At 47.7% G+C, this 66783-nt stretch overlaps 1 protein-coding gene and 1 pseudogene across 1 annotated transcript; both read right to left on the minus strand.

The window, feature by feature from the left end:
- Positions 1-6272: 6272 nt before the first annotated feature.
- Positions 6273-29896, minus strand: LOC135874693 (solute carrier family 22 member 13-like). Its single transcript, XM_065399604.1, has 10 exons — positions 29525-29896; positions 27441-27544; positions 23623-23777; positions 22431-22599; positions 21857-21977; positions 17669-17763; positions 16729-16943; positions 14974-15082; positions 13738-13947; positions 6273-6348 (listed from the first exon to the last, which is right to left on the minus strand). Exons 1-10 carry the CDS (start codon positions 29894-29896, stop codon positions 6273-6275), a joined length of 1626 nt encoding a protein of 541 aa, XP_065255676.1.
- A 7454-nt stretch (positions 29897-37350) lies between these two features.
- Positions 37351-60505, minus strand: LOC135873868 (solute carrier family 22 member 13-like; annotated as a pseudogene).
- Positions 60506-66783: the final 6278 nt, after the last annotated feature.

The raw sequence follows: 66783 nt of genomic DNA on the forward strand, positions 1-66783 counted from the left end.
ATGATAGTGGAAGAGAGTGTACAAGCACCAAGTCTTCCATAGTATTGCATGATGTCCAGCCCCACGCAAATGTGGCTCTACTTAATGATGGTTTTAAAACCCGAGACTGGTTTATAGAGATGTGATTAATGGATAAAAGCACAAACACACACATGCACATACCATTAATTAGCTGACACTGGAAGACGTTTGCTTCACAAAATCAGATCAGAAATCCAGCCAGGAGGTGACAATCGTGCTGAATTTGAATGCCTGTGATAATTTTTGAACGGCATGGAGATCAGAGTTTGAGATCACAGCCCAGGTCCTAGTGAATAAGTGTCCATATCACAAAATCCATGATCACAGCTGGATCCTTCTCAGCAGTCTCCACAGAGAACCTGAATTGGCCACAAGGACTAACCTGTCTTTTCTCACCACTTGAGCAGGGCCTCTTCACGTTGGAGCTGAAGCACAACATCAGGACAGCACAGAGAAAGCTTGAACTGCTGTTTTCTATGTTATAGTGGATTAAGAGAGGCCTTCAAGCTCCAAAGATGTCACTTTACTAAGTTTTCGTGGGCAACAAATTCAATCAGAAACCAGAAGGGAATAGCACTGTCATTTGAGAATCTACCTCTCCTTAATAAAAATGACAGCAGTGGAGATCCAAACTGTGCAAAGAAACAGAATTTCCCATCACTTTTCACCATGTTGTTTGTATAGCACCTAACGACAATCCTTGACTTCCTCCTGCCTTCAACACTGGTGATCTCTCTCCGCCTCCTCCACATCCTGCCCTCCCCTTGGCTTTCCTAGCACCTTCCTCCCATGGTTTCCCCTTGTCAGTCTAGCAGCTTTCGCAGCGTGTCCTTTGGCAGTTCCTCTCCTTTGGCCCATCTCCCCTTCTCAGCGGGAGTCCCACAAGATTCTCCCTGTGTGGGTGCGTGCCTGTATATGCATGCATTGCTCCCCTCTACTAGATACTCCATTCTGTGCAATAGGCCTTATATACTGCTAATAGTGATCTTCCTTTTTCTAAAGTGCGGGGGTCCTGTGCTTCTTGAGAGAAGTTCTATCCCCTGCTGCTGCTGTGACGTTCAGCAGGGCCACACTGTGCAACTTAACAATAAATGTCACATCTTTGATTGCCATGGATTTGTTTCAGGTGTAACCCACCTCCCTCCCCCTATGGAGTTTGCCACCTCCTGGAGCTCTGGACTGAGCCTTTAGAAGATAGCTGTCAAAGCCCGTGGACCCCACTCCCAGCATACTTGGAGTCAGGGTTGAAACAGACAAAACTAGGAGCTGCCGCTGGGACCAGTGAGTTTTTATGCATGGGGTGATCTGGACAAGCAGTCCACTGGACAACGACAACCCAGGGCTGCACAGCCCTCAGCAAGTTAACAGAGGAAGGGCCAGCCTGACAAAGAAGGCGTCCCTCCTAACTGTGCAGGAGGCCAAAGCAGGATGGGTTGGGAGCCTAGGTGCTGCCGCTGGGGGATTGAGTCCCGGGGGAGTTGCAGAGCAAGCTCACCCTGCACTCAACCCCCAATACCAGCTGCTGCGACACCGGTCCTGCAGGTCTGGCTGGGCTTGTCACTGCAACCCCGGGCACAGGGTCGCAGCACCGCTCAGGTTTGGCCCAGCCCCCCTGATGGTGGGGTTCACAGGCCCACATTTGAGTGAGTGGCATGTCACGGTGTCATTCACTGACATTTGGCCCTGTGACTCTCTGTCAGACCAAATCTGAGCAGCACTGCGACCCGGTGCACCAGGAGCTGGGTTACAACACACAGAGCCCAGCCAGCCCCGCGGGAGAGGAGCCACGTGAACCGGGACAGGGGATTGTGTGGCTCAAAATGGGCTAGTCCTGCAAAACCTGGGGCTGTTGGGAGGTCTGAGAAAGTGAGTTTAAGTGGGGAAGCTGGGAGAGAGGCAGGCAGCGCAGCTCGGGGAGTCCCTGCCACATTCCCACTGCCCCCAAAGGAGCTTGCGCTGCTCTGAGACCTAGTTGCCCGGATCCAGTGCCCAGAGACGACCAGTAACTCTTGACGGGGGAGGCACAATTTAAAGGTTTGGGGGGGGCACTGCGTCGCCTCTGGCCCCTTTCCCACTCCCCCTGCGCCTCCCACACCCAGCACCACCTCCTCCCCTCCCCTCACAGCTCCTTCCTCATTTACTTCTCCCATCACCTCCTATTGTGAGCGCAGCGTGGGGCAGAGCAGGCTCCAGACACCTACTGCCGAGCAGGGTGAGGAAGGGGCGGGACTCAGCGGGCTTCTCCGCACCCTCTCTGGCCGAGCTGCACTGCCAGCCCCATCTCTCATCCCAACTCTGGGCATCTTCTAGCAGGCTCAGTGGGAGCTCTAGGTGCCGGTGCCTTTCCCAGGCACATCCCCCTCCACCGCGCTCAGCCCAAATCCCACCCTGGCAGAAATCGGGGGGGGGGTATGTGACCCCATGTGGCCCCCACACTCATCTCCTCTGGCAGTGATCAGTACCTAGAGAGATCCAACCTGCCACCAGCTATAGAGGGGAGGGGGAAGGATAGCTCAGTGGTTTGAGCATGGGCCTGCTAAACCCAGGGTTGTGAGTTCAATCCTTGAGGGGGCCATTTAGGGAACTGGGGTAAAAATCTGTCTGGGGATTGGTCCTGCTTTGAGCAGGGGGTTGGACTAGATGACCTCCTGAGGTCCCTTCTAACCCTGATATTCTATGATAGAGGGCCAGGCGAGAGCCCAGGATTGCAGATCAGGGAAACCAGCGAGTCAGGCGAGATCCCTGCCCCACTCGGGGGTGAAGATAAAGTAAAGGTGATTTTTGCCACCAATGCCGCAGCACTCCAACTGTCCATCTCAGGCCACACAAGCTCGGCCGTGCCATCCACCTCGGGGAGGTGCCAGGGAGGAAGCTGGTGTTAGAAGGTGGAGAATTGGGTTATTTATAAAATGTTTAGTAATGATTAATCCTTTCCTTCCCCAGATCTGAGTTTTCTGTTCCCAGTAAAGCCCCCACCCTCTGTTTTGCTGTTCAATTTGGTGTAGCATTCCTTTGCTGCAGTTTGTTGCATTTACTGTTTCTCCACTTTGCACTGGGCTTTGCACTCCAGGCCAGCTTGCAGTATTACCCTGGATGTCTCAAGGAACATCACTCCCGGGTATGCAGCAGAGTGAGGAGTCACCTTGAACAAAGACACTAGGCTCCAAGAACAACAAAGCTAAACAGGTCCCGACCTGCACAAAGGAGTGGGGAGAAGCCACTCCAAGTACGGGGGATCCCAAGTAGCTGGGAGAGAAAAGGGAGGAGGCTTAAGCCACACCTCAGAGGAGGGGGCTACACAGATTTCAACACTCCTTTCTCCACATGAATCCTCTTATCCCAGCTGGGGTGGGGAACACAGCCTGAGAACAGCTGTGCCGGGTCTAGTCAAAACCACAATGGGCTGTAAAGGTCATGTGATTTCCAAACGAAACAGGTGGAGAGACGTGTGGGTGAGCACCTGAAACAAACCTCCAGTCCTCCTGAGGGGGCAGGGGTTAGGCTGGCTCATTGCCCACTCTGCCACACTGTGCCTGTGCGACCTTGGGCTAGTCACCTCACCCGCTGCGTGGCATTTCCCCTTCTGTAGAATGAAGATAAATATGCTCTTTCCCCTGCCCATTCTTTGTTTCCTCTATAGGGTCTGCTGTACAGACACATAACTGCCTGTTATGTGTCTGTACAGCACCTAGCATAATGGGGCCCGGTAACTTATTGCTACTTAGGAAAACTTCCTAACTGTCAGGGTGATTAAGCACTGGAATAAATTGCCCAGGGAGGTTGTGGAATCTCCATCATTGGAGATTTTTAAGGGCAGGGTTAGACAAACACCTGTCAGGGGTGGTCAAGATAATACTTAGTCCAGCCTTGAGTGCAGGGGGCTGGACTAGATGACCTGTTGAGATTCCTTCCAGTCCTATGATTCTAGAAAAATAACAACTCTGGCTCAGACTCTTAATACACTATTTTGGGCTAGTGAAACACTCCCAGTGTACATGACTCCCAAACCCACCCCCACCCCCAAATTCCCAAGCCCCCGTTATACAAGGCCAACTTTAGCAGATGTGAAGTCCAGCATCTGCTGCTACAGGCACGGGTACAGACATTTCTGCCACTGTTTGTAATCCTCAATTGCCGCCTTTACACTGCAGCAAATAATTGCCAGAGTTTATATGGTACAAAACTATCGGTAAGAAGGAAGGAACAATACAGCCAGCACACCTGGAGGTTTTTATTTATAAATAGAGTTTAAGCCAAGAAGTTTGTACCAGATGTTGAAAAAGGAGGAGAACCGCATCTCATTAACAGTACACAGATTCTGCTCCATCTCCAACCCCTTATCCCTCCCCCGCCTTCGTCCCTGGGCTCACCCTCTCACACAAAAGCTTGAATGAAGAGAAGAGCCTTACACCATCACCTGGAGATCAGACAACCATTGGCTTAAGGGAAGTTGTCAATACAGCTCCCAAGGAACGGGAACACACTAGCACTCTCACCAACAAGGGACCCAGGACCTCCCCACTAGATTTTACTGGCTATGAGGGGCACAGGCCCCATCTGTAGGTGAGAAGAAACCTAAGAGAGCCAGAATCTCAGTGAGCAGATGTGATACTTATTCCTCCTGGTGTGGTTCTGCTCCTACCTCTGAGTGATTTTATCCACAGAATAAGCAGGAAACTCCTCACAGTAAAAACGCTTTCACTCTGCTTTAACTGCGCTGCACGTCTCCCGAAACAGTCCCATCTTTAGTGGTTTTGCAGACAGTATGAGGGAGGAAGATGAAGTCTCCTTGCAAGTCCTATGCACCAGTTGTGCTGCAAACAAATATCCTCAGAGCTGCACTGCCCTCTGCCCTATGCCTGCATCCCTAGCAAGGTGGCCTGTGAGGACGCACTAGTGTAGGGAAAGGACAGGTTTCCCTTCATAGGAAATGGCAAACGATGATCACAAGCAATTAGAAATCATAGTGATGGGTGCGGCATAAGAAAGGGAACAGACCATCTCCCAGATCATCACCAGAGCAGGATATAGTCTGTATAGCATTTTCTCTTGAGAGATCTCAAACTCCATGAGGTTCAACAATCTCCATGGTTGGGCAAATTAAATAAGGTGCTTCCCTACAAAGTGAAAACCTGCTTCCAAACAGACCCCCCAGAACTCAAAGGATTCCCCACAGGTTTTCATGCCGACAGCCAAGCAAGTGACACCTGAAGGACGATTGCTCCCCATTAGCTATGTTGGCTGATGGCTTGCCATTCTGCAGCAAAAACCTGATGAGATTTTTCTCCCCACGGGTAACTGAGAGCTAGATAAAAGCAGCAGGGTTTTATGCGAGTGCAAAGTAAGAAGAGAATTAGACTTGAAAACACTTACTACCGGAGTTCTGAACCTGCTCTGAATCATAACCCGCCTTAGCATTTTTTTTTTTATTTGGACCTGCCCCCTGCCTCTTATAATAGCGAAAAGGACATGGTCACCTAGTGTTGCAAATACATTTCTTCAGGGGACACCAAGCAAACCACTCAAATCAAAATGCAAGTGAAATGGTAGGCTAAAAAACCCCTGACTTTTAAACGTGACTGGTGTTCTGACCCCATGCACCAGGCTGCAATGCCACTCACTCCGCTTTGGACCAGCTGCCCCTCCGTTATGCCAGCAGAGAAGGGGCTCTGCCATTATGCCACCCTGCTCCAGTCAGGGGCCAAGGGGGGGGGGCAGGGTTGGGCTTCTTGCCCTCCCATTGTTGTGCCCCTGCTGAGTGCAGGTGAATAAAACTCAGACTTGGGAAAGCAAAAAGAACGAGGAGTACTTGTGGCACCTTAAAGACTAACACACACATTTATTTGGGCATAAGCTTTCGTGGGCTAAAACCCACTTCATCGGATGCATGCAGTGGAAAATACAGTAGGAAGATATATATACACACAGAGAACATGAAAAAATGGGTGTTGCCATACCAACTCTAACAAGACTAATCAATTAAGGTGGGCTATTATCAGCAGGAGAAAAAAAACTTTTGTAGTGATAATCAGGATGGCCCATGGGACGTACTGGGGAATGCTAAGAGGGAGCACATGGGGAAGGCAAACGGGAAAGAGGAGAATAGGAGCTGGCAGAGAACTATTCTGCTCCAGGAATTACTGTAAATAAAAAACCAAGCTGAATCCACTGCTGGCTTGCAGACCTCATTCCCAGTACAGCACTACGTGGTCTTTGATTCCTCAGGATCTTAGGGCTGTTCGCTGGCTCAGCTAAACGCGCGTGACCCTTGTGTGTCCTACATCTCGGTCGCCATCTTTTAGTTTCAAGTGTCCATTTTCACTGGCCCTAATGAAAAGGAATATGGTTAAATACAGCAGAAGGACCCTTTTCAATATTACAACAGCTTTTCCAGCTTTGCCACTGGCTTGCTGTGTAGCCTTGGGCAAATCATTTAACATTTAGAACATGAGGATAATGATACTTCTCCTCTCTGACCAGATTATGGCCAGGGCCAGCGCTTCCACTAGGCGACCCTAGGCAGTCGCCTAGGGCGGCAGGATTTGGGGGGCGGCATTTTGCTGTCCTCGACGGCAATTCGGCGCACTGCGGCGGCGGGTCCTTCACTCGCTCCGGGACCCGCCGCCGAAGCGCCCCGAAGACGCGGAGCGGAAAGACCCCTGCCCCTGAATGCTCTGAGGAGGAGCGCTGCCTCCTAGGGCGGCAAAAACCCTGGTGCCGCTCCTGATTATGGCGCCAACTCAGGGACGCCAGCTCCTGAGGGTGCTACAAAAAGAAACAGGTGGGATTCTCTCTGATTAATGGACTGGGGAGCTGGCAGGGAGTGGCTGTATAAAGAGGAGGGACATGACTGTGTGGCAGAGAGCTTTCTCCTGGGGAGGGGGGGAGGAGCTAATGGAAGCTGCTGAACATTTCTGCCAGTCATCGTATAACCGGATATAGTTTCACGGACAAAAATGAAGCACCAAACACAGCGGCGTTTAATCTCAACTCTTCGGGGAAATTGACCAGAATGCCTGGAATAATATGGATACTGGACAGCAGAATAAAAGCCACTTTTATTCCAGAATAATCAGTACAGGTCTGTCTCATCTTACGCGGGGGTTCCGTTCTGCGGTTAGCGCATAAAGCGAAAACCGCGTATAGCCAAAACCCCATTGAGTTCAATGGCGGGCAAAATCACCCACACTACAGGTATAGTATTAAAACTGTTGTTTTTCTCTTTTTTGTTTTTGTTTTTGCTGACCACGTAAAGTTAAAATCGCGCATGTTAAATGCGCGTAAGATGCGACAGACCTGTATGCTATTCCGGAACAGAGTCTCTACCCAAGGAGCCTTTCTGAAATAGCTATTCCGGTCAATTTCCACATGTAGACAAGCCCATAGCCCGGCTCCTATTCCACTCGTCCCAAGCACTCTGCAGGAACAAATCCCACTTGCCCCGTGGCTGATGAGTGAGCCTGCCTTACCTTGAACCACTGAGAGCACATATACTTTTTCCGCTCCTCCCAGCCCCTTCTCCTTTCCCTGAACAAAATTACAGCTCCCCCTCCACCTTCTCAACCCCTCTTACCAGCATCAGAAGACAGTGCTCTGCTCAGTAACAGGAAGCCTCATGCTCACATCCCACTTGACCAGGCTGCTGCCCCTGCTTCCTGACACAGGAGTTGCTTTAGTCTCCATGGCAGTTGCTGATGCATATTGCATCCCCCTCTAGTTCCAGGACCAATCGTGCAGTTAAAGGAAGGAATGAGTAATGGAATGCTTAACGGTGTTATACTGTTCGGCCACAGCATAACACACACGGCGCTGTGTGTGAAATACCTTATTTAAAGCTGGCAGAGTATTAAAGGATCTTATAATAAACACCTCTGCTGTGTACAAGCAAGCTCTGTGATCGTCTATATCTGGTACAGAAGAATGTGACATGGTGTCAGGAGTAAACTAAAACAGAAACAGGAAGGAAAACAGCAACAAAGGTTGCAGGACCTCATCAGCATGCCACTCTTCAATGCCTCAGAGGACCTCAGCTTTGACAAACCTTCAGAATGGACAGACTGGAAACAAGTATCAGAGGGGTAGCCGTGTTAGTCTGAATCTGTAAAAAGCAACAGAGGGTCCTGTGGCACCTTTAAGACTAACAGAAGTATTGGGAGCATAAGCTTTCATGGGTAAGAACCTCACTTCTTCAGATGCAAGTAATGGAAATTTCCAGAGGCAGGTATAAATCAGTATGGAGATAACGAGGTTAGTTCAATCAGGGAGGGTGAGGTGCTCTGCTAGCAGTTGAGGTGTGAACACCAAGGGAGGAGAAACTGCTTCTGTAGTTGGATAGCCATTCACAGTCTTTGACTGGAAACAATATTTTGTGTTGTTACCGAGGTCAGCAAAGAAACTGGAGATATACAGGTATCTTCTTTAATTTATGCAATGGGGAAGTACACAGCATATCTTTAAATCCTTTGACTTTACTGAAGACAGTCACAAAGATGACTAAGAAAGGATTCTGGCTATGTTTGATGTATACTTTATACCTCAAAGAAATCTAGTTTATGAAAGAGCACATTTCCACCAGAGAATTCAAGATCCAGGAGAAAATGTTGGTTTAAAAACATAAATAAATAAATAAACCACATGCACAAAAAACAGGAGCTCTCTGCATACATTGGCTGAAAACTGTGATTTGGGGACTGCAAAACATCAGACAGAGGCTGGTTACTGGGTTAACAGATAAAACCTTTCACAGCAGGTACAAGTGAAGAGAAATTTAACCCTTGCCACACCTATTCAAATAGCAAAGCAGTCTGAGCTGGTGAGACAGCAAAACCCAAGAGCAACATGCCCAACTTGAAAAACAAGAAACTAGCTTAGAAGCTGTTAACAGATGCAGCATGAGCGCTAAAAGCTATTACCGTAAGACCCCTGAGGCAAGGAGAGAGAACTCCCAGGCCGAGGCATAAATTCCAGACCCATTCCTTGCTCTTCTGAGTTACAGATCAACACCAAGCTACTGCGTATAGTCCAGCACATTTCCTGATGGGAAGACAACTCAGAACCGCTGTTCTAAGTTTGGAAAAGAATCTCTCTCTAAAATAGCCAGACGTGAAGAGAGTAGCCAAACTGGATACAAAGACAGAAAGAGTCTAGAGACATTTTTACAACAGATATCACTCTGTTAGAGAACCGCCAGGTATCAGGGACCAGAACCTGCTAACTGTCCTGCTAGGCAATGAAGGAGCCCAGCTGAACTGCCTTCGAACTCAGTGGCCACAGCCCTGATTGGTTCTTGGTTGAGCAGTCCTGCTTATAAGCTTGACTCCACAGCAGATCTGCATGTGCTCAGTGCATAGCATGCCCACAGCAGCGCTTGCCCTTGTTCCAGTCCTTGCTTCAGCCTGCTTCCAGTCTCTGCTTCTTCTTGTTCCAGCCCTTGTTCCAGTTCTGCTCCAGCTTCTGCTCCCCTCTGGCTTTGACCCCCAGCTCTGCCTCTGGCTTACAACTCTGGTTGGCCCTCTGACTCTGGCATTCAGCTTCCATTTATCCAGTAATGATCCCTAGATTCATCTCTTGCTTACAACTCCTGTTTACCCCCCTGCCCCTGGCTCTGGCATTTTGATTCTGTCCATCCAGTACTGACCATAGGCTTGTTTCCTGGACTCTTCCCACCCTGGACCCAGCTCCAACAGGTAGGCCGCCGAACTCTCATTTTCACCACTAGGCACGATGGCCCAATCGGCAACAGTTTAAGCAGCCCAGAGCAAAGGCTAGGGACCCATCTCACTGTCATGGACCAACACTTTCCTAACAGATCTGGTAGGGGCCATACAAAGCTTGCAGTCACAGGTGTCCACCTTACAAGCCCAGGCGGCTTCACCGGCAAGCCCAGCTCTTGCCCCCCAGGAGCCAAAGATCCTGCTCCCAGACAAATTTAGTGGCGATCATGGTCAATTCTGAGGTTTCCCAAACCAATGCTGGCTCCTCTTCTTGCTTCAGCCCTAATTGGTTCCCACAGATAAGGGCTCATCACTAGTCTGCTCACTGGGGAGGCCATAGCCTAGGCCTCCCTACCCATGGAACAGTCCAGCCCCATCCTGGGCCAGTTGGAGCAGTTCATTTAGGCCACGTTGCCTATCTTCAGTGACTCCCCCACCACACCCAAACCACTGAAGCCATGCTGCAAACACTACAGCAAGAGTGTCACTCAGCTGACCAATACGCAGTCGAATTCCGTTGCCTCTCCATGGACACTGTGTGGAATGACTCCGTGCCGTGTCATCAGTTTTGGATTAAATGATGATATAATGGACAAACCAGCACAGGTCAAGCCCCCCTCCCATCTCGATGACCTGATCGACCTATGTATCATAATTGATGACCGCCTTGCTGAGAGACACCATGAACATGGCACAGCCCCTTGAGCCCAGAGAACGCCCCGGCCTCCCATCCCTCAGCTGCACACCCCATGCATGCCACGACCCAGCAAACCACTTTATTTGCAAATTATGGGTTCCATTCTCAGTATCACTCCGAAATCCCCCTTGACTTGCCAATGCCCATCACTGCTGACCTCACCGCACACATCCACCAAGTACATCAAGAATTCAGGCACTGATTAAAAGAGACTAGGCCAGCGTACAAGTGCCACACCAACCAACACCATCAACTGACCTCTAATCTCAAGGTAGGGGATAAGATTTGGCAAAACCTGAGATCCATTTGCGAAACTGGACCATAAATACTTGGGGCCATTTTCAATTATTGAACAACTTAACTAGGTAACCTTTTGATTTCAGCTGCCAGAACCCCTTGAGATCTACCCATGTTCCACATCTCCCTCCTGAAACTTTTCATCAAGAATCCCTTCCCACAATGCACTACTCCTTCCCCTCCACTGATAGCCATACAGGGCCAAGAGGAATACATGGTCCAGCAGATTCTGGACTCCTGCCAAGTCCAGGGATGACTCTAATATCTGACTGGAAGGCCCAGAGGAGTTTTCATGTTTTATTATTATTTATTTTTATATTAACCTGTGGAACACATCCAGGCCCTGGACTTCCTGTGCACCTTCCACTGGGCCTACCCCATGAAATCTGGCCCAGGGTCTCCTGGGAGGCAACCCTGAAGGGAGGAGGGTGCTGTCAGAGACCAGACCAGCTAGGAACAATTGCTGGCCTGCTCCCTGACTAACTGTGCTACTAGGCAACCAACGAGCCCAGCTACATTGCCTTAGAACTCAGGGGCAATAGCCCCTGATTGGCTGTTGGTTGAGCAGTGCTGCTTATAAGCCTGGCCCCCACAGCAGCTCAGCTGCTGCTCAACACATACCATGCCCAGAGCTGTGCTTGCCCTTGTTCCAGTCCTTGCTTCAGCCGGCTTCCAGTTCCTGCTGGTTTCAGTCCTGCTCCAGCTCTGTTCCAGCCCCTGCTTCCCTCTGGCTCCAGACATCTGGCTTTAACCCCCAGATCTGCCTCTGGCTCACAACTCTGGTTGATCCTGTGGTTCTGGCATTTGGCTTCTGTCCAGGAATGGCAGAAGGTCCCTAAAAGTGGGGGAGCCACTGGCGTCCAAACCGTGGTCCCGGCCCCCCTACACTGCCCCTTCCCCTCGAGGCCCCGCTCCCGCACCGCCTCTTCCCCCCAAGACCCCGCCCCCTGCTTACTCCTCTCTGCCCCTTCCCCCCCTTCGCTCGCCCTTACAGGAGGTAAAAAGTGGGAGGGCCATGGCCCCCTAATCCCCCCTGTTCCAGTGCCCCTGCTTCTGTCACTCTGGTGCCAATTTCTGGTTCCGCCTCTGGCTTATGACTCTCGTTTACTTCCCCTCCTCTCCCAGCTCTGGCATTTGGCTTCTGCCCCTTGACTTGTTTCCTGTATTCCACCCACTCTGGATCCAGTTCCAACCAGTAGGCTGAACTCTTGCTTTCAGCACTAGGCGTGACTGCCCACATCCTGGTCAGCAGTACGGTGTCTAGAACCTAGTGATTGAGTTCATGTCAAATTGGACATCTCCAATTTGGCGTAAAGAAAAAGAATTCAGTGCCCAGATCATATGTGATTGAGACTGACAGTGGAGAGTTCAACAGAAACTGTCAACGACTACAAATTATTCTTCAGGAAGATCAATCAACACAGCAAAAACTCTACAGATTGTGGATGCAGAACAAGGCGACAATGACTCAAATTCCAGACCAACCACAGCCAGTCATTGCAACTAATGGACAATCAGATGACCAAGTTGTTACGCACTTGGATCATGTAATTAGAAAACCAGTACAATTCAGAGACACTGAACTTCAAAGACAGTGTGAAAGTGTATACAGTAAAAGCTGTTATCTGGCACTTTATCAACCGGAAAGCTCTATTAACCAGCATTTCTGATATCTCCCAATACAAATCTTCAGTCTAGTAACTGGGACTAGTATACTGCCCAGGAGGTTATGCAATTGCACATTCTGAACTCTATTTTTAGGCAAAAGACAAGTAAGCAAGCTGATATCAGGGATTTATTCAAAAAAGCAGCTTCCAGGGTGTGTCATAGGGTCGTTACCGATTCAGCCCAATCTACTACACCTTCTACATCTACAATGATAATTGATGTCGATAATGATGACCCTGAGGCACTGCAAGATTCTGAAGTGCCTTCTGAATCATCAAAGATTAAATTATGTTCAATATAGTTGTAGTGTTAAGTGTACGTTTAGTGATCTGGGTGTACGCCATGCGCTGCCCATAGTGATATGTAGTGTCATAAGATAACCTGTATACACCTAAGTGCTTCAAGAAACCAACCACTCTGCAGTGCAGTACTACTACTGGATTGGCGCGTACCTGTCTACTATTTTATACTTTATTCATTTTATTGTATTCTAATTCTCTGAAAATTGGTATTCCATTAGTAAGTATAACTCTTAGTCAACCGGAATTTTTGACTAACCAGCACCCCTGCCCCATACCTCCAACATGTCGGATAACAAAGCTTTTACTATATTTTGTAAATGATAGAAATGTAGAACTAAAAGGGGGAGATGTAATGGAATGCTGTTCAGCCACTAGGTGGCACTGTGTGCAAAATACCTTATTCAAAGTTAACCTTAGCCATACCTGGCAGAGCATTAATAAATCTTATGATGAACACATCTGGTATGTATGAGGAAGCTCTGTGACCAGTCCATATCTGGTACAGAAGAACATGACAGAATCGGGGTAGATTCCTGACAGGGTAGATCAAGACTTGCTTCAAGCAAAAGTCCCAGTCAGATTCTGGCACTGGGGCCCCAGGAGTTCCTCCAAAACCTAGGAAGTTAAGCAGCTGGGGACTTGTATTTCCCTAGTGGCTAGTCCTCACATTTTCCACACACCTGACTCCCTCTCTCACCCCCACAGTCAGATTGCTTAGTCTCTTCCTTTCAGAATTAGATCCTGTCAAGCCATCGTCTTGATGAGTACTGACAGTGCAGGTGGGAGGTGGGTGAGTTGTGCATTTCATTCACTGATGGATCTGAAAGAGCTGGCAGCTCAGTTGGGGACAGCTCCTTGTTTCACCTCAATGCTCAAACACTTTGTGCATTGCAGAGTTTTTCATGAGCTACAAGTCAGGCCTCAACGCTGCCTTGAAGAGCATCGAAGAGGGAAGCAACAGACCCCACCAGTGCCATTTAGCCATGGGTGAAAAGATGAGGGACATCTAAACATCTGCAGACATGTTCTGAGGACTCACCACTGGCTCTCCTTAGCTTCCTCCGTGTGATCCTGAAGCTCTTTGCCACGCGTCTCTGGAAGCAAGAAGCAGAGGATTCCTGCAATCACTGGAGTGCTTCCAAATATCGCCATGGGAATAGCGGGATGGTACTTGTCCAAGAGACTAATCAGAGGGGAGATGATGCCACCCACTCTGGATGACATTGAACACAACCCCACACCAGTCTGCCTGGTAAGAGAGCGAAACATGGAAGGTGTAAACAGCATGCATTAGAAGAAAGTCTGTGCTTATGGGGATGTCTCCAGGGGTTTAGATCCTTGTTCTAGTCGACAGCTTGGGAAAATCCCAGTCCAAGCCTTGATCAGCACCCCACCAGCACCTTCCATAATTGTAGGTAGTGCTAGAGGAGAACTTAGGATCTTTAGCCTTTATAATTTTGGGGGAAATCTCCCATCTTTGCATTATCATTAGAAAAAGCTATAGCATAGATGGGGCTCCAATGTTTGGAGAAAGCTGCTTAAAAGCAACCATAGGTCCTCATTCAGTGAATTCTTGATCACTAAGTGTAATTGATTATTGACCTTTCAGCTAAAAATGAGTGGCTTTAGGAATAGGGCATATTAGTAGCCAAAGAAAGGCATTTGCCAAAAAAAAGTAATTGATGAAACATAAACCACCCGTGGGTAGAGGGGAGAAAAAAGCACCATGTGGATTCTGATTTTAAGGAAAATAGCCAGCTCAGTCTCCATGCTACTAGGCCATGTTGTCTCTCAGGCAGTAAAGGATGCATGTGGTCACCAGGGCTGCCCAGAGGATTCAGGGGGCCTGGGGCAAAGCAATTTTGGGGGCCCCTTCCATAAAAAAAAAGTTGCAATACTATCGAATACTATATTCTTGTGGGGGCTCCTGTGGGGCCCGGGGCCTGGGGCAAATTGCCCCACTTGCTCCCCCCTCTGGGCGGCCCTGGTGGTCACCCAGTCTGGTATCTTGTCTCAATCCAAAACCATTACTCCAGAGCCTTAACAAGGACCACATCAAAACCTGGCCATTGACCCCTGTCTGTTCTAGAGTTGGGAAACAGGCAGGAATTGTTGTACGGACCTGTAAGCACGGACAGAGCTTCTGATCACAACGATTTATTGAAGAAAATATTATTTCAGCAGGCCTTTATCCAAATCCTCTGTTACCATATTAAAAGCTTGTATTAAACCCAGTTCCTGGGCTAAAGCAGCATGAAAAGTAAGGACACCTCACCTGATGATGGTGGGGAACAGCTCTGCAGAATACACGTAGGAGATAGAAAAAGAGGCCGCGATGGCAAACTTCCCTATCACTGCCAGCGTCGTGACCACCACCGGCAAATCTAGTGGCAAAAGGAGATGCTTTTATACAAAGCTTATATGGGGAGTTTGCTCAGTTTGTGCAGCTCCACATACATCTGCCAGGAAGAAAAGCTATTATACATGTACAGAATATGGTGAGAGCTCCACTAAGGAGCCCACCTCCAATGGGCATCACCATAACCAGGGACAAAGGACGGTTCTGCTCTGAAAAGTGACTCTGTACACATGGCATCTCCACGTTTATTGTACCTCCCTGATCAAATGCACTCAGGGTACCAAGTGCAAAGACCTTTGCCCTAACTGCCAGCCCTACAAACTCACCCTGGATTCTGAAAGGTAAACTGAGTTTTTTTCCTTCTGATCACCATAAGCATTAATCAAAGGTGCCACAGACTAGATTACGCCCTCAGTTACACTTGTGTAGCCCCATTGCCTTAAGATTATATGTACTCATTTACCCCACTGTCTTCACATTGCTCCCTCGATGGCACCTGTGGAGCTCCACTACCTTCAGATTAGGCCCTTGGTGAAATCTGCAAAGTGAAGGGAAGAATTTGACCCTGCAATCGAATGTTTGTAATTCCACGGATGATTTAGGAGTCAGATTAGAATCCAGCTCCCACAGCCAAACTGGATCTGCAGAGTTAACAGCTATGAAATTTTAGTTTGGGAATGGAAGTCAGTAAATACAACTTGAAATGCATACAGAGAGGCGATCCATGGGTTAAGAAGGAATCAGTTGTACACAGTCCCTTGTCAGACCAGAGCCACATTTTACAGAATCCCCAAGGTTTCATAGAATCATAGGACTGGAAGGGACCTCGAGAGGTCATCTAGTCCTGTCCCCTGCACTCATGGCAGGACTAAGTATTAGGACTAAGTATTTCCAGTGCAACGTCAGCCAACTGCCAATTAAAGGCAAACCTTTATTAGATGATCAGTTGCAGCAGTTCCCTTAGACAGTTACTTAAGATAATTTACGCTGTAGACTTTCTAGAAGCCAGATAGAGAGGTGCAGTGACTCACACTGGTGCAATCAATCAAGTTCCGCCCGCAGCTGACTTCAACAGAGTTACTCTAGGATTGAATTTATGATGATACTTGATACTTCAGAAGGGGATTTTCAAAAGGTACATATGAGAAACCTGTCATATGAGAATTAGACGCTCCCACTTCCAATTGACTTTCAGAAGGAGTGGTGCGCAAAACTGCCATTGTACCTTTGAAAAGCTTTCCTTGAATGTCCTTTATTTGAAAAACCCTGACAGGTAACTAGCCCAGGGGAATTCAGATTTTCTAATCTACCCAGGCAACTGTTTGTCACTACTGAAATCGCTGGCTATGCAATGAACCCGAAGCATTGCTTAAGGATGAAGCAGGAACACAATGTTGTTCAATGGAGCTTGCTTGCAAGAAAGGGGGAATTTTAAAGAGCCGGAGAGAGAAAAAAGTAACACTGAGAAAATTCAGCTGATCATTGGCCAGTCAGGTGCCATCTCCGGAAAAGGTGGCTCAGGCATTGAAAGCAAGTGTTAGGAGCCAATAGAGAGGGCCCCAGTCAGCTGAGCTAGGAAGGAAAGAAAATGGAGTACAAAGGACTGTGTCTGGGACTCGACTGCTCCAGGTACCGGGTAGGTTGGCTGCACTCCAGGGACTTGCTGTGTACCTTTGGGGATGCGGGTGATGATGAGACACATGGCTCCGCCCAGCAGCAGAAAGAAGCCCTGGCATTTCTTCCTCCCAAACCACTGCAGCAGGAAGATGCAGCCGAAGCGAGCTGGTATTTCAACAGCCCCGAACACAAGCTGCGTCAGGTAAATGTCCAAGCCAAAACTCCCCACGTTAAGGCTCAGGCCATAGTACACCAGGCTGTTCACAAACCTGAAAGCAAAGCAGAGTAGAGTAGAGTGTATGCATCTCCAGGAGTGTGGTTAGCCTAGAGGATCCTAGTTTCCATAGGGATGAGAAATACCCACTAGCCACATCTGCACTGGCACTTTTAATTTGTCATTGCTACAACTGTATAGGTTTGGGCTGTGATCTTGGGAGATCTCACAAGGTGAGTAGGGTCAGATGAAAGCTCATTAAGTGACTACAAAATTTCCATGCACCAAATCTGCACACACAAAAATCCCTTAGTTTTTTAAATAGCTGTTTGTGATGGGGTATACAAACCCCACACTGGGCAACAAGGGGTTAAAGGATTATTTTGGGCCCTGTCAGCCCCACCCCGCCACACCTGCAGCAAATGCTCCATCTGCTGGAGCAAAAGACAGGGAAACAGCTCATTTGGGCCACAGAGCGAGAAGAGAGCAGACCTGTAGCCCACAGCTCCAGTAGTGCAGAGCAGAGGGAAGCCTAAAGTCTCTGACACAGCTGCCCAAAGGGGCCCTCCCTGAGGAAAGGGAGGACCCACCACAGAAACAATCAAAGGGAAGTACCCCTCTTGCCCTGCCTGTGGATCCTGGACATTGGTAATCTCCTCCCCACAACCGCCCGGCCAGTCATGGAGTGCAGCCTTAACCACTAGGCCACGCTTCCCTACAATACCCCAAGTGAGGACCATTACACTGTTATAAAAATGGAGTAATGTTTGGACAACTTACCAGACATAAGCCATAACTAAAGTCACTTTCCTCAGGCGCTTCTTCAGGAAAAGATCCAGAATATTTCCAGACTTAACCTTCTTCTCAGGCGTCAGCTTCAAAATTCACAAGGCAAAAGGGTCAAGACATGAATCCAATTCATACTGAAGACTTTCACCAACGTCAGGGAAGTGAATGGGACCCCAAAAGTCTTCTGGTTATGAAAGGTAGAGCACTGCAGTACACAACATGCTGGATTTACATGACCAAAGTCTGTTTTTCCAACTGCAATGTTTTGGTCACGAAGAACATTTTCTGACAAGTGAGTTTTGGGAAAATGTGGTAGAAATGTTGGGTTTGGTGTTTGGCTTTGGTTTTTGTTTGTTGTTTTGCAATGCGATAAAGAGAAGAAGCACTGAAACATCCAACAAATTCCATGGCATTTGAGCAAACATCTCAAGAGTCATTGTATGGCTTGAGAGCCTATGTACAACGTGTTTGGACACCATAGATGGACCACAGAATAGGGAGAGCCTGAGAATGGGCTAAAATGTTGTCCTTTTCCCTGATCTGCTTTCTACAATATACAGCCTTGAGTAGAGCCAGCTGGAAGCTGGAATGACTGTTCCATGGTAAGTTCCAAAATTTCAACAACAACAAAAAATAGTTTGAAATGGAATGAAAACTGCAATTTCAGAATCTCCTGTGGATCAGAAATCCCAAAACAACAGTTTCATTTTGACCTTTTCTAAATGTTTCCCAGGCTCTCCAAGCTGCCCAGCGCCTAGGAGCCAGGTCTCCCAAGGTTTTGGGGCTGCCAAAGAGCTGGGAGCCTAGAAGCCCTCACTCATCATCAGCCAGTCTGATGTGCTGCCCCAGAGCCGGAGACCCTGGAAGCCCCCATTCTATGGCATTGTGCTTGGCAGGCTGCCAAGGAACCAGGCAGGCAAGCTGGCAGGAAACCAAGCTGGCGTTGAAACCTGCCTGGCAGGCAGGGTCCCATCAGAAACCTGCCTGGTTTCTGTCAGAATTCTGTTGAAAATAGACCATTCCTGTGGAATGTTTTGGTTTCTACAAATCAGAATTTTCTGATGGAAAAAAAACATGTGTGTCAGAAAATTGCCAACAAGGTTCACTATGGAGACATGACTGCAACTCCATATGGGAACTTTGACTATGGTCCACAGATTTCCAGAGCAGAAGGGGAATATTATGATCTTCTACTCTGACCTCCTGTAGGACACAGGCCATAGAGTTTTAGCCAGTAATTCTAGCATGAAGTCCAGGAGTCATGATCAAACTTGAGTGTCTTTTAGAAAGACACCCATATTGATTTAAAGACTTCAAATTATGGAAGAATCCACCACATCCCTTGGTATGATTCCAGTTCTTTGAGCTTCAAGCAATACCTCAATAACCACCTGTTTCATGAAGCATTTGAGCTCTAATGGCCACTTTGTGTAAGTTCTGTCTCATCTTGCGCATTGTCTTTCTTGCTCCTTTACTTTTGTTAGGCCGTAAGCCCTTTGTGTCAGGCACTGATTTTGTGTCCAGCTGCAACAGTGATCCACGTAAGATTTATGTGCTATATCTGCATAATTCAATTTATTCTTATTAATCATCTGCTGGAGTTGCAACAAACCCATGGGCACAAATAGGCACTGCAGGCCCCAGCTGAACTGTGCACTTCCTGATTCAAGGGCAGAATCCAGGATTTCAGAAACATAGCCCTCAATCATATGAGCTAAAGGTGAATTCTTTCCATTAGCCGTCACTTGTGACTGAGGATTTCATCCTTTGTCAGCCAACCACTAGAGGGCAACAGTCCTGTGCACTTGACCAAGCTTAACGCTGTATCCAGCAAATGACAAAGTCACACGGCTGCACACTAGTGGGACCATGTCAGCTCATACCCAAAATAAAATCAGGTGATATAAATACAATGACAGTTTTGAATCTGGGAGAAGTTAAAAATCCTTCTTACGTTTAGGATTAAAATGTAAAAGTGTTATGGGGGGTTTACGGAAAAGTTCATCGTTTGCGTACATCTCCATACTGTGCCCTGGCATAGAATGCCCTCCCTGGATTGGTCTGCAAAGGCCACTCCCTCTCCTCATTAAGACCCAGCCTCTGCCATGGCATCTATATGGAATCATCCAGTTATTAATGGCTTGAAGGCCAGGTGGGGATAGCTAACATTAACTTTATTTACAATAATCGAAACAAAGTGCAAATGTAGGTATAAAGCTCCCACCCCCATTTGGCCAACACAAGGACTTGAACTTGGGACCTCCAGAACTAAAAGCACGAGCCACTACAGCTTGAACTAAAGATCCAGCCTTTTTACCTACTCATGAGACAGGTTCATATTCTCTGTGGATTGGTCACAGCTTGCTGACACTAACCAATGGGCTATGTATGTATGTATATAAAAGTTGTACATTTGTATCCCTATTCCCCTCCTTTAGCATGTGATTTGTTTTATTAGATAGTAAGCTCTTGGGGGAGGGACCATGTGTTTGGACAGCACCTAGCAGAACAGGGCCTGATCTTAATCAGGGCTTCTTGGTGCTACGGAAACAGTAACATGAAAGAAAATACAACATATAAGTTACATTCTCCGAGGGGCTACGATCAATAAAGGAATAAAAATTGACATAGTTCTACCTCCAGCAAAATGACATGAATCAGTCATTGCCATTTTATTTACTGTTCCTTTCTGTTGTTTCAACAGAAGGTCCTGGGTCCTTTGATATCACACATGCATGGTTTGGCTGGTGACCATGGTGTTCAACATGGCCAGCCATGATTTTTTTGCCAAGTGCAATGGAAGGGGAATTCTGCATCACTGTGCAATGCAGAATTTGCACAGAACTAATGTTCTGCTCAGAATTTCATTCCCCCCCCCACACACTATTGGTGCTGCAGAGCTGTTGGCTGCCCAAGGGACTGCTGGACCCAACAGAGTCTGGCTCTCCAGCTCGCAAATACAGGGCACTGGGAGGGGGAAGGGCAGGGGAGGGGAGAGGGGAAGGAGGAACTGGAGGTTTCTGGGAAGCTGCAGTTCCCAGCATGTCCTGAAGGAAGGAGGCGGCATGCAGGAAACGCTGTACTCTCTGGATCCCTGCGGGGGGATTGTGGGTGTCTGGGGGGAGGGCGTCCTGCGGCTTGGCTCTGGAGTGTAGTGGGTGTGGGTGTCTGGGCTGTGGTGGGGCATGGCTGGGCTCTGGGAGGTAAAGGGTGCAGTTGTCTGAGACCAGAAGGGCCAAGTTTTCCCCCAAGATGTGGCGCGCGTGACACACCCAGACTGATGCACCCAACAAAAGCATAACAGACAAACAGGAACTGGGTTGTTGTAGGGGTTCCTTTAACTTTCTGTTCCTGGGGGGATCTTTTTTGTTGTCTGTATTGTTACAGACATATTTGCTGACAGGAATTTTGAAGTAAATTACCAAAATAATTGAAAGTGATGTGATTATATTCTGTTATTTTGACAAATAAAATAAGCAGAATTTTGCAGAATTTTAAAGTACTGTGCACAGAATTTTTAATTTTTTGGCCAAAATTCCACCCAGAAGAAATGATTTGCAGGACTTTTAAGGGACAATGCAGTCACTCCCTTATGGAGCATATGCAAACGGCACATCATATGAACGCAACCTCTGAAGTTCTCTTCCCCACTTTTGGTAAACAGGAGAAAATATTAGGGGCTTCTCTGAGCACAAGAAAATAAGATGAATTCACAAGTGAGGATTGTTTGCTCATATGAGATTCGAGAATATTCAGATAATTCTGTTTCTAGGGGGAGATTTAAAAAAATTCTTAAGGAATTTAGACACAGCAGTCCCACTGACTTGAGACATGTGCACCTAAATCCATTAGGTGCTTTTGAAAATCTCCTCCCTCCCCCCCGTATTTTGGGTTGTTTGCTAGAAGACAGAAAGAGAAATTCCTCCAAGAGTTGCTTATCAAGAAAACTTTTTTTATGGTCTATATAACACTGAAACAATAAGGCCTGAAACTGGATGTTCAGTACTGGAACACAGTAAAGGGTTATTTATAGGCAGCACAAGAGTCATTAAAAACATTTTAAAGCATTTTATCCACTTATATAAACATTTATCTCTGTTTTACCCCCCCAAAAAAATAGGTCTCTGAATCCTGCATACAATATATTTTGCAAACACCCCCCATCTCAGGATTTATTACCTGATCAAGCAGTTCTGGAGAGATGGTCCGTCTATTCACAGATGCTGCCTTTTGAAGTAGTTTTTTGGCTTCCTTTACCTTCTCTTTTGTCATGAGCCACCGAGCAGATTCTGGAAGGACCCTACAAAGCATGTGAATTCCAAAGAGTTCTTTGCTATCAAAACCCCAGTTACCCACTTAACTTCATCCACTTGATGCATCTTCCATAGTAGTAAAATATATTTGATGATGTGTGTTTACTACGGGAGATGTAATTCTTCTGAGGCGCTATGGCTTGGGTGTGAGTAAATGGGTTGTTTTGTTTCAATAGAAATAATGTTACTGTAGTGCCAAGATTTTCAAATCTTGGTGCCTAAAGTTAGGCACCTACATAAAAGTGGCCTGACAGCCAAAAATGCTGGGGGCCCAGCAGATCCCATTAACTATGTATAAACCTTTACAAGATATGGGCTATATTGGGAAGGACCAACCCTGCAATGTGTAGATGAATCCACTCTGTAAAGCCCGTGTATAACCTGGATCACAAATAACACTGCAATGCTTGAGAAAAGCTCTCTGGCAAATGCACGCTTACCATATGTAAAAGAAAAGACAAAATACAGGGGCAGATCCAGCAATCTGCAGCAACCTCCAGTTGTGAACGCCATAAGCTAAGCCAGCCAAAACCATCTGTCCAATGGAAAAGCAGCAGTGGGTAACAATTACTGCATGTGACCGGTAGGGGACTCCAACCCATTCAGTACCTGGAGACATTAACACAGATTGAACTGCTGAGAACCCTAACGATTCAACACCATTTAAAGGATTTTTTTTTCAATTCCAAACTAGATCAGCTTTCACTTGGGGAATGTTATCTAGTAGCTAGAGCAAAGGCTCTGGAGTCAGTATTCTGGGATTTGGCCACTGGGTGACCTTAGATAAGTCACATACACCCAGGCTTTCAAAACTGACTAGTGACTTTAAGGGCTTCCATTTCCGAATGTTCAGTCAGAGTCATCTTAAAGGGGTCTGATTTTCAGAAGCTGTGTGCTCAGCATTTTTTGAAACTTGGGCCTCTTTAAGTTGACTCTTGTTGGGCACTCAAGATTCACTGGTAACTTTGAAAATTTCTACCATAATCTCTGGGCCTCAGTTTACACATCTGTAAAACGGGTATAAATAATAATAATAATAATAATAATAATTCCCTACCTCTCAGTACTGCTGAGACGTAGGGAATCTGTTTAACAGATGCAGTTGTAAAATTTTAGACAGGTAAGGGGGGTGTCGGAGGGGATGGGGAGAGTGTGGGGGCCCCGGGCTGGGTGGGGAGGAGTCACACGGAGGGTCACTTGGAGAGGTCACGTGCCCCCCCCTTGTGTCTCTCCCATGAGTGCAGTACCAGCAAGAAATGATTTCTACTTGCACCACTGGAGATATTAATGACAAACTGAGCACAAATAAACCAACATTTCACATTCTCCAACTAAAAGCTCCTATGCTTTCTGCCTACCTCCCACCAAATATGTAAATACCCAGGCCAGATTCTCCTCTTTCCTTCACTGGTGTCACTCTCCTGACTTTAATGTGATTACTCCTGATTTACCCCAGTGTGAGAGGAAGATCAGGCCCACCGTATTTCAGGCAACATTCATTTGGTAGTAAATTTTTTAAAACATGTAGCATGTAATTGCACTGAGCGTTCGTCCATGGGGTCTTTTCATTGCTGTTTGTGAGATCACTTATACCGTGTAGCTAAAACATCTCTAGCAGTGAGGGAGTCTTACCTAAAGCCAGGATGCCTATAAAGATTCCAGATACAGCAGCACCCACAAGACATCTCAAGACGATGTAGACATAGAAATTTGGCGCAAAAGCTGCTCCAACACCAAACGCCCCCATTATAAGCATGGAAAGCAAAATGATGGGACGCCGCCCAATCCTAAGGGAGGAAATGTTTTCGTAAATCTCTGAGACTACTGTCAGCTTTCACTCCTAATACAGCAGCTGAGGCACCTGGATACTGTAGTGATAGTCATCAATGTAAGAACTTGGCTGGATACACTAGTTGGTTGATATAGTGTATCCAGTATTCAGAAATAATGTTAAAGTGGGATTGCTGCAACATCCGAGTTCTGGCCAAGATTATCAGAAGTGACAAATGCAGGGACGGTGCAACCACTAGGTGAACTAGGCGGCCGCCTAGGGCGCCTAGTGGTTGAGGGCGCCTAAAAGCCTGCTCAGGTGAGGAGATGGAGTGGAGGTGAGCTGGGGCGGGGGGGGTGGCGTGGGGAGGGCCGCCTGCAGTAACGGGGGGGGACGCACAGGGGAACCGCTCCCCGCTCCAGATCACCTCCACTCTGCCTCCTCCACTGAGCACACAGCCCCCGCTCTAATTCTCCTCCAATCGGCGCTGCAAGCCTGGGAGGGGAGGAGAATTAGAGCAGCGCTGGCGTGCTCAGCGGAGGAGGCGGAGCGGAGGTGAGCTGGGGCGGGCTCCCCGGGCGGGGTTAGCTGCAGAGGGGGGGCTCCTCTGGTGGGGGAGCGGGGGGGCGTGGTTAGCTGCCGTGGGGTGGGCGGGTTTAGCTTGGTGGGGAGGTGGCGCAGGATGGAAGTTTCGCCCTAGGCGAAACTTCCTTGCACCGGCCCTGGACAAGTGACTTTGAGTGCCCAGGGTGGGACACCTTTAAAAGGCCCCTTTAAGGTGTGTCAAGCTGGTCACCCAAAACTTGAGGCACTGGAGGCAGTGGGGCCTGGGGGACAGAGCATTGGACTGGCAATCAGGAGCCCTACGTTCTATTCCTGACTCTGTGACAGGCAGGATGACCTTGGGCAAGTCACTTCACCAGTCTGTGCCTCAGTTTCTCCATCTATAAAATGGAGAGAATGATGCATAGTTTATATTTACAACACCATCCCCTCCATCTGACACACGTTCAGTTCGCCCCACTTCTGAGTTACCCTCTGCATCCTCCTGTCTTAGAGAAGCTAAACTCTTTAGGGCAGGGGCTGAGTTTTATCTGTATGGCACAGTGCACCTTCAGCAGTAAATAATAATAAAACTAAGATAACAAAGGGCCAGAGCAGTGAGCACTTGGCCTGCTTTGGGGAGGACAGGAGCACAAGTAGAAGAATGGGGTTGAGGAAGAGTGGGCAGAAGGGAATTGTGAGGAGACAAGTGAGACTGACATGGCTAGGGCTGGGGTAGGAAGAAATTCAGACAATGTCCTCCCGCAGCAGTGGCAAAGCAAGGTCCCACAGAGCCCTGGTGCAAGAATAGGTTAGGGGCTCCATTTCCATTTCTGAAATCCACCCCAGTCCAGCTTCCCGCACTCCTGCAGATCTCTCCACAGCCCCAATCCAGCTCTCCCGTCCCCCACCTCCTGCCTAGCTTCCCCACACCCCAATCCAGCTCTCCCATCCCCCACCTCCTGCCCAGCTCCCCCACAGCCCCAATCCAGCCCTCCCATCCCCCACCTTCTGCCCAGCTCCCCCACAGCCCCAATCCAGCCCTCCCATCCCCCACCTCCTGCCCAGCTCCCCCACAGCCCCAATCCAGCCCTCCCATCCCCCACCTCCTGCCCAGCTCCCCACAGCCCCAATCCAACCCTCCCGTCCCCCACCTCCTGCCTACCTCCCCCATGGCCCCAGTCCAGCCCTTCCATCACCCACCTCCTGCCTAGCTCCCCCTCACCCCAATCCATCCATCCCATCCCCCACCTCCTGCCAGGCTCCCCCATGGCCCCAGTCCAGCCCTCCCATCCCCCAGAGCCCCAATCCTGCCCTCCCATCCCTCACCTCCTGCCTAGCTCCCCCATGGCCCCAATCCAACCCTCCCGTCCCCCACCTCCTGCCAGGCTCTCCCATGGCCCCAGTCCAGCCCTCCCATCCCCCACCTAGCTCCCCCACACCCCCGATCCAGCCTTCCCATCCCCCACCACCTGCCTAGCTCCCCCACAGTCCTAATCCAGCCCTCCCATCCCCCACCTCCTGCCCAGCTCCCCCACAGCCCCAATCCAGCCCTCCCATCCCCCACCTCCTGCCCAGCTCCCTCACTACCCCAATTCAGCCCTCCCATCCCCCACCTCCTGCCTAGACCCCCCACACACACACACACAGCCCCAATCCATCCCTCCCATCCCGCACTTCCTGCCTAGCTCCCCCACGGCCCCAATCCAACCCTCCCATCCACCCAATCTTGCCTAGTTCCTCCACGGCCCCAATCCATCCCTCCCTGTGACACTCTGTACCTCGGGGGGACACCCTACACCGCCATGTTCATCTTTATAAAATGATTGTGTGGTATCCAGTGCAAAGTTTGTCATGTCGGGTGTCTTCGAAAGGCTCAGAATGCACTGAGCATGGTTGTTATAGTGATGTTATAGTAATTGTTACAGTCATGTTATAGTGAGGTTATAGGTTATAATTTCATGTGTATAGTTATGAGGCTGAATATGTATCCTTGGGGCTTAAAGCAAGCCCAGGCAAAAAACTCTCCAGGAAGAGAGAGGCAGTTCATACCTCGTCATGGCATGGGACAAACCCAGCCCAGCCTCACAGGAACAATGGACACTGGCCTAGGCAGCAACAAAAGAATCTGTTAGACCCTCGAGGGAGTCACCCCCTTCCTTTGGGGAGTTTGGGACTGCGATGAGGTAATGCTCACCTGACTCTGAAGGGGCAGGGCGGGGGGGGGGAGAGGGGAGCATTGGGCAAAGTCAAGAGGAAAGAAAGGACATGATAAAAGGGAGAGACATTTTGCCGTGCTCTCTCTCTTCCACCTACATCTTCAGACACCACCACCACCGAGCAACTGAAATGCTGATCAAAGGGGAGAGCCTGACTGAAAAGCCAAACTGTGGTGAGAAGCATCTAAGTTTTTAAGTATCAGAGGGGTAGCCGTGTTAGTCTGAATCTGTAAAAAGCAACAGAGGGTCCTGTGGCACCTTTAAGACTAACAGACGTCTGATGAAGTGGGCATTCACCCACGAAAGCTTATGCTCCAATACTTCTGTTAGTCTTAAAGGTGCCACAGGACCCTCTGTTGCTAAGTTTTTAAGGACATTGAAAGTGTTAAGATCAGCTCAGAATGCGTTTTGCTTTTATTTTATTTGACCAAATCTGACTTGTTATGCTTTGACTTATAATCACTTAAATCTACCTTTATAGTTAATAAATCTGTTTGTTTATTCTACCTGAAGCAGTGCATTTGGTTTGCAGTGTGTCAGAGACGCCCCTTGGGATAACAAGCCTGGCACATATCAATTTCCACAGCCTCCCAAGCTCTGATCCAGAACCCCTGAGTTCCGCTCCAACCCCCTTCCCCAATCCAGCCCTCCACCCAGTTCTGCTTCAACCCTCCTGTCCCACTCCCCCCACACCCCACCGCCCCACACACAGTGGCTGATGCTTATACCTTGCACTCCATCTCTAGGGAAGCCACATCTAGCCTCCAGGGCACATCAGTGTCAGGGCCTAGGGAGCAGGGCTCCAGTGTTATAACCTCACCAGCCTTTACCCCGAGGCGCTATGCAATACGCCCCCAAGCCAGGTTATGCTGCTGACTTTGCACAGGTAACTGCACGTGGATTTTCTCTCTCTTTACCTGTCACTTAAGGAACCAAAGACCACAGCTCCAAGGAGAAGTCCCAGCATGTAAATGGATTGGGAGATGTCATTTAGCTCTTTTCGGTCACATACCAGGTCAAACTGAAAGAAGGAAACAAAGTAGGTTTCATTTTAAAGGGGCTTTATTTTGATGGCTGGATTCATGACGTGCTAGCAGCACAAACATTCCCAGAGAGAACTGGAGATTAAGGTACACGGCCTATAATGCCAAAACCACCATTCACCTATTACAGCTCCACCCCTGTCAGCATCTAGGGTTGCCTGAGAGGCTCTGATGTGTTCGTAAGTAATACAACTCCAAATAGAACAGACGTACATGACCATTCAGTCCCTCTCCCACTCACTGCAGGATTACCCCAAGCAATGGGGCTTTGTGGAGAAACTATCCCATCACAAGGGATCTCATTGTCACAAAGCTTTTCCCAATATTCAACCTTCCATAAATTCATCCCGATACCCCTCATTACACTGCTACAATAAGTGCCACAATAAATAGTTCCTCTCCCTTCTTGGTGTTAGACCCCTTCAGGGAGGCATAAAACACTCTCTCTCTCTTTTTCATTTCCCTTTTTGACTCTCCGCCGACACCTTCAGCCCCCAGATCCAATTCAGTTGCTCTTTCCTGAGCGTCCTGCATTTGTTAACACGATAACAAGCAGAGCTGGTCAAAAACCCAAAAGCAACCTCAACATGTATTTTGGAAAAACAATGTTCTTTTTTGAAGATTTCAAAAAGTACCCATGGTTTGTTTATCCAAAATTCTGTTCAAAATTGTTAAGCTTCTCTCTTTCTTCCTTTTCCCCCTTTTTCTGCTTTGTCACGGAGAAAAGCAAAGTTCATCATTTTAGTTAGAAAAGGAAAAGCCAGAGCGTACAATATTCTAATTATTGCTCAATGGACTTTCCATTAGAAAAATGTTATATAGCTGCCATCAATAGTTTGTGCATATAGGAAAATATGTAAAGACGACAAACACGGACTTACAGGTATAGATTTTACAAGGCTCTGGCTAGTCTCTCTTGTTTTGGTAAAGCCCAATTCTTCAGTTACATAGTTTGACGGATCTCCTACACATCCTTGCACAAAGAAAAGCAACAACAGAGCCCATGACTGTTTCTGAAAAATCCTAGAAGTCACAGTTTGTGTCACGGAAATCGTGGGCATGATTAACATACAGCTTCATTCCTGCAATGGGCATTTGTGCAAGGACAACAGAGACAAGCTGAAAACCACCACTGGCTCCATCTATCTATGTATGATACTTACACAGCCCCATCTCCATGCTATCTGAGCACCTCGCAAGCTTTAATAGATGTAGCCTCACGCCACACCCCTGTGAGATGTGCTTTTGTTCCATTACATGCAGATGGGGAACTGAGGCATAGAGTACGTCTACACTGAAAATTAAGGTCTAGCTGTAGCCAGGGTAGCCATGCCCATGAGAGCTTTAATCTAGCTAACATCAGTAACAAAAGCAGTGAAGATGTGGTGGCATGGACCCACAGCAACCCGGGTACATATCCAGGTTCCCCCATGGTCTTGTACTGGAGCTCCTAGCCCAGGCCACCACTTCTTCACTACTACTGCTACACGCACTAGTTAGACTAAAGCTAGTGCAGACATGCTTACCTATGCTACAATTACACTTTCATTTGCAGTGTAGATGCATCCTAAGTGCCTTGCACTGGGTCAAACCAGATGTTTGCAGTAGAGGAGGAACTGTAGCTAGATCCCCCAGGGGCTAGAAGTGCTCTAACCACTGAACAGTGCTTCCTCTCTCCTTTCTGCCTGGCTGCTCGCAAACTGCAAACACTAATGGCTGGTCTACACCTAATAGCTGCATTTGTTTAACAAAAAAATGGCATTTAAATGACCAGACTAAGCTAAATCAATATAATTCAACTGTAAACCAATCTATGTGCATCCACACAGTTGGGCTGGTTTAAATTGATTTAAAATCCAGCATATCCATTATGTGGAGACAATCCCCAGTGTGCGTGTACACTTTCAAATCAGCATGATCCTTAGCAATAAATATAGACTCAAAATGCAGTTACAAACCTGAGTCACCAACGTTGGGTTTTGTTCTGAAGAATAGACCCACCCCTCCTGGCACTTCTTAGTGACATTAAGGCCGTATTCTATGACGGAGTCAATATCCCAGTTCACAGGAGTGTACATAAGGCATTCTTCATACGATCCCTGTGTGTTCCTAGGGATAGTTAGGTTCAGCTGCTGTTCCTCAGTCAGGTTTGGGCTAATGGCATAGATCCAGCTTGTCTTACAGTGATGAGGCACATCCAGAACCATGAACAGTTGGCCAAACATGGGAAAAGCCGTTAGAAAGTTTGCAAGGCTGAGCATCAGCACCAGCCATTTTTGAAATGGCCCCAAATCTCCTATAGCATTGATAATATCTCCAAAGTCTGTCATTGTTTGCTTGTCTAATGCTGGAGTGTAGCATGGTAGCTTTTTTTACATGGGCTGAAGTTAATGTTTAAACCCAATGTGACTCAAAAAAATAATCAGCTAAGACAACATGAAATGTTGTTGCATGCTCCATGCTCATGTCAGCCTAATGAATTATGTTTTTAATCTTCAAGCATGTACTTCGTAACCCACTAATTACTTTCCACACTTCACGTGCAATAGTAAAGGGTCTGTTAGCATTGCCACAGCAAATAAAACCAAGACACACAAAAGTTGAACTTGTCATGACTTTAACTGGCTTCTGAAGGCAGAAGCCTCAGCAAAATGGATGCAACCAGAAAGCATTGGTTGGGATTTTCAAAGCAAAGCATGGAGTTTAGCCACACATGTGGGGGAGTTAGACCCAAAAAAACCTGGATCCAAACACTGATCTAATTCTAAAGGTTTAAGAAGAGAAAGGAAGGAAAGTCTAGACATTAGGCACTAGCCTAGGACATGTGAATCCTGGGTGCAAGTCCCTGCTCCACCACAGAATTCCTGTGTCTCAGGGCAAGGCTACAGTACCGCGCTACATTGGCACAGCTGTACCAATGCAGCTGTGCCTCTGTAGTGTGTCTGGAGAAAATACGCTATGCCGACGGGAGAGGCGGAAGCAATGTTGGTGGAAGAGTGTCTCCCACGACATAGCACGGTGTGGACCCTGCTGTAAGTCGATGTAATTTACAGCCCTCGGGGGGGGGGGGGGTGAGGGGTGTCGTTTTCATACCCCTGAGCGACGTAAGTTACATTGACTTAAGCGGTAGTGTAGACCAGCCCTTAGAGATATGAGTGGAATAAACAGTTGGACAGACAGAATGTGTGTTGAAGGCTGTTCTCTTTAAATATACAAGTGATGCTGGAGTGTGACTATATTGAGCATCCACAGGATCGGATATAGACCTAGTGTGGTTTTCTGAAGGACACATTTCCAGCAGGTCTATTGATGCAAGCCCTAGCACACTCCTCCTCCTTTTCTGTGTTACTCTGGACAGCAGAGCTGGGTCACGACTGACAAACAGAATTGTGGCTCTGCACCAAGTTGTTTCTGTAAGAGTTCAAGGTTCCGCTGGCCAGATTGTGATGATCCCAGCAAAGGACAAACATTTTACAAATAACCTCTCCCACGCTGTGTACTTTACGGCTGCAACGGGGTCCACCAATGAAACACCAACACCACCCTTATCATGCTGCGCATCCTCTAACATCACCGGGGACTGATCCGAAGCCCACTGGAGACAATGGAAGAACTCCCACCAACTTCAGTAAGACATTGGATAGGGACTCGTGTTGAATATTTAGCCATTTCGAGTTAGGTGCCTACATGGGAAGTGTTGGAAGCTGAGTTCATTTGAAAATCTGGCCCATAGCATCGAGGGGTCAGGAAAAACGTGCCTCCTGTAGCATACAGTGTTGTTGAAGCTGGGTTGGTCCCAGGATATGAGAGAGACAAGGGGGATGAAGTAATATGTTTTCTTAGACCAACTCCTATGGGTGAGAGAGACGAGCTTTCAAGCGACACAGAGTGCTTCTTCAGGTCGGGGAAAGGTAATGACAGTGTCACGTGGGGGGGTTGGGAGAGGGAGTCTCCTCCAGACCCCGCTTCATGTTTATAATGTCTGTTCCCCCAGTTCATAGCATATGAGGGGTTCTCTAATCGAAACAGACAAAAGAAAGGTCCTTTCCTCTCTCACTCCCTTATGAGAGCGGGGAATCTGAATGGAAGAAAAGAAAGGCCAAGATGGCCTGGCTCTGAGGCAGTCTCTCTGAATTCAGCTCTTTGGGCTTGGCCTATCGGCGGGTCTATCATCTTTTATTAGGGTCTACGTCCAGCCCCTCCTCTTGGGTGTCCTGCTTGCAGCTGGTCCATGGGGTTTCGGGGACCGTGAGACCTACGACTGACTCCCTCTTGGCTGATCTGTCTCGTGGTCAGCAGTCTCCGAAGTGTGGCAGCCCAGCCTCCCCTCCTGTTTGCTGCCCCTTCCTGTAGTAGGATTTCCCTTCATAAGCCTCCCCCACACACACACATTCCAAGCAGAGTAAGCCAAACAGGTGCCCCTCATTAGTGTGAACAGGCCCAGAAGAGCTCGTTAGCCCCTTCTCCACTAGAGTGAGGGCATGTCCTTTCACATACCTCACCTCTCAAGTTGGAAAGGCTGCTCTGGGTACAGCTTGTCTCCATCCCCGATCTCCTGTGAAAAGAAATCAGCATGGTCCTTTCCCACCCAGTGTTGGACTCTGAAGCTAGAGGGTTGTAGCCCAAGGTACCATCGCATTATATGCGGGTTTGAATCTTTCATGGTGTGGATCCAGCACAGGGGTGCGTGATCTGTGATCACGGGGAAGGGGCTACCCACCAGGTAATACCTGAGGGAATCCACAGCCCATTTAATCACTAATGCCTCCTTTTCAATAGCTGAGGAATCCTTTTCTCTAGGAAATAGATAAAGAAGTGGGTGTTCTTCTCCTCCTAAGTCTTGTCAGAGTACGGCGCCGAATCTGCCGTCCGAGGCGTCCTGGGAAAAATCAGGGCTGAAGAGCATAGTCGTGCTTTCAAGTCACTAAAAGCTTCCTTGCATTTCTCAGCCCATTGGATCCTCTTGGAGTTATGAGTTCCATAAGGGGGGCCCATGACTGAGACAAAACCAGCGATAAACCTTCGGTAACAGCCTGCCAGGCCGAGAAAACACCCCGCTTGCCTCTTTGTCTGGGGGAATTGGGCATTTCCCCTTAGGGCCTGTACCTTGTCAACCACTGGTTTCATAAGGCCACCTCCTACGCGGAACCCCAATAGATTACTTCATCTATGGCTAATCTACATTTTGCAGGGTTGGCTGCTGTAAATCCCTTGTCCTGGGGGGCTTTTATTACTGCCTTTAAGTGCTGCAGGTGGTCTTCCCAGGTAGGACTACAGACAACAATATTGTCTATGTAGGCAGCAGTGTATGGATGGTGGGGACTGAGGATCCTGTTCGTAAGCCTTTAGAAAGTCATGGCAGCTCCGTGGAGGTCGAAAGGCAGAGTCTTGAACTGAAAGTGCCCAAAAGGGGTGGAGAAAGCGGTTTTCTCTTGTGAGGAGGGAGATAAAGGGACCCGCCCATAACCTTTTGTTAGGTCGATAGTGCTCACATGCTTTGCCAGTCCAAGCCACTCTAGTACCTTGTCTACTCTTGGCACTGGGTAGGCATCACATTTCAAGATGGAATTAATCTTGCTGCAGTCAATGTAAAACCAGACCCACCCAACCCAAACCATCTGGTTTGGGAATGAGCACTATGGGGCTCCCCCATTCACTTTTGGATTCCACAATTACCCCCATCTCCAACTTTGCTCCCACTTCCTCTCAGACTGTATCCCATATCCTCCCTGGCAGTGGTCTGGAGTTCTGGGGTTCTCCCTAACTAGCTCGCCCAGGGTGGTCTCTACATGATGTTGGACCAACTGCATTTTCCCGGGGTAGGGAAGAATACAGTCACAAAGTCCTTGATCAACTAGAGGAGCTGCTTCCTTTGCACAGGGGAGAGTCCCTAACCCCCCGTACTGTGGCCGGTTCTTGACTGCTGGATACAGGGGCCCTAATTCAGGTTCTGTAGGAGAATGAGTTTTCAGCAGGGCCTCCCATGTCTTACAAGGTTTGAGAAGATTCTCGTGATAGACCTTGGTTTCTTTTCTCTTCCCAGGTAATTTTATCTCATAGTCCACTAGCCATACCTGCCTGACCACTTCAAATGGACCCCACCATCAGGACATTAACTTAAACTTAGCTGAGGGTATTAGCAGAAGGACACAGTCAGCCAGTGCTGTAAGTGTAGACATGCCTTTCATAGATGACAGATCATTGTAATGGGGCTGTCAAAAGGGAGGTTGAGTCCAAGGCCAGCAGTACCACCTTCTGGTGATACTCCAGCTTGTGTCGCTTAGTGGTGAGAGTCAATGGTCGCTTCGCCTATTGGCTGGAGTCAGTGGCAGTAATCACCCAATCGCAAGAGTCAGTGGCTACTTTGCCTAGCAATTGGGGTCACTGGTTTTGTCACCCAGTAGCGAGAGTCAGTGGCCACTTTGCCTAGCAACTGTAGTCAATGGCCGTGTCACCCAACGGTGAGAGTCCGCTGCCATGTTGCCCAATGGCGGAAGTCAGTGGCTGCTTTGCCTAGAGGCTGTAGTCAGTAGCAGTGGTAGGGACCCCAGGGCCAGCCACATTGGCTGCTGCTCGGGTGGCTCCGGGGAGCACCTGAGCAGAGGTCCTGGGGCGGCTGGAGGCCGTCCAGACAGTAGTATCTGGGAGCAGCAGCCGGGCAGGGCCCCCCTCCAGCAGGGCCCCCCCCAGAGCAGCGTGGCCACAGAAGTCGAGTTTTAGTCAGGGGTATTTTTGGTAAAAGTCATGGACAGGTCACAGGCCGTGAATTTTTATTTATTGCCAGTCCATGACTTTTACCAAAAATACCTGTGACTAAATCTTAGCCTTACGTATGATATATCTGTATTTCCAACCTTGTGCTGTGTTTCTGGGTGACAGCCCCAGACAGAGTGGCATCAGCACTTGATGGCCCATCGAGGGACATCAGCTATACAATAAATCCATTGAAAAAGCCAGGGTCTACACCTGATGAGTCAGCAAGCCAGGTAGCGGCATGCCTATGGCCAAAGAACTCTAAGGCTTTTCCATGTGCTGTGAAGCTTGTGTATGGGACACTGGAAGTACAAGTCTCATGGCAAAAGAATATAAAAGGCAGCTGCATCATTTCCATTTTGTCTTCATTCCTGCTTCTTACCTCTGGAGTAACTTTTCTACAAACTGAAGCTCTGCAGCTTTGGTAATTATCGAGGGTTGGGGGTGTTTTACTAACTAGTTGCAGACGTGTGTAAGTGCTTGACACTAAGTAAAGTTTAGCTTTAAGTGAAAGCACTCTTGTGTTGTCCTGTTTGTGCCAGCCATTTATCGGTCGGAGGGCCGTGTCTCCCCTGATTTATTTCCTGACACCACCTCACACAGAGTAAAAGTTACCAAGAGCTTTGGGTTGAAAGAACCGTGGGTAACATTTGTAGTCCAAGGCAAAAGATAATCACAAACAATTAGAAAACATTGTGACGGGGTGGCCAGGGCTGTCCCTAGGGGAGTGCAGGGCCTGGGACATAGGCACTGAATTTCTAATCTGCTGGGAGGTGCTCCCCCCGGCTCCTCCCAGGCCCCACCCCCACTCAACCCCTTCCCCCAAGGCCCCACCCCTGCCCTGCTTCTTCCCACCCCACCTCTTCCTGCCCTGAGCATGCTCTGGCCTTGCTCCTCTCCCCTCCCCCGACAGCACCTCCTGACACTGCAAAACATCTGATCCGTGGCAGGCAGTAGGCGATGAGAGGGAGGGGGAGATGCTGATCGAAGGGATCCACCGGCAGGCAGGAGGTGCTGGGAGGAGGGGGATAGGGTGACCAGATGTCCCAATTTTATAGGGACAGTCCTGATTTTGGGGTCTTTTTTCTTATATAGGCTCCTATTACCCCCCACCTCCTGTCCCGATTTTTCACATTTGCTGTCTGGTCACCCTAGAGGGGGAGGTTCTGGGGGGGGGGGTCCTCCTCGTCCCTCCCCCCCCCGCCTGCTGCTCGCCTCCCCATTCGCCACCTCACCCCGCTCGCCCGCCCACCTCCCAACTCACCTCCCCACCCGTGGGGCCAGGGCGGTCGCCCCAATTCACCGTACCCAAGGGGGTGGTATAAGAAAGCGAATAGAACATCTGCCAAATCATCACTAGAGTAGGGCATTATCTGTATAGTTTTCTCTGCTAAGAGAGGTCAGACTCCAAAAGGCCCATCAGTCTTCTTGGCTGGACAAATTAAATAGGTCCTCCACCACCAGGGCCGGCTCTAGGCACCAGCAAACCAAGCACGTGCTTGGGGCGGCACATTTTCAGGGGCGGCATTCCAGCCTTTTTTTTTTTTTGCTTGGGGCGGCAAAAGCCTAGAGCCGGCCCTGGCAGCAGCAGCGCGTCATGCGCAGGGGTGCCCTGGGACCGCTACGGTTCGCGCCGCGGGAGAGTAGCGCCTGCACCTTGTGGCTGGGCCGGGCAGGCTCCGAGTGGGGGACACTCGGGCTGGGGGCTGCCCCGCGAAGCACACGGAGCCACCTGTAGGTGCCGCAGGGCGGCTGACCCCCAGCACCAAGCCGCCCAGGGGCTGCGGCAGGGTGGCCAGAAGCAGCAGTGGGGCCATAGAGGGCAGGGCGCTGCCGTGTGAGGCTCGCGTCCCACTCTCCGGGGCTCCACTCCTTCCGGGGGCTACCCTGCCCCGGCTCCTCAGCCCCCTGCTGGGGCGGTCCCCTCGGCTCTGCCCTCCCGGGTGGTCCTGGAGGCAGGAGCCCTGGCTGGAGGGACCCTGGGCTGAGGCACAGCCCAGGAGCTCTGCTGCTTATCCTGACCCTGCCAGCGCCGGACCGGCTGGAGGCGAGGGGGGAGTGGGCGGAGTCAGCACTGGTGGGGGGGGAGCCCAGCACTGAGGCAGCAGGGTGTGCGGGTGGGTGGGTGGGGGAAGGGCTGGGGCAGCAGGGGAGGCGGGTGGGGTGGGGAGGAGAGCCCAGCACTGGGGCGCGTGGGGGGGGGGGGAGAAGAGAGAGCCCAGGGCTGGGGCAGCAGGGGGTGCTGGGGGGGGAGGGCACTGGTTTGGGGGGGTGAGAGCCCAGAGCTGGGGTGGGGGGCAGGCAAAAATTTTTTTGCTTGGGGCGGCAAAAAACCTAGAGCCGGCCCTGTCCACCACAAAGGGAAACAGAGCCTCCAGAACACAAAGGATTCTCCACAGGTTTTAATTTTATTCACTAAGCACAGCTACTCCCCGTTAGGGATGCCAGCCCATTGCTTGCTGTATCTGCAGCAAAAACCCGACTAGACTTTTCTTTCTTGGGTAACGCTAGGTAAAAGGTACATGGGTTTGAAGTGAGGGTAGATAAGGGAGAGAATTTGAGATGAAAAGGCTTATTAGCTATCTAGTGTAATCTATCCATGGGATTGTTTTCTCGGGCTGTATCCAGTCTGCCTTTATATATTGCACGATTCATTTTCTTTGCAAGGCTATTCCACCGTCTAATAGAACTCACACTTGGGAAAGTTTCCAAACATGGCGCACATGGCGGGAAGTGAGGAGAGAAAAAATGTTCATTCTGTCCTAATTTCAGATTTTTATCTTAAATTCATCGCTCCAGTTTTCTCCCAGCCAGGCTGTTCTATCGAACACTCGCTGAACAGAGCAGGAGTGACTAACTGCAGTACTTACTGGGAAGCACTAAGAGGTAGCTTAGGGAAGGCAAATCAGATCGAGGAGAAGAAGAGCTGGCAGGGGGCTGGTCTACTTGGGGAGTTGGTGTAAAGGAAGAACCCAAGCTGAATCCACCGATGGCTTGCAGTCCTTGTTCCTCAGCATTATGGCTGGCTTAACTAGAAGCGTGTGCTCCTGGTGTGTCCAAAATCTTGGCTGTCTTCTTTTAGTTTCAAGTGTCCAATTTCATAGCTACCGTTGACATTTTCACAGGACCTAATGAAAGGGAACATGGTTAAGTACAGGAAAAGGACACTTTTCGAAATTGCAGCAGCCGTTCCCGCTTTGCCACTGGCTTGCCATGGAACCATGGCCATTTTCCCCGTAGCCCAGCTCACACTCCACTTGCCCCAAACACAGCCTACCCTGAGCCACTGAGAGCATATATACTTTTCCACAGTTCTTCCACTGCTCTCTTCAGCACCTTCCAACCCACAGAAGAACCTCAATTTCATCCCTTCTCCCTTCCCTGAACAAAGTCACAGCCCCCTTCAACCTGCTGGACCCCACCTGCCACGACCAGAAGTTGGTGCTGACCTCAGCAAGCAGGAAGCCTCATGCTCACAGCCCGATGGCAGAGTTGGAAAAGGATTGGGAGCGGATTCCAGATGGGGCAAATCAAGACTCACTTTGCACAAGAGAGACAATCAGGCATGGGGGGGCCACATGTGTTTCCCCAAATCCTAGGAAGTTAGTGCCCGGATGAGAGGCACATAAGGATTGGCATTTCCCTACAGGTTGGCCTCCCCATTTTCTATAACACCTGACTCCCCTCCATACCCCCACAATCAGAGTGCTTAGCCTCTTCCTTTCAGAATCAGATCCTGTCAAGCCACCCGCTAGCATGAGTATTGACAGTGCAAGTGGGAGGTCGGTGATTGGTGCATTTCATTCACGGATGGGTCTGAAAGAGCTGTCAGCTCAGTTGGGGATAGCCTTTGTCTCAGTTGCCTGAATACCACTGAAGAGGGAAGCAAAAGACACCACCACCACCACTTAGCAACATGTGAAAAGGCGAGGGGGATGGGAAACGCTGCAAACGCATTTTGAGGACTTACCGCTGGCTAGCCACAGCTGCCTCTGTGTGATCCTGAAGCTCTTTGCCACACATCTCTGGAAGCAGGAAACAGAGGATTCCTGCAATCACTGGAGTGCTTCCAGATATCACCATGGAAATAGCGGGATGGTACTTGTCCAAGAGACCAACCAGAGGGGAGATGATGCCACCCACTCTGGCTGACATAGAACATAAACCCAAACCTGTCTGCCTAGTAACAGAGGAAAGCAGGGAAGGTGTGAACAGGATGCAGTAGAAGGTCTTTGCTTATGGGGTTGTCTCCAGTGGTCTAGATCCTTGTTCTGTTCTGCAGCGTGGCAGAATCCCAGTTCAAGCCCTGATCAGTGCCCTACTTCCCAGGATGTTAAGTGATGCTGGAAGTCAATCAACAGCCTCTTGTCTTTAAATATCTGCGGAAATCTCCCATCTTTGCATTACCATCAGTAGGGGCAGTATTGTAGATAGGGCTCCAATGTTTGGAGAAAGCTGCTTAAAATAACCACGGGGCTCAATTCAGTGGGGTCTTGATCACTGACTGTAATTGATTATTGCAAAAAAACCACAGTGGCCAAAGGAAGGTGTTTTCCAAACAGGTTAACTTGATGAAACACAATCCACCAGTGGGTAGATGGGAGGAAAAAGCAACAACTAGTAGATTCTGTTTTTGAGGAAAATAGCCAGCCCAGCCCCATGCCCCCAGGCCATGCTGCCTCTCAGACAGTAAGGGATGCAGGTGGTCATCCAGTCTGGCGTCTTGTCTCAATTCAAAGCCATTAATACAGAGCAATACAAGGATCCCGTCTTTCTATATCAGTATGTCTGTGACCCACACCACCATAGCATCTTGGATTCAAATTAATCCATTTGATTTTTAGATCAAAACTGGAGACTGACCACTGCCTGTTCTACAGTTGCGGAAAAGATAAGAGTGGGGCTGCTGAGAAATTAGAGAGGACTATAGGAGGAAGGGCTATTTTTTCATCAGGGATTGCTGATCATCAGATCATCTGGAATCATATCAAATAGAACTCTCTGGACTTTCTGAGCCACTATTTAGTTCCTGAAAGCCTCCATTACCAGTGAAAATAATAAAACCCACCTAGTGGTGAAAATAGCCTAAGGATTTCAATCTTAGAGTATACCCAGTTCCTGGGCAAAGGCATCATATAAAAAAAAGGAAGGAGAGCTCACCTGAGAACAGTGGGGAACAGCTCTGCACAATACACATAGGAGGTATAAAGAGAGGCCGTGATGGCAAACTTCCCTATCACAGCCAGCGTCAAGACCACCACCGGCAAATCTGGTGGCAAAAGGCGATGCTGTTATACAAAGCTTATACGGGGGTAGAGGAGGGGGGAGCACAGTTAGGGCTGCCCCATACGGGCCTGCCAGGAGGCAAAGCTAGCATACATGTACCGCTACACTAAGGAACACACCTCCAATGGGAATCACCAGAACCAGCTTCAAAGGATGGTTCCGCTCTGGAAAGTGACTGCAGAGATGGCATCTCAGGGTTTCACGTTTATCACGCCTCCCCGATTCCTAGATCAAATGCATTCAGCGTACCAAGTGCCAAGAGCCTTTCCCTAGCGACCTGCCCTACAAACTCACCCTGGATTCTAAAAGGTAAGCTGAGTTTTTTTCCTTTTCATCACTATAACCGGTAATCAGAGATTGCCCAGACCAGATTATGCCCACAGTTATACCTTCTAGCCCCTTACCTTCAGATCATGCTTTTATTTATCCTGTGTAACCCTCACCATCTTCACGTGCTCCCCCAATGACACCTGCGCAGCCCCAGTGACTTCAGACTATGCCCTTATGGGCAACGGCATAATGAGGGGCAGAATTTGACCCTGCAATTAGAACTTTTGCAATTGTGCGAATGATTTATTAGCCCAATTAGTATCCAGTTCCCATAGATGTCCTGGATCTGCAGAATCAACAGGAGTGAAAACTTATTTTTGGCATTGAAGTCAGCAAATACAACTTGAGACACACACAGGGAGTCAATCCATGGGGTAAGAAGGCATCAGTTGTACACAGTCACTTGTCAGACAAGAACCACACTTTACAGAATCCCCAAGGTTTCCAGTGCAACTTCAGCCAACTGCCAGTAAGTAAAGACCCGCTTTTATTAGGTGATCAATTGCAGCCGCTCTCTTGGATGATAGTTAGAGATAAGTTACACTGTAATACGCTCTAGGAGCCAGATAGAGAGGTGCAGTGAATCATCCAGGTGAAGTCAGCAGAGTTCTATCAGCCACCGACTTCACTGGATTTACACGAACGTCAAATTTAGCTCGTGATGCTTCAGAGGGAGATTTTCAAAGGTACAAATAAGAATTATGCCCTCAATTCCAATTAACTTTCAGTGGGAGCTGGTTGCAAAACTGCCCTTTGTGTCTTTGAAAAATCTTTCCCATTATGTTCTTTTTTCTTATTTTTATGATTATTTCTTATTTGTTATTATGGTAGCACCTAGGAGCCCCAGTCACGGACCAGGACCCCACTGTGCTAGGCGCTGTACAAACACAGAACAAAAGTGACAGCCCCTGCCCCACACACCGTACAATCTAAGTACGAGACAAGAGAAAACAGAAACAGTGGAGCACAAGGAAACAATGAGACAATACTGTGTAAATAGACCAGACAGACACAGGGTGGGGGCAGGGGTAGAATATACAAGCAAAGTGATCAATGTGATGTTGGCTAATGGCACATTAGTGCCACAATTTTGGAGGGGGGGAGGGTCACTTAGGAGGGGGATCAGCTACATGGAAAGAAAAGGGAAGGAAAGGGGGAGATGGGACAGTGCAGGGGAGGAGAGGCATAAGAACGGCCCAAATAGGTCAAGACCAATAGTCCATCTAGCCCAGTATCCTGTCTTCCAACAGTGGCCAATGTCAGGTGCCCCAGAGGGAATGAACAGAACAGGTAATCATCAAGTGATCCATCCCGTCGTCCACTCCCAGCTTCTGGCAAACAGAGGCAGATGTGGAGTAAAGGTGAGGTGAAGAGAGGGAGGGGGAGAGTTGAGGCAAACAGCCAGTCAGCACAGAGCAGAGTCAGTCAGAGAACAGTCGTACAGTTTTGGCTGGAACGTCCAGAAGTCCCCTACTTGGGTCCTAGTGCACCTGGAGCGAGGAGGTCTGCAGAGTTCTGGGTCCAGAGAGCTGCTGGGAGATGGGGTGGCCCCTTTTAGTTTAGTTAACTAGCACAGGGGATTCAGATTTTCTAATCTACCTACCCAGATGCCAGCAGGCTACTGTCGCTACTCAAATCTCTGGCTCTGCAACAACCCCGAAGCATTGGCGAAGGCTGAAGCAAGCATGAATCGCACCAGCCCGCTTCAGTCCCTTTGAAAAGTGCTAGAACAGAACTATGGCATCAGCACGTTCTAAAGAAAGTTGTAACGGGTTTCCTTGCATCTTGTACAGTGCTGAGCACACTGCCGGCACTTCCAAAACAACAACAGGGGAAGGCGGTGAGATCACAGGCAGCGAGAGAGAAAAGAAGAGGAAAAAATGAGGAGGGTGGAAGGAAAAGAAAAACACTGCCAGCCCTTAAACACTCCTCCTTGGCCTGCAAGAGGGAAGTGTCTCCTTGACAGGCACACCATGTTGTTCCATGGAGCTTGCCTGCAACACACAGGAGCTGACTCCGTGGGTGCTCCGGGGCTGGAGCACCCACGGGGAAAAATTAGTGGGTGCTCTGCACCCACCGGCAGCCAAGCTCCCCGCCCCCACCCCACCTCATATCACCTCCGCCTCTGCCTCCTCCCCCGCGTCCCCGTTCCTCTGCTTACCTCCCAGCACTTGCCACCACCAAACAGCTGTAGCAAGCTCTGGGAAGGAGGGGGGAGGAGCGGGAATGTGGCGCGCTCAGGGGAAGAGGCGGGGCCGGGGCGGGGATTTGGGGAAGGAGACAGAATAGGGGCAGGGAGGGGGCGGAGTTGGGGCGCGGACTTTGGGGAAGAGGTTGGAATGGGGACAGGAGGCGGCAGGGCAGGGGTGGAGTCGGGGCGGGGCCAGGGGCAGAGGGGGGGTCAAGCACCCACCGGCGCCAGTAGAAGTTGGCGCCTATGGAACCAGGAATGTAAAGAGAGAAGAAAGTAACACTAAGAAAATCCAGAAATTCGTCTGAAATGGAGCCATGTGGGTGCCATCTCCGGAAAAGGTGGCTCAGGCATTGAAAGCAAGTGTTAGGAGCCAATAGAGAGGGCCCCAGTCAGCTGAGCTATGGAAGGAAAGAAAATGGAGTACAAAGGACTGTGTCTGGGACTCGACTGCTCCAGGTACCGGGTAGGTTGGCTGCACTCCAGGGACTTGCTGTGTACCTTTGGGGATGCGGGTGATGATGAGACACATGGCTCCGCCCAGCAGCAGAAAGAAGCCCTGGCATTTCTTCCTCCCAAACCACTGCAGCAGGAAGATGCAGCCGAAGCGAGCTGGTATTTCAACAGCCCCGAACACAAGCTGCGTCAGGTAAATGTCCAAGCCAAAACTCCCCACGTTAAGGCTCAGGCCATAGTACACCAGGCTGTTCACAAACCTGAAAGCAAAGCAAAGCAGAGTAGAGTGTATGCATCTCCAGGAGTGTTAGCGTTAGGTGACCCGTTTCCATGGGGAGGGGAAACATCTACTCCTTGTGCTATAGAGTAAGTACTCTATGAAAGCCAAGGCATGGAGTGCTGGAAGACCCAGTGAGGGAGGTAATATCAAAACGGCTGCTACTGAGCCTGTACCACTGTAAGCAAATCTTCCAGCAGCTGTGAGAACCAGGGGAAGTGCTGAATATCCCTGGGAAAGGTTCAAACAGCAATTTGTGCTGTATATGAAAGCCACAGGGGCAAATAAACTGGAGAATGAGCAAAAGGTTGCCCTGCTCTTAACAGTAGCAAACACAGAAGCCCTAGGTGTATACAATGCATTCCAGGTGGGGAAAGAGAGGAAAGCTTTGCAAAAATAAAGCAAATGTTGGAGCATCATTGTGTCATTAGAAAAAAATGTTACTTGTGAAAGATATATGTTCAGGATGAGAACATAGAATGAAGGGAAACAATAGAGAGGTTTGTTACAGACTTACAAACAGGTCTGCCAATATGGAATACTAAAAGATTCTCTCATTAAAGGCCAGAGTGTCCTGGGGTATACCAATAAACAAGCCCTGAACGGTCACTAAGTAAGATGAATCTGACACTAGAAAGGGCAATATGTTTATGCCAAACAGCAGAACAAATACAAATAAAAAAAAAACCCTAGAGAAAGTCACAAAGCATATGACTCAGTAGCAGAGCTAAGCCAGCAAGGGAACGGTTCACAGAAATTAAAATAGAAAACAGGAAACAATGCCAACGATGTGGCAACCAGCATGACCATAGGAAATACCCAGCATTTGGGCAAATACGTGGAAACTGTAATAAACCAACCATTGCGCTAAAGTGTGCAGAGAAGCAGGAAATTAAATTAAATGCAGAATGGGACTCCTCACGTGAAGAGGAAGACCTGTTCTTATGCATAATAAGGGTATACCAATTGTGGTTCCCTCTGTGATGAGAAGGGAAATATTGGAATGAATGCATGAAGGGCACCTTGGGAAGACCAAATCAAAAAGGAGAGCTAGAGAGATTGTATTCTGGCCATAGATGAATAGCGACACCAAAGAAATAGTGAGCAAATGTGGAATGTGTCAGACGTACAGAGATTCCCAGCAGAAAGAATCAATGATATTGCATAAACAACTCACAGTCCATGGGACAAAGTCAGAATTCACATGTTCAGCGTGGGAAGACAGGATCACTTGAAAATAATTCACCAACTGATCCTGTTATTGACAATGAGTCTGAACAGGGGGACATACAAGGACTGGAAGATTGTTGAAATGTTTCAGAGACTGATCGAGGTTTGTTTAGTCAGCTACTATATTGGTTATAGTTTTTTTTAAGTTTAATTTAAAAGTGTTTTAGTTCCATTAAGAAATTTAGAAAGGGCTCTGAAAAAGGAAAGGTGTGCTATGCACTAAGGCCTCCCCGGAGTGTGTTCTTTCTGCAACCATTTGATCATTTTCCTGTGAGGCATTGTATGCTGGGTAAGAGAAACAAAGGAACACAGGACAGGGCGAAGTCAGAGGCTGCAGCTAAAGAATAGTAGGAAATTGTTACCTAATTTCTATACATAGTTTCTGTGCTTAATAAAGGGTTTATCTAAAACTGTTCCACTTGTCCCTAAGGTATCACTCTAGCCATATCTGCACTGGTGCTTTTAAATTGATCCTTGCTATAGTCGTATGGGCTTGGGCAGTGATTGCGGAGATCTCACAAGGAGAGCAGTAATCAGACGGGAGGCCTCTGAGGATAGTCCAGGGGCTACAGGAAATGGTTCACTTGATAGAGCAGGTGGCACTCAGTCATTGGTGAATCAATGACCTACCCTGACATTAGTACACGGCACTCCGACAGCCCCTTACAAACATTCATTTTCACCTATGAGAGGTAGGGTTATCCTCGCCACTTTAGAGATGGGGAACTGAGACAAAGAGATTAAGTGACTTGCCCAAGGTCACACAGAGTCTGTGGCAAAGCTGGGAAGTGAATCTAAATCTTCTGAGTCCCAATTCAGCATTATGATCACAAGGCCATCTTTCATCTTTATTACTCATGAAAAAACCGTGTGTTGTTGTTTCACAGAACAGTACATTTGCTCATTCATCTCTTAAGGGAGTAAGAAGATGACACACATTAATATGAAACCGAAGGCACATTAGGTGGCTTTACAAAATTTCAGTACACCAGATATCCAGGCCTTTTTTTTTTTTTTTTTTTTTTTTTTTAAGAAGTTCTAAAATGGAGAAATATTTGGAGGAGTTACCAGGCATAACACATAATTAAAGTAGATTTCCTCAGGTGCGGCTTCCTGAAGAGATCCAGGATATTTCCAGATTTGCCCTTTTTTTCAGGTGTCATCTTCAAAATTCACAAGCAAAAGGGTCAAAATATAAAAGAGAAACCAATGGCTGGATCCAACTCCTACTGAAGCCAAAGGAAAGACTCTTCCAACAACCCCAGGGAGAGGAGATTGGTACCAAGAGGGTTCTGGTGATGAGAGGCAGAGAACTGCAGCACGACCTGCTGGATTCACATCACCAAAGCCTGTTTTTCTAAATGCCCCACTTTGGCCACTAAAGGTTTTTCTTAGGATGAATGTTCCTGACAAGACACTTTTGGGAAAATGTGGCAGAAATAATCATATCTAATAGTAATAATAAAGAGAAGAACTGAAACATCTAACAAACTCCATGGCACTTGAGCAAACTGATCTGTAAAAGCCAGTGTCTGATTTAAGACCCTATGTACAAGGTGGTTGTACCCCATAGATAGGTCAAAGAAAAATTACAGACCGAGAGTGGCTGCAATGTTGCCCTTATCTTTGTCACCTTAAAAGTGGGGGAGAGGGGCAGGGCTCCTGCTTGCAGGCTATGGGGTTCTGTAGGGAAGGATACCAGCTGGGCTTAGCAGTAGGTAGCCTAAAGTAAGATGGGGTGAGTTATATTTTAGGGAGTAGCTGACTTTGTCTTGCTTTGTTTTGGGGTTTTTGTGTGTCCTTCAGAATTCTAAGAAATAAGAGTCTTGCACTCAAGTATCAAGGGGTAGCTGTGTTAGTCTGTATCTACAAAAACAACAAGGAGTCTGGTGGCACCTTAAAGACTAACAGAGATTTATTACCCCCTCACTCCCTGTCCTGATTTTTCACACTTGCTGTCTGGTCACCCTAGATGGGTACCCAAAAGGACTACTTCTAACAGCAGACAATCTCCCTGCGAGGGACTGTGAATCGGAGCTAGAAGACAATTAGTGTGTGGACACACCTTCTGAAAGACTCCACAGGACAGAGCAAAAGGCAAAGCAATGGACACATTTGAATGGATTTGAGAAACATCCAAGGGACATTTAATTAGCAACCATCATAATGGGACACTTCCTGAGGGACTCTCGCATCTCCTCTTTTGAGGTAACTGGGGTCACACCAGAAAGATGTTTATTTCTTAGTTTATACTTAAAACACCATCATAGCCACCAAATCCACTTCAGTTCTCCCCATGTTTGAATTGCCCTGTACATTCTGTCCTCTGTCTCTCTTAGGGTACGTCTATACTTACCTCCGGGTTCGGCGGTAAACAGGCAATCTTCTGGGATCGATCCCGGAAGTGCTCACCGTCGACGCCGGTACTCCTGCTCCGCGAGAGGAGTACGCAGAGTCGACGGGGGAGCCTGCCTGCCACGTGTGGACCCGCGGTAAGTACCTTGTAGTTCGAACTAAGGTACTTCGACTTCAGCTACGTTATTCAAGTAGCTGAAGTTGCGTATCTTAGTTCGAACTGGGGGGTGAGTGTGGACCAGCCCTTAGAGAAGCTTAGCTACTTGGGGCAGGAGTGACCTTAGTGCATTGTTAGCAGTAAATACAAGCTTGCAGAGCTCCATACACCCCTTCTTAACATAAGAAAGGGACAGAGGGTACCTGTCACTGCCCAGCACTTGCCTGCTTCGTGTAGGAAAAGAACACAAATAGAAGGGGATGAGGAAAAATGGGAGCAGGGAATTGTGAGGAGAATAGTGAGACTGAGATGGTTGGGGGAGGGGGGAAGGAAGAAGTTCAGAAAATGCCCCACCACCACCAATAACTTTTTAATCTCTCTGTCTTTCTGGTCTATTTACATTGCAATCTCTTTGGGGGAGCGACTGTTACTATCTGCTTCTTGTACAGCATATGGCACAATGGGCCGTTGATCTCACCTGGAGCCTCTAATAAGGTGGGCTGGTTGAAAAATTTCTGTCAAAATGTTTGACAGAAAATTGGGTGTTTTACAATTTGAAATTTTTCACAAAGAACGGCTGCTTTCTGTGGGGAAAAGTTCATTTTTCGTTTGAAATCAAATGCCTGAAAAAAGCCAAAATATTTCAATTTGGATATACTCATGCAGCAACTCATGGCAGTTATAGTCCACTGCCTCTTCTTGTAGCGTTGGTAGGAATGTTTCTGTGGGTTAGTGTGCTGTTCAGTGGTATGGTGGAAATATTCCTGGAGTCGGAGATGGCGAAAATAGGATTCCAGGTCACTGCAGAACTGTATCATGTTCGTGGGGGTGGTGGCAGAAAGATAGGCCTCAGGATAGGACAGACAATCCCCCAACCTGAAGCAAATACTCACCAGCAACTACACACCACACAACAGAAACACTAACCCAGGAACCAACCCCTGCAACAAAGCCCGTTGCCAACTCTGTCCACATATCTATTCAAGGGACACCATCATAGGACCTAACCACATCAGCCACACCATCAAGGGCTCGTTCACCTGCACATCTACCAATGTGATATATGCCATCATGTGCCAGCAATGCCCCTCTGCCATGTACATTGGACAAACCGGACAGTCTCTACGCAAAAGAATAAATGGACACAAATCAGACATTAAGAATTGTAACATTCAAAAACCAGTAGGAGAGCACTTCAATCTCCCTGGACACTCAATAACAGACTTAAAAGTGGCCAGTCTTCAACAAAAAGAACTTCAAAAACAGACTTCAACGAGAAACTGCAGAACTGGAATTAATTTGCAAACTTGACACCATCAAATTAGGCCTGAATAAAGACTGGGAGTGGCTGGGTCACTACAAAAAATAATTTTCCCTCAGTTAAAAGCAACAGAGAGTCCTGTGGCACCTTTAAGACTAACAGATGTATTGGAGCATAAGCTTTCGTGGGTGAATGCCCACTTCATCGGATGCAACGTCCATCTGTTAGTCTTAAAGGTGCCACAGGACTCTCTGTTGCTTTTTACAGATCCAGACTAACACGGCTACCCCTCTGATACTTTCCCTCAGTTGATATTCATACCTTCTTGTCAACTGTTGGAAATGGGCCACATCCACCCTAATTGAATTAGCCTCGTTAGCACTGACCCCCCCACTTGGTAAGGCAACTCCCATCTTTTCATGTGCTGTGTATTTATACCTGCTATTGTATTTTCAACTCCATGCATCTGATGAAGTGGGTTATAGCCCACGAAAGCTTGTTATTTTTGCTGATACAGACTAACACGGCTACCCTTCTGAAACCTGTCAAAATACACCTCCCATGATGCACTCGATCCCCTCTCCAAGAGGGGTAACAGCAGTGATTCATGGGAGATGTAGTCCAACTTGGGAGCTTGGCTGTGGCGGGGTGTACAAACTCCGCACCAGCCAGGTGAGGGTTAATGAACTGCTATGGGGTTAAGCAGCCCTGCCCCACCATACCTACAAGGCATATCAGGCTTGGAGGTAAGGCATAAAAAGGCAAAGTCTAGCTCTGTCAGCAACAGCAGCCCTGGAAGGGGAACAGACCTTCATAGATTCCAAGGCCAGAAAAACCATTGTGATTTTCTAAGTCTGACCTCCTGTGTAACACACGCCATAGAACTTCCCCAAAGTAATTCCCAGCAAAGATCTTTTAGAAAAACATCCAATCTTGATTTAAAATTTGTCAGTGATGGAGAATCCACCACAACCCTTGGTAAATTGTTCCAATGGTTAATTACTCTGACTTAAAAATTAACATTTATTTCCAGTCTATCTTGTTATACTTTTCTCAGCTAGACTGAACAGCCCATTATTAAATATTTGTTCCCCATGTAGGTACTAATAGACTGTAATCAATACACCCTCTCTCTGTTAAACTACACAGGTTGAGCTCCTTGAGTCTATCACTATAAGGCAGGTTTTATAATCCCTTAATTATTCTCATGGCTCTTCTCTGAATCTTCTCCAAGGTATCAACATCCTTCTTGAACTCTGGGCACCAGAACTGTTCACAGTATTCCAGCAGCAGTCACATCAGTGCCAAATACAAATGTAAAATAAATAACCTCTCTACTCCTACTCAAGAGTGCCCTGTTTAGTCATCCAAGGATTTGGTCACAGTGTCCAACTGGGAGCTCATGTTCAGTTGATTATCCACCATGACCCCCAAATCTTTTTCAGAGTCACTGCTTCCCAGGATAGAGTCCTGTAAGTATGGCCTGCATTCTTCATTCTTAGATGTATACATTTAGCCACATTTAAAATGCCTATTTTTGGCTTGCACCCAGCTTACCAAGTGATCCAGATCACTCTGTATCAGTGTTCTGTCATCTTCATTATTTACCACTCCCCCAATTGTGTGTCACCGGAAAACGATGTTTCTTCCAGGTCATTAATAAAAATGTTAAATAGCACAGGGCTAAGAACCAATCCCTGCAGGCCCCCTCCAGAAACACGCCTTGTTTGATGATGATTCCCCATTTACAATTACAGTTTGAGACCTATCAGTTAGCCACATATTTTTTAACTTTATTTTTATTGTTTTTTTATAAAATATAAGCATAGAACAAAACAAAACATATATAAATATGTACACAAAGTGGCAATAGCATATAAATAATAAAGTTCAATGTTCATTGAAAAACAAATAAAAACAGAAAAACCTGAACCCATAAAGGTCATGCAGGCTATTAATTATTGAAGTGATTTAATAGATAAATAAGTCAGAACATAGTCTATGAGTATCAGGGATTAATGTATGCTAAGCTGCAAAGGTATGCAATAGTTTCACGTGTGACCAGACATCCTTGTATTTTTTTCACATTTCTCTTAGTCTCATTTTTTCTATTCGTGAAGTAGTAGAGATCTCACTCAGCAAGTCTGTATGTATGTGGAAGGCATTGCAGATTTCCATGGTCTCAAAATAACTCTTTTGGTCACTAAAATAATTGCTGCACCCCTAATATACATGTAAGCAGAGTCAGGATGAGCTCTACCCTGACATCTGGTGGTGAATTATGGCGAGTGTGGAAAAGAACTCCAGGGGCTGATCTTGTTTGCCTAGGCACACCCACCCGCCTGGCATGAGACAACAGCAACTGATAGTGGTTACTTTGGATGGGGTGGGATCCCCAGTTTCTCTGTTATTGGGGCAGGAGGAATAAAGTGTTGTTACCCTGATTATGTGAATCAAGGACAATGAAACTGTTTTATGACAGAGGGTCTCACCATCACTTAAGTAGCACTCGCTAGACAAGGGACATGGGTTCCACAACACAGTGAATTGAGAGAGGATGGGTATTTATACCTGATGGTATGGGCCCCCTTTGAGGCCTGAAACACCAATTGTACCACCTCCTCTCTCCACTGTTGAATGTCAGAGCTAACTTTGATTCTATTAGGAGTCTAGTTACAGGCTGCTGAGCTGAATTCACTTTGGACCAATGGTGCACCAGCACTGGGGCTCCCCTACTACGAGCTGAAATAACTAAGAGCTGAAATCACAAAAGAGCTAAAGTTACTAAGAGCTGAGATCACTGAGTGCTGTGTTAACTAGTGGGGGAGCCTGAAGCTATATTGCTAAGCGGCTGGCGGAGCAGTTTGCGGGGACGGCTGGAGGAGCGGCGAGCGGTGTGGAGCCTTGCAGGGACGGTTGGAGCGGCCCAAGGAACGGCGAGCGGAGCCGTTTGCGGGGACGGCTGGAGAGGCTCACAGGTCGGTGAGCGGAGCGGAGCAGCTCGTAGAGCAGAGCACTTCGTGGGACGGCAGGAAGTGGACTGGCTCGTGGTGAAGGCTGCGGCAGAACCCCACGGAGAGACGGCCGGTCGGCCTCGGATCACGTAAGGTGCCCCTTAACACTCTGTGTGCCCCCCTTTTAATCTGGGGCTGCACTGACCAGGGACAGAGACTTTGGGGGTTGTTGGACTTTTGGGACTTTGGGTGGTTGCTGGACCCAAGAGACTTTGGGGGTGTTGGACTTTGGGGACTCTGGGTGATTTTGGGGTTGCTGGATTCAAGAATCAAAGGGAAAGGACATGGCCCAATTTGCTGGGGTGGGTCTTTTGCTCATGGTTTGTGTTATGAATCCTGTTTGTGGTGTTTTTTCCAATTTAATGCTGATGTTGTTTACCTCATGTTGTTAAACATTTTCTGCTACACTCAGACTCCATGCTTGCGAGAGGGGAAGTATTGCCTCTTAGAGGCGCCCAGGGGGTGGTATGTAATTGTCCCAGGTCACTGGGGGGGGGGGGGGGCTCGAGCCAGTTTTGCATTGCGTTATTGAAACGGAACCCCTAGATACAGAACCCGGCCCTTGTTGCTGCCAACTTAGATGGGCAGAAGGGTTACATACACAAGCTTGGAGAAGGGGAAATAGTGATACTTAAAGTTTTTATGAGAGCACTAAATATAGTATTCCAGTGCACGCGCCTTTTTTGACAGGTATAGAGGATGTGTGAAAGGTTGGCATGCGGCTGTTTGCATCTGCAGTACTCACTGTGTGTTGCCTGTCTAGCCTTAAACACACACACTGGAATCCCGTAGTGCCTGTTTACTATCTTGTTCTGGAAGAATTGCAGGATAAAGAACTTGAAGTATCTTTTACATTAGGTCAGATGTCCTCCCCTCTCCCAGGTGTCTGCTGAGAAAGTAAGACTAAGTTCTTTTCCCCATTTTGCTTTGAGACTGAGATTAAGAGGGTGCTGCGAAGCATGAAGCCATATATAAATAATTCCTACAAAGTGCTTTCTGTTTCTATATTTCTTAACACATTCTTCTGAGGAGCGAGAGAGTTAAAAACGGTCCAGTTGTCCCCTATCTATGCATAAATCTGTGAGCATAGTCACTGAAAGAAGGAACTGTGAGGCAGCGGTAGCTGATATGTGTTGGATACATACTCAAAGGAGGCCAGTCTATCATCTTGTATTCTATCTTTAATTTTTGTTAATCTTTTTCTATCCAGATTGTCTTAAGTTTGGAGTTGGCCTTGATCTTGAGGTGCGGGTTATCCCCCAGTGGTACAAGAGAAGAATTAGTCAGATCGGATGCTGTAATCATTTTAACATATTGCATCTACATGAGGCATCCTGCAAAGACTGGATTTTTCCTTAAGGGTGTCGGTAGCTTCTTGGGGTATATAAAAGAAGAGAGGCAACCAAATGGCATAGAATCCCCCCATTTTCAACCAGCTTTAATAATAAACAGTCACAGAAATGACTCAGTAACTTGCCCTAGTCTACAGGGCACATGAGTGTCAGGGCCTAGGCTCCAATGCTCTAGCCACACCAGCCTGTACACCAGCCCTGCGGCTGCGAGGCTCTATACCAGGGGTAGGCAACCTATGGCACGCGTGCCGAAGGCGGCACGCGAGCTGATTTTCAGTGGCACTCTCACTGCCCGGGTCCTGGTCACCGGTCTGGGGGGTTCTGCATTTTAATTTAATTTTAAATGAAGCTTCTTAAACATCTTAAAAGCCTTATTTACTTTACATACAACAATAGTTTAGTTATATATTATAGACTTATAGAAAGAGACCTTCTAAAAACGTTAAAATGTATTACCGGCACGCGAAACCTTAAATCAGAGTGAATAAATGAAGACTCGGCACACCACTTCTGAAAGATTGCTGATCCCTGCTCTATACTATACACCCCCAAGTGAGGTTATGCTGCTGACTTTGTGCAGGTTGATCATTCTTTCTCCTTACCTGTCACTTAACGAACCGGAGATCACAGCTCCAAGGAGAAGTCCCAACATGTAAATGAATTGGGAGATGTCATTTAGCTTTTTTCGGTCACATACCAGGTCAAACTGAAAGAAGGGAACAAAGTAGGTTTAATTTTAAAGTGGCTTGATTTGGTGGCTGGATTCAAGACCTGCTAGCAGCACAAACATTCCCAGAGAGAACCGGAGATTAAGGTACACGGCCTATAATGCCAAACCACCACCCCAGTCAGCATCTAGTGTCACTTGAGTCTTTGATGTGTTCATAGGTAATACTAACCAGAAAGATCAGACCTACAGGGTCATTCAGTCCCTCTCCCTGTCGGGGCAGGATTGTCCACAAGCAATGGAGATCTCAGTACTTCCCTTGAGAGACTATTCCATCATCTAAGGGATCTCACTGTAAGGATGCTTTTCTCAATATTCAGCCTTTCATAAATTGATCCCACTACCCTTCATTTCACTGCTACAATAAGTGCCACAGTAAACTGCTCCTCTTCCTTTTTGGGGTTAGACCCCTTCAGGGAGGTGTAAAACATGTCCTCCTTTGCCATGTGTCGACCAACCAATTCACATTCCACCTTTTTTACTCTTTCGTCAATAAGTCACAAGAACTTCAGCCTCCTGATTCTTTACTCTCTGCTGAGTTTCCAAATGTACTTTGTCAAAATGGTAATGAGTAGAGCTGGTCAAAAACCAAAAACAGCTTGCAAATGTTTGGGAAACTTTTAATTTTTATTTTAAATTATTTATTTCTTCAAAAAAAATTTACAAAAAAGCTTTACACTTCAGTTTCTTCCTTTCCCCCCTCTCTCTTTTTTGTCTCTTAATAAAAGGGGGCCAATAGGGGAGAAAATAAGAAATTGAACAATTTTGGTTTTCATTAAAAACCTGGGAAATTTTAAAACCCACTTTATTTTGCAAAATTATATTTATATAAATATATACATATTTTCTGGCAAAAAAAAAATTAACAAATTTTCAACCAGAGGTACTAACAAGGTGTCAAGAACCGAACACAATATTCCAAGTGCATTTCACCAGAGATACCAGGAGAATCTATTCTCACTCTCTGCCCCACGATGTAACGCCGCTACATGGATAGGCTGTAGCCTATCCACCAAGGTTCTTTTGAGGTCATCCATCACCATGACTCAGCCCTGTACACGCTCACTCCAAGTGCCTTCTACTTTTATTGCTTCCCAGTATGTTTCCCCTGCAGTTGAGTAGTATAGATGCATTGTGTGTGTGTGCACGCATATTTCCTTCAAGTTTGGGGTAACTGCAACAGCATTTATTTAAACATGCCTCCATTGCATAAGGCTGTGGGTTCACTTACATCTTTAACAACTTTATAATGGGCAGTAACTCCTCAGATACGAGTCCCAAGAACTGTATGCAGTAGAAAACAGAACCTCAGCCACTCTGTTTGCCAGAAGCTGGGAATGGGCGACAGGGATGGATCAGTTGATGATTGTCTGTTCATTCCCTCTGGGGCACCTGGCATTGGCCACTGTCAAAAGACAGGATACTGGGCTAGATGGACCTTTGGTCTGACCCAGTAGGGCTATTCTTATGTTCTTATGTATTGCCAACCAATTCCTTACAGACAGAGACCCTTCTTTCAGACAAGTTAGCATAGGTATAGCCAGCCTTTACAAAAATAGCTCACTTAAAGGCAGAGGTGTGCTATCCTGAGCTCAGGGCCGGCTCTAGGTTTTTTGCCGCCCCAAGCAAAAAAAATTTTGGCTGCCCCCGTCCCAGCCCTGGGCTCCTCGCCGCACCCCCCTGCCGTCCCAGCCCTGGGCTCTCCCCCACCACCTGCACCCCCCTGCCGCCCCAGCCCTGGGCTCTCCCCCCCCCCCACCCACCCACACACACACACACCCTGCCGCCCCAGCTCTGGGCTCCCCCCTACCCCCCTACCTGCATCCTCCTTCCACCACAGCCCTGGGTCACTGGTAACTCGCTCCCAGGGCAGGTCATTCAGCAGGAATTTTAGATGTGCACAGAACACAGACAGGATTGGTTCCCATATGGTTACAGAACTGCAGTAAAGTGGAACAATTTTCAGCTTGTGTGATTGGAGGATATCTGGATGCATATTATAAGACTGTCCTACATAAATGAGGAAAAGTTGAGGTGCCTTTATTATTCTTTTCTTCCACTCTTTCTTTCTATGGAGAATTTGCCAATGCAATATCACTGTCTTCCTTTTAAACAAACAAACAAACAAACAAAAGGCAATGGCTGTTGAAAATAGCAATTCCAGTCCTAATAACCACTGGGAAGCATTTCTTGCTCAATTTTATCCTACTTTTTCTACAGCAAGTTACAGTGGATCAGTATATTTGATTTGGGAGAAATGAAGTAATAGCCGCCCAAACTGAGCTTGAGCACTCCTGAATTTTGAGGTGTTCAAATCTGGAAGGCAGGTGCTGGGGGGCGGGGGGAGGGCTGTGGCTCCGCAGGGGAGCACGGAAGCATGTATGCAGCAGCGTGTCTGGTGCTGCGCGAAGCCAGACACGCTGGTCTGAGTGGCACGGTAAGGGGGCTGGGGGGTTGGAGAAGGGGAAGGGGGTTCCGGGGGGGGGCAGTCAAGGGACAGGGAGCAGGGGGGGTTGGATGGGGTGGAGGTTCGGGGGGGCAGTGAGGGGCAGGGAGAAGGGGGGGTTAGATGGGTCAGGGGTTTGGGGGGGCAGTCAGGGGGACAGGCAGCAGTTGGATAGGCATGGGAGTCCCAGGGGTTTGTCAGGGGACAGGTAGGGGGTGGGGTCCTAGGGGGTAAGTTGGGGGGGGTCTCAGGAGGGGGCAGTTGGGGACAAGGAGAAGGGAAGCTTAGATTGGGGGTAGGGTCCCGGGAGGGGGCAATCAGGGGACAAGGACCAGTGGGGCTTAGATAGGGGGTGGAGTCCTGGGGGGCAGTTGGGGCAAGGGTTGGATGGGTTGGGGTTTCCTTCAGTCGGAGGGAGTGGATGGTGGCAGGGTGGGGCTACCCTCCCTCCCCGTGAGTGTCCTATTTTTTGAATGTTAAAATATGGTATCCCTGCCCTTCCCAGTGCAGCTCTCCATTCATAGCAGGCTGCAGCATGAGGTCTCAGCTTCCTCACTCCCTTCCCCTCTTTCCTGTTGGTAGTGGCCAAGGGAATGCTGGGAAATGTAGTTCTTTCCCTGCTCCTGGGCTGGCTCTATAGGCAGGGAGCTAACCAAGGAACTACAGCTCCCAGGGCCCCCTGTTGGTTCTCAGCTCCCATGCTGGATCCCTGCCGCCCCTGCAAATGGGCTGCCCCAAGCATGTGCTTGCTTTGCTGGTGCCTAGAGCCGCCCCTGCCTGAGCTTCTGTCTTCCCGACAGCAATGGGCGAACTTTTACTTCTTCAAAGCCTTTCACAACAAAAGACTAGACTAGAGCCAGGAAGGGGATCCATCGTCTAGCCTGGATTCAGATGCTTAGAAGGCAATTTGGGAGCATCCAGAGTAGGTATAAAATGTGACAATTAACACAGTACTCCAGAAGGCTTAAGGAGTCCAATTAGAATGCATAGATTTGGAATCTATAATTTGATTTATGCTTGGCCAGTAACTCAGAAAGGAACTTAGTGACACCATATATAAAGTGCCAAGTTGTCCCATAATTGCACTTTACAAAAGAGTTTCCCACTGGTGCTTGCCCTGGAGAGCTTAAAATCTCAAGTGAAGGGAAGATGAGGCCTGGGAATGGATTGAGCCATAATCAGTCAGTAGAAGAAGGCAAAACAAAAGAAAGGGTTTTCTAGGAGACCTTTAAACGTGGAGAGGCAAGATGGTAGTTGTGAGGGTGGCTTTTCCAAACCTAGCGGGCAGCATGATAAAAGGGCTGGAAGTTGTGAGCATAGGTGCTGGAGCTAGGAGTGCTAGGGATGCTGACGCACCCCCTGGCTTGAAGTGGTTTACATCATATACAGGGTTTACAGTTTGGTTCAATGGCTCTCAGCACCCCCCACTACATAAACTGTTCCAAGCACCCCTGGTTGTGAGTGGGAGAAGAGAATGGAAGGAGAGAACACAGGGCAGAACAGGGAAATCAAGGGTGAGGTACAGTTAGGGACAGAGCTTTTACTGTATGTTGTTAGAAGATCAGTTCCTAAGAACATAAGAATGGCCATAAGGGTCAGACCACTGGTCCATCTAGGCCACTCTCCTGTCTTCTGACACTGGCCAGTGCCACATCCTTCAGAGGGAATGAACAAAACAGTGCAACTATGGCGTGATCCATCCCCTGTTGTTCAGTCCCAGCTTCTGGCAGTTAAGAGATTTAGGAACACCCAGAACATGAGGTTAAGTCCCTGACCATTTTGGCTAATAGCCATTGATGGATCTATCCTCTATGAACTTACCTTATTCATTTTTCAACCCAGTTATACTTTGGGCCTTCACAAGATCCCCTGGCAACGAATTCCACAGGTTGTGTGTGTGCGCGTTGTGTGAAGAATTACTTCCTTTTGTTTGTTTTAAATCTGCTGCCTATTCATTTCATTGGGTGACCCCGATTCTTGTATTATGTGAAGGGGTAAATAACACTTCCTTATTCACTTTCTCCACACCATTCATTATTTTATAGACCTCTACCATATCCCCCCTTAGTAGTCTCTTTTCTAAACTGAATAGTCCCAGTCTTTTTAATCCCTCCTTGTATGGAAGCTGTTTAATACTCCTGATCGTTTTCCAATTCTAATGCATCTTTTTGTTGTTGTTGTTGTTGAGATGGGGCAACCTGAGCTGCACGCAGTATTCACAGTGTGGGCATACCATGGATTTATATAGTAGCATTATGATATTTTCTGTCTTATCTTCCATTTTCTAATGGTTCCTAACATTGTTAGCTTTTTTGACTGCCACTGCATATTGAGCAGATGTTTTCAGGGAACTACCCGCAATGACTGCAATCTCTCTTTCTGGAGTGGTAACAATTAATTTAGACCCTATCATTATGTATAGATAGGATTATTTTTTTTCCAATGTGCATTACTTTGTACTTATCAACAGTGAATGTCACTTACCATTTTGTTGCCCAGTCACCCAATTTTGTGAGACCCTTGTAATTCTTCATAGTCAAATTTGGACTTAACTATCTTGAGTAGTTTTGCCACCTCACTTTTGCCACCTCTGCAAATTTTGCCACCTCACTTTTTACCCTTTTTTCCACATTATTTATGAATATGTTGAACCGCACTGATCCCAGTACAGGTCCTTGGGGGGCACTGCTATTTACCTCTCTCTATTGTGAGAACTGACCATTTATTCCTACCCTTTGTTTCCTGTCTTTTAACCAGTTACTGATCCACGAGAGGACCTCTCCTCTTATCCCATGATAGCTTGCCTTGCTAAAGAGCCTTTGGTGTGGTACCTTGTCAAGGGCTTTCTGAAAGTCCAAGTACACTATATCCACTAGATCACCCTTGTCCACACGTTTGTTGACCCCCTCAATGAATTCCAATAGATTGGTATGGCATGATTTCCCTTTTAAAAAGCCATGTTGACTTTCTTCCCCAACATATCAAGTTCATCTATGTGTCATATAATTCTGTTCTTTACTATAGTTTCAACCAACTTTCCTGGTACTGAAGTTACATTTACCGGCCTGTATTTGCCAGAATCACCTCTCAAGCCTTTTTTAAAAATCAGTGTTACATTAGCTATCCTGCAATCATCTGATACAGAGGCTGATTTAAGCGATAGATTACATACCACAGTTAGTAGTTCTGCAATTTCATATCTGAGTTCCTTCAGAACTCTTGGGTGAATACCATCTTGTCCTGGTGACTTATTACTGTTTAATTTATCAATTTGTTCCAAAACCTCCTCTATTGACAACTCAATCTGGGACAGTTCCTCAGATTTGTCACCTAAAAAGAATGGCTCAGATGTAGCACTCTCCCTCACATCTTCAACATAGAAATGTAGGGCAGCAAAGGACTTCAGGAGGTCATCTAGCCCAGGCCCCTGCAATGAGGCAGCATCAAAGATACCTAGACCATCTCCAACTGCTGCTATCTAACCTGTTCTTAAAAGCCTCCAAGGACAGGGATTCCACAGCCTCCCTAGTTAACCTGTTCCAGAGTTTAACTATCCTTATAGTTAGAAAGTTTTTCCTAATGTTCAGCCTAAATTTCCCTTGCTGCAAACTAAGTCTATTACTTTTTATCCAACCTTAAGCAGACATGGAGAAAAATTCATCACAGGCCTTTTTATAACAGCCTTTCACATACTTTTGCACACAGTGCGCAGTTAATCTGTGGAACTCATTGCAATGGGATGTTGTGATGGCCAAAAGTATAGCTGGGTTCACAAATTAACTAGATAAGTTCATGGAGGATAAGGTCCATCAATGACTATTAGCCAAGATGGTTGAAGGGGCGTGGGGAGGCAACCCTATACCTCTGACAGATGCTGGGAGGGGAAGACAGGGGTGGTTCACTCCAACTGCCATGTTGTTCTGTACACTCTCCTGAAGCTTTGGTGCTGGCTGCTGTCGGAGACACGATATGAGGCTAGATGGACCATTGGGTCTGACACAGTATGGCCATTCTTATGTTTTTATCATTTTTGCTGCTCTTGGACTCTCTCCAATTTGTCCCTATCTTTCTTTAAGTGCGGAGACTAAGTCCTCACCCATGCCAAGCAGAACAGAACTATTACCTCCGGTGTCTTACATGTGACCCTGTTAATACATCCCAGAATAACATTTGTCTTTTTCACAGCAGCATCACACTGTTGACTCATTCAATTTGTGATCCACTGTAACCCCCAGATCCTGTTCTGCAGCACTGCTGCCTAGTCAGTTATGCCCCATTTGTACTCGCACATTTGAGTAATACTTCAATGTCAGCAAACGTTAATTTCACCGCACACACACACCAACCAACAAATATTTCCATCAGTAATTAAAATGTACAGCGAGGCAAAGAAAGAAAAATGCTGGTTAAGAACTTCAAGTTTGATTTAAGGATACTTACTTGGTATATTTTGACAAGTGAAGTTGACAATGTGTGGTTTAATGGTTATACATTTCAACTTTTTGAATCTCAAGGTCATTAAATTATTGTCTGACACTCCTCGCATAATTTCCTGCAACTGTGAGTTTAAACCAATAAAATTAAAATGCTTAACATAAAAAATAAAAGTCTAAATTCTGCCACATCACCCATAGCTTGACATCTCCAGAAGCCGGGGGACTTCAAAGTAGAAAGATTTTATCATTGCAATAAAGGAATCTGTATTCATCAAGAACAAAGTGTAGTTACAAACCTGAGTTACCAACGTTTGTTCTTGCTCTGAAGGATAGACCCAGCCCTTCTGGCACGTCTCAGTGGAGTTAAGCCCATATTCTAGGATGGAGTCCGTACCCTGATCCACAGGAGTATACATGTGGCATTCCTTGTAAGATCCAGATGTCTTCCTAGGAATGGTTAGGTTCAGCTGCTGTTCTTTGGTCAGGTTTGGACTAATTTCATGGATCCAGCTTGTATCACAGTGATGAGGCACATGCATAACCATGAACAATTGGCTGAACATGTGGAACGCAATGCTAGGACATGCCAGAGAAATTAGCAGCACCAAACATTTTTGAAATCTCCCAAAATCACCAACTGTTTTTAGAATTTCTCCGAAGTCTGTCATTGTGAGCTTGGTCTGCGGGCAGACAGTACTGAGCCAGCCTTTCATATGGTCTAGAATTAATGTTTAAACATAAAATAACTGTGTACTTCTGGAGAGTTTAAGGCAAAGCTAATTTTTCATCAGGATCCACGTTACTAAAACCTAATGCATGTTTTCTAGTTCACATGCTGTACTGTGTAATGTATTAATCACCTTTCAACAAAATAGGCAACAGCCATTCCCTGTGTGCTGAAGTCTGAAAGGCAGTGTAGACTAGAGGTTAGAGCAGAGGACTTGGTCTCAGGAGACATGGATTCTATTGTCATCTCTAGCAGGATCCAGCTGTGTGAGCTTGGGTAAGATGCTAATGATCAGTTTGTGCACCTAAATCCACGCTCCTGGTGCCCGATTTTCTGAACCCTTGAGCACCTGCACCTCCCATTGACTCCAATTGTTCTGGGGGGGACTCGGCACCTCTGAAAGTCAAGCATTAGGTATCTGATTTAGCATAGCATTACACCGACATCCAGCTGGAGTAACTCCACTGTGTGGGGAAAAAGAACTGGGTGGCCTTTATGGCAGCCAAAGTAACACCGAAGGCCCAAATTCAGGCCCTCTGACAGAAGCTGACTATACAGACGGCCTTTACATAGAACAGTACAGGCCAGGGCCTGAACAAAACTAAGCTGTACAAGCCCCTGCCAAATACGGTCATGGGCTATGACCAGAGGAGGGAGGGGGAGGGAGCAATGCGAAAGGCCTTAACAACACAATATCCGCTTGTTTATAAAAAAACATGATAGCCGCTTGTTTATGAGAAACATGATAACCGCTTGTTTATGAAACAGAATAACAGCCTATATGAAGAAATTGCTTCTAGTAAAGGTCAACTTCCCCTGTAGTTTCAGCTAACTGCCAAACTAGCCAATCATATATCTTCTTTGGGCGTCCTGTGATAAACCCCTACGCCCTTAACCGTAAAACCCCAGAAAAACAATAAGTACCCTGACGAGAAAAACACTCCAACTGGTGCCAAGTACCACCCATGGCGGAAACCACCAAGAAACCCCTCACCCAATAGGCACCCAATTCTCGTAAAATAATGAGGAAGGTACCGGGAAAAAGGGACAGACCCCAACTCTTATTTCACGCAAATGACGTATTATTTGTACTATGCTTGCGGTTTGAAGGAATAAAAGTAGCCTGCGTGCTGTGCTGGGTGTGGTAGTTTTCGGACTGCTACCCCAACGCGTTGGTATGTATTGCAATAAACTGGCCTCAGGCTTGAGTCTGTGAACTAAAATCAATGCGTGGGTGACTTTTTCCACGACAATTTGGGGGCTCGTCAAGAAACCCCCCTCCCTTGCAGCCTCATTGCCGGACAGCTAAGTGAACTAAGACTACGAAATCTTGAAGAATAGCTTGCGGAAGCTAGCCAAAACTACCTGAAGATGAAACTTTTGGTGTTCCTCAGCCTCTCCTCCTTGGCGGGCTTGGGGTGGGGAGGGAAAAGTAATATTTTTCTAAATCTTAGCCAATTAGTAGCCTCCGATTTAGCCTGTATCATATTGCAATATACCCCTACTTATACCATTAATATTAGTGCCTCTCTGCCCTTTGTAAAGGTGTTTAGCCAACAAATGTGGTATAATTCTTCACAACCTGATCAATAAGACCGGTTTTAATAGCTAGTACAGAGAGGCCATTAGAAGACCAAGTGCAATGTGACAGGACCTGCTAAATAATTGATAAACTATTTTTTGCATTTATCCAACAGCTGGATGGGTTCTTAATTCTCATGTAAATTAACAGATGCCTTCAAGGCCTGCAGCATTAGGCCATTCAGTGACAGGTCTTTGCTCTAAACAACTAAGCTACTTGGATTTGGTTTCTCTGCAAACTTTTGATTGACTGGCAAGGGACTTCACAGTTAAAACTTGTCTGGTCTAAAGGGAACATTGTTCGGGAGCCTCCTCTTTCCACACTCACCTCTCTGCGTTCCTGCTGCTGGGTCTTTGCTTTTTACACAAGAAAAACAACATGGAGAATCCACCATGTTGATTAAATATACCCAAATGTGAGGCCCAGCTTCATGCACCCTGCTGTTCTGGTGGCTTCAGAACAGATTGAGCATTACTAGAGGGCTCAAACACTATTCAAAAGGTACTCCTCTGTGCCTTTGTAGTACAGGCCCATGTCCTTTATCCGTTCAATGACTTTGATACTTGCTCCATCAGAGAATGCTTCTTCTTGAAGAAACCACTTCAGAATAGCCCTAAGGTTTCAAGTAAACCCTGGACCAACTAGTCAAAGACCCACCTCTATTAAACAATTCATTTTTGCTGGCATCACTTGTGACTGCATTTCACACCCTCTTCTTCAGGGGGAGCGACCCTGCTTGTTCAGTGCCTGTATAAATCACCACACCGTTAGTCTAAGTTAATGTATCTTATGGGGGGAGATTCAGGAACATAGACCCAGCTCTGTGAATAGCTTTTGCTCTTTGGCTGCTTGAGGTACCTTATGATAGTTACATATTTGGTCCAGACCAGGACAGGAAGTCAATGAAAGTTATTGTTAAGCAAGTACAGTCTAGCAGGATTCAGCCATTTTAAGGGAACTAGTTACCTGGAGCTCCATGGATGGTGTAATCAGGCCATTTGTCAAGACCCAGCAGGGGAAGAGACAAGGGAGAGAGCGTGGTCTGCCCTGAAGGCATGCGCAGGCTACAGTTAGGCTCGGCATGTGTGGGAAGCTGCAGTATGACACCATTCAATATCCCTGGGCATTTGGAATATCCTGAAGCCAGAACCACTGCGACATCAAGGCAGGTTGAGCAGAGTGGGAGGAATACTGTTAAACCTGTATGGCTACAGGGCCCCTTTCCTAGCTCACTTGTGCCACAAGTTACCCACCAAGCAGAATTCTACTCCTGGGGGAATTCTGCACCAAAAAATAAAAATTCTGTGCACAATATTTTAAAACTCTGCAAGTTTTGTCAATAAATGTGGAGGCTCCAGCATGGCAGTGGGGAACACAGGCCACTGGCTGCATGATGGTGGGAAATCACCCTGCACCACTTCTGCCTGGGACATGGAGTCAGTAGTGAGGCTGCATCCATCCCTGACACAGCACAAGGGCTGGGCCTGCCCCAGAAACACCCTGGGGCCCTGCCCCTCTGCACCAGATGCACCAGGTGTGAGCAGGCAGGCTCAGGGCACTTCTTCACTACCCGCCGGATCGGCAGGTAGCAATCGATCTATTGGGGATCGACTTATCGCATCTAGTGAAGACGCGATAAAATCGATCCCTGATCGCTCTGCCGTCGTCGACTCTGGAAATCCACCGCGGCAAGAGGCGGAAACGGAGTTGACGGCGGCGCGGCAGCGGTCGACTCGCCGCCGTCCTCACAGCCAGGTAAGTCGACCTAAAATACGCAACTTCAGCTACGCTATTCACGTAGCTGAAGTTGCGTATCTTAGGTCGACCCCCCCCCCCCCCCCCCGTAGTGTAGACCTAGTCTCAGACCAGCAGGATCCAGAGCAAGAGGGCTGTGTGGGGCAATCCAGGTGTGGGTGGCTCAGTGGGGGGTCCAGATGCACAGGGGCTCATTGGGGAGTTTCAGGTGCAATGGGACTCTGCAGAGGGGTCCCGGTGAAGGTGGTTGGGGCTCAGCTGGGGGGTCCAGGTGCAGGGGAGGCAGGGCTCGTCGGGGTGGGGGTCCAGTTGCAGCTGGTTGGGGTTCAGTGGGGTGGGGATCTCATGGGGTGGTCCAGGGGCAGGGGAGGTGGGGCTCATCAGGGTGGGGGTGGGGCTGATGGGTCTGCTTAACAGGGGAGCCCCAGCTGCAGCCAAAGGGATGCAACATGCCGGGCTCCCACTCCCCCCACCCCAACCCCGATTCCACTATCCCCTTTTCTTCCCCATCCCATGCCCCTTCCCCACAACACCCTACCCCATCCACTCCCCATCCCACCGCCTCTTTCCCCCAGCCCTCCCCCACCTGGGGCACTCACTGTTGTACAGAAAACAGGATGGGTCGCAGCACACAGAAGGGGAACAAAACTGGCTCTAGGACCGAAGAGGTGGTGTCCAGCTGCAAAGTCAGCGGAGCGGAGCGGCACGCTTTCAGCTGGGCAGCTCTGCACTCTGCCCCAAACTATGCCCACAGGCATCCCCACCCCGGGCATGGCTTCCCTTTGCTTCTCCATCACTTTCTGCAGAGAAGCAAAACAATCTGTGGGGGATGTGTTTTCTGAACGTGCAGTGGTGCAGAATTCCCCTAAGAATAAGACTTCCCAGGAGCTCTAACCAACAGCTTTGTCAGCTACCAGGACCCAGAGAGAAGTAAGAAAAGCATGTCAGCCAAAGACATACAACAGCTTAGGAATTAACATATATTGAAACAGATGACGATCCAGGCAGGACAGCACACGGGATAATGCAGCTACCAGCCAAGCAAAATTCTGTTCACCACGTTAATGTTTTTTTTGACCTAGTAAAAATGAGTTTATTCATTACCCTAAAAGGTTTAGAAAACCTAACCTGAGGAAAGATTAAAAAAACTGGGCATGTTTTATCTTGAGAAATGAAGACTGCGGGGGACCTGAGAACAGTCTCTTCAGATGTGTTAAGGGCTGTTTTAAAGAGGGCAGGGATCAGTCACAAGTAGTAATGGGCCTAATCTGCAGCAAAGGAGATTTAGGTTAGATATTAGGGAAACTTTCTAACTCCAGTTAAGCTCTGGAACAGGCTTCTAGGGAAGCTTTGGAATCCCCACCATTCAAAGTTTTTAAAAACGGGTTGGACAAACACTTGTCAGGGATGGTGTGGGTTTACTTGGTCATGCCTCAGCACAGGGAGCGGGGTCTCAATGGCCTCTTGAGGTCCCTTCCAGCCCTACACTGATTCTCATGGAAAGCGGGAGAGGGGATTTTTCCTGACAGGGTAAATGCTCATGATTGCCTACACTGAAGGATGATAATGTTGCAGGCATCACAGGAAGGTAGTGTGGTCCAGTGGGCCTGGACTTGGGAGTCAGGAGGCCAGGGTTTTATTCCTAGCTCTGCCACTGGGCTGCTGGGTGACCCTGGGCATTTCCCCTCCCTCCGCGAGTCTGACTTGCCTATTTAGACTGCAAGCCTTGCGGAGGCGGGGACTGTCTAATGCATCTGGACAGTGCCTAGCACAATGGGACCCCAACACAAAATAATACAAGTACCACACAACACCACAGAAGCCAGATGTAGAGCGGGAGCTGAGTGAGAAAGCAGCCGGTAAGATGCCATCTGACAAGGCAGTATGGGAACTAGTTTGTTCTAGCCAGCTTCCACAGCACAGGTTTATGGTCTGGTGAGACAAACATTAACATGTTCCTCATCGAAGAGGCCTAGATGAATATGCCCAACTCCCTTTCCCCTCAAGGCCTCTGTGCCTCCTCTTTATATCACTGCTGTACAAGGTTCTTTTCTCTTCCTAATGTATTGTGATATTTACACCCCTATCATATAATATCTTAGGGGGCACATTACAAGGGCCCCTCAAAAAACCTGAAGGCATATCTCAGCAAGGCCAACAAAATAAATTTGCAATGTACAGGCCACGGCACTTCAACACTAGGAGCCAAACAGAGCCAGGCAGTTTGGAAAGATTTCAAAAAGGCAATGACAGGAATCTTCGTTACGTTTTACTTTTTAAACGAAAACAACAATTCTGATCATTTTCAAACTTCCTGGAAAAAACGGTAAGCAGGGAAGAGAAGGAAGATATGAAATTTCAGAGGGACTGGTTTCTTCTTGAGACTATGGGGTTGAATGTTTGAAAAATGAGGTTTACACCATAGGAAGCCAACTGCGCTCTCTGTTTCATAATAGGGAGCAATAATGAAGTAGGGCAACAATGTTGCGTTTTCAGCCCAGTAGCTATATGCTGCAAGATGCTGATGGAATACAATTTATCTACCCAACTGGCTGCTGGGGTGGGATGCTGTTAAAGACTGATCACTTATATAGAACTATCCAGCCATACACTTGACACACTGACTGGTCACTAATCTTTAGCACAGTTATACTAGTTACAGAGGACGTCTGTGGTTCAGGTTAGAGTAAGTTTCAAATACTTACCTTGGAATTCTATTGGTAGCTTGCCACGACTGGTGGCCTCCTTGCATCCGCACATTGCAACAAGATCTTTAACATGGGGCACCTTCCTGTTGTAACACTCAAACAGAAGCAACTGCTAACAAAGAGGGGCTTGGAAGAACCCACACTATTAGGGTTTAAGAGGATGAGCTGCATGAT

Source organism: Emys orbicularis, chromosome 2, assembly GCF_028017835.1.
Source record: "Emys orbicularis isolate rEmyOrb1 chromosome 2, rEmyOrb1.hap1, whole genome shotgun sequence".
In the NCBI taxonomy this organism is placed as follows: domain Eukaryota; kingdom Metazoa; phylum Chordata; order Testudines; family Emydidae; genus Emys; species Emys orbicularis.

What these genes read in the sequence shown, in the direction of transcription:
- LOC135874693 (XM_065399604.1), bottom strand. Translation starts at nt 29,896, where the DNA reads ATGACAGACTTTGGAGATATTATCAATGCTATAGGAGATTTGGGGCCA. An exon ending in TATAGGCATCCTGGCTTTAG is followed by an intron (nt 22,600 to 23,622) that starts GTAAGACTCCCT and finishes TAATGTCTCCAG; the next exon opens with GTACTGAATGGGTTGGAGTC. An exon ending in TGTCTTTTCTTTTACATATG is followed by an intron (nt 21,978 to 22,430) that starts GTAAGCGTGCAT and finishes CATGCTTTGTAG; the next exon opens with GGTCCTTCCAGAATCTGCTC.